The 57,664-nt window shown below is 41.0% G+C and overlaps 2 protein-coding genes across 4 annotated transcripts; one reads left to right on the top strand and one right to left on the bottom strand.

Moving 5' to 3' along the window:
- Positions 1–1,353: 1,353 nt before the first annotated feature.
- On the bottom strand, positions 1,354–19,232 carry RNF103 (ring finger protein 103). 3 transcript variants are annotated; one of them, XM_074904315.1, is made up of 5 exons: positions 18,816–19,232; positions 16,425–16,564; positions 5,624–5,739; positions 2,332–3,484; positions 1,354–2,292 (listed from the first exon to the last, which is right to left on the bottom strand). In XM_074904315.1, the coding sequence occupies exons 1-5, from the start codon at positions 19,039–19,041 to the stop codon at positions 1,906–1,908; spliced, it is 2,022 nt and encodes a 673-aa protein (XP_074760416.1). In that variant the 5' UTR covers positions 19,042–19,232; the 3' UTR covers positions 1,354–1,905. The 3 variants fall into 3 exon arrangements, with proteins under 3 accessions (XP_074760416.1, XP_074760415.1, XP_074760417.1); XM_074904314.1 differs by having other exon boundaries at positions 1,354–3,484; XM_074904316.1 differs by lacking the exons at positions 1,354–2,292; positions 5,624–5,739 and having other exon boundaries at positions 3,157–3,484.
- Positions 19,233–24,518: 5,286 nt separating this feature from the next.
- RMND5A (required for meiotic nuclear division 5 homolog A) lies at positions 24,519–50,411 on the top strand. The gene is made up of 9 exons (XM_074904307.1): positions 24,519–24,872; positions 29,490–29,632; positions 35,903–36,037; positions 36,197–36,297; positions 41,307–41,473; positions 42,218–42,383; positions 45,039–45,141; positions 47,176–47,330; positions 48,687–50,411. Exons 1-9 carry the CDS (start codon positions 24,731–24,733, stop codon positions 48,748–48,750), a joined length of 1,176 nt encoding a protein of 391 aa, XP_074760408.1. The 5' UTR covers positions 24,519–24,730; the 3' UTR covers positions 48,751–50,411.
- Positions 50,412–57,664: the final 7,253 nt, after the last annotated feature.

The raw sequence follows: 57,664 nt of genomic DNA, 5'->3' as shown, positions 1-57,664 counted from the left end.
AGAGCCTGGCAGAATGCTGCGGTACCAGCGAAAGGCTGTGGTGGACTGTGAGACAGCCGTTTGCTTGTGTACTTCAGTACATCAGCTACAGCCTTATTTATATTCATTAAACTTGTTTCCCTTCTGGAGATGACGAGGCCTCAGTTCAGTTTGACAGTCCTGAAACAATGCAGATTTCAACCCCAGCTACTTATGATAAGCACATAGTCTAAGTGTCACACTGCTGCACAAATTGGAAGCAGAAATGCTCTTTGCCCTCATTATGCCTCTCCACTGCTCTGCCGCAGCTGTAATGACAGATAAAGGGCATGCACTGACAGGCCTCAACTGGAAGAAAACTTATTTTCTGGACCAGAGGAGAGTTAGTAATATTATGCCCCTTCTACATCCTTGCTTCAGTACTGCACTAGGGAAAAGGAAACAAGAGAGGAAGAAGTACTCACAATTAAAAACTCTTCTGATAATTACAAGAATATCCTCTTGGGAGGACACCCAGTGACTAGAGACATAAACCTTTTATTTGTTAAAGAAAATAGTGCCCAGGTACCCTGGACAGATAATAAAATGCCAGACAACTCTGTAAGCACCAGACTTTCATAAAGGCACAGAAAGAGAGATGGATCATAACTGCCGGAGGGACCTGTGGTTTACATTTCCTATTATCTTCATTTAATTATCCTCCTTTCATACCACATGGGCAAGAACCAGGAAAGAAAGAAATCGAATGAGACAACTGAAAACACCTTTCTGGTTTAGCCTTTTTTTCTACTTCCATCATCTCATTCATGCTCTTTTTATCTCTCCCCCATCCCCCCCCCCCCTTTTTTTTTTTTTTTTCTTTCCAACAACCACTTCCTCTCTATATACTCATCCAGATGATTTCTGAAAGGTACAACCAAAACCAGTTTCTTGTTGAAATAGAAGACACTAGACTATTTTTTTTATGGCATCCAACAACTATCACTTTTCTCCAAGAAATCAGGAATCACTTCAAAACAGCAGCAGTTGGAAATCTATCAGTTTTTACCTTTACAAGCCACTTTTGTGTCACTGCATGACAATATTCTGGTCCTTCACAATGGTTTGAGGCTGTAGAGGGGCTACCCTAAAGTCTTCCTAGATGTCTGCAGATGAGGGTGCTGGAGAGACAGCTGATAGAAGAGGGTTTCTGTCTGATAAAGCAGTTTGTAATCAACTGGAAAACTACTGGTCAAGCAGAGAAGCACCTCAGCACAGAGGACTTACGAAGGAAGCGGTTCCCAGTGAAACACCATCGCCTTCTGCTTGGCCGGTGGATAACACTGGAGCAATGAATTCCTGCATCACTAGGAGATTATTTATTAGTCACAAAAGTCGTGTCATATTTTTATTGTCTTCACAGATAAATCAGACCAGCAAGACATCTGTAACCATACACACAAAATATTTATCAAAACAATTAACATTACAAATCTCCTTTTAAAATAATTTATTTCACTGATTTCTTTTTAAATGGTACTGTCTTACAACATACATTATTCAACAAAGATGTGCTGAACAGACGCTAAAATAAGAAACACTTAAATTAAGCAATTGTCTCCAATTAGAATTTCAATTTCACCCACATCCTGACTTGTAAACGTTTGCTGGAATACGTTTCTGTTGTAGGCTTGATTTTTGTGCTTACAAAAACAGCATCAAGTTTCTAGATGTTGAAAAGAAAAAGTTATTGTACGGTAAGTATGCGTTCCGTTCAACATACAAGGCAACCAAATGATTCTGTCGTTAACGTTAGCATCATGTATATTTTAGTTCACTGCACTAACATTTAAACTAAAACTTCAAACCACATAATCTTTTAAGTGACTAACATTTAAAAGGCAAGCAGTAATATCCTGAAAGCTTACAAAGGACATCAGTACAGAGCTAAGATGGGGCATCATTCGACGAAGGCTGTGGATGTGTGTATGGCTGCTTTTTTTTGTACGAAGCCCACCTGCAGACAGGGCAGCAGTGTCGCCCGCCCGCCAGCCACATCACGATGCAATTCTGGTGGAATACATGGCCGCACGGCAAGCCCATGAGCAGACAACCGTTTGCAAAATTTTCTAGACACACGACACATTCTGTACAGTGCAACATCTCAGAGGGCCAGGCTGACCAATCTGGCTCCATGTCACCTGCGGTGCTGTACGAGCCGTACGATCTGGCTTTCCGTTCGTATGGCTCCTGATGACAATATTTATTGGCACATGAACAGGTCTCAGCACCGCACCGAGGCTCTCCCTCACTGCGCCTATGAAATGTGTTTAGCTCATCGTCCTCCAAGCCTTCTTTTTCGCTACTGAAGACCTCTTTGTTTTCACTGTCAGAGTCACTTTCGCTGTCTTGAAAGGTTTCCAGCATTTCCTCATCAGAATGGACGCCAAGGCATTTAAACCTCCACATCGGTAAGTTTTTTATATAATCAGTTGGTATCAGAGGGTGAAGCCAGAGATCGGGGAAGGCCAACCGCTCTAAGAACAAATCCGGGTCTTCATCCCAATCCGAGTCAAAAGGAAAGTGTTGAAAAGAAGCAATAGGATGAAACAAGTAGCTGGTGTACCAGTCCCACAGGCTTGACAGCCACTCCAGATTATTAGCATTTACTTCATCGGTGTTGTTATTGCGTCTTCTTTTCTTCTCAAAGTAATCAATTAGTAAACCATGACCAAGGTACGTGCTGAGGAAGAGGGCTGGATGTGAAGAGTAGAACATCCAGTCAGCTCTTACCCAAGAAGCCAAAGTAGTTGTGTTAGAGTACCTGAAGAGTTTTAAGCTGTACTCATAAAAGCTGTCTAAGTAGGGTAGTTGCAAAAAACCTAACACGGGTAGCCAGGAAATAATCAATAATGAATTATACGTCCCCAAAGTGCTTATAAGAACCACAAAACGCTTTATAGTAGCGCCTTGTGTAATAAACAGGTCCATCCAAGCCATCAGATTAACCAAAACTAAGCTTAAAACAAATAAATCATTAACTTCTGGTTGTAACGAGCGCAAAAAGGAATCCATGGCACGTAGTGATATAAATTCACCAGTGTTATTTCCATACCTGTAAATCCCCTCAGGAGTCCTAAGTATGTACGATGGTGTCTTGTAGATACCAATTTCTGCCATGTAACTTTTATTGTCCCAGTTTTCCACGTTCACAAAAATAAACTCTACTCTTCCAGTAAACTTTACACTTAGTGCAGAGAAGAAGGCCGGAGGCTGGTCGAGGTTGGCAAACAGGTATATTTTCACATGGTACTGGTCACTTTTGTTCCATTCTTCTTTTAAATGTTCAGAGTTGTAGATGGTTTTGATTCGAGAAGCAGCATGGGCTGTGATCCATTTGAAAATGTGCTCCACTTCGATTTTGCGCCCGCTGTATTCCTTGAGCATTACTCTTCCCTTGGACGTACTGGTTTGTGGAACTGACATAATGAGGGTGGATTTCAGCCAACCCCTCCTCCTGCAGTATCTACAAAGAAAATGGCAGGTTAGATTACAGAGTTTCACAACCCTGGAGCTACAGTCCTTAAATTTCTGTTACAAGCCCAAAAATGAGACCTGCTGAGCACCTGGGAATCTTTACATATAATAGTAGGAAATATGGGCACCCAATATTCTCTGGCAAAATGTATATATTCTTAAAATACATTTGTTATCTATCTTACAGAAATGTTATAGAGAGATACGTATTCATAAAATGGCAAGAGGAATAGTGTTAATTTTCACGGGTTGTTATAGTAAACAAGGCCATACAGTCATTCATGCTTTGTAACTGGATTTGTAAAACATGAAAGCTGACTCTTCACTATAAAGCTTTAGTATCAGAATCTATTTTTCATTGCCCTTCTGGCCAAGAAGATAATCACTACAGTGTAACTCAATGTCCCACAGCTTTCCCAAGCCGGCAGACAACTTTCCCAGTGCTCTCTTCTGTCCCAGTTTTGCCAAGCAGCACTGGGGCAAAGTTAACAAGACAGTGGTCTGCTCAGTTGCTTTAATGAAGCTGGCAAGGGCCTGCTTCCTACGGGGGCCATTTCGAAAGGATGCAGACAGGCTACGAGGTGTGGTGAGAGCTTGCCACAAAACCAGCGGAGGGGGAAGCAGACACATGCTGCTGGATGACTCGGGCTGAAAGAATACCCCCACTGTCTGGCAGGCAGAGTGCTGAGATGGGATGAACTCCCAATCCATACCTCAAAGAGGCGTCTCTTCAAGGCTGAAGCCTGAGTCATGGTCCAGACCCCAGTAACTACGAGACGAGTCTGATGACTCAGAAGATCCCTTGTCTCATGCATCTTTCCCACCAGCATCACTATGCCACTCAATTTATCTCATCCTCCTTTTAAGAAATGTCTGGCAAGTTTCAACAATCAATACAATACCCAGCCAACAGGCATGCAAACTGTCCCCGAGAACCCCGCGCACTGAAACAAGGGCCATCAGCCTCATTCACTAGCCATCTTACTTACATCCTCTCTGGGTTTGGTCTATCAACATATATTTAAACAAATAAAACTCCCCATCTCAGGAATCTGAATGTAACATTTTTAGAAGGAGCCATAAGACAGTACTCTACTAATAAAGGTATCCTGACTACTGGACCATGCAGGGTTATTCTGAATTTTGGCTGCAACCTGATGAAAACTATTCATGAGGGTTTACTCAAAAGAACAGTTCTTGTACTAGGAAGATATTAATCAATTTAAAACATAATATTTGGTCATAACAGTAAGACTGGTTAGGAACTATGCAAAGAGAAACACTACCAAATTTTCAAGAGGTTCAAATACCAGTGTTTTGATTATACAAGATTATTTTGCATAAGCGCTGCCAAGTCTAAGAATTTTCTCTTATGATTAACTTTGAGATTTCTGTAAACATTTAAGACTTAAGCTGCGTAAGAAATGTGCATATCCATACATGCCACTGGAATCCTAGACAAAGCCATGTGAAGCTAACGCTTCCAACAAAATGTTCAAAAAAATTATTTTTACAGCAGCACAGAATTATTAATAGCTGCTTTAGCGTTGCTCCTCTTCCTTGTTTGAAATCATATGCAAACAACAGTGAATCTTGCATAGCACACTGTATGTTGTCAAAGGGTGTGTGCAAGTTTATATATAAACATATACACATTTCTCAGGGAGCAGGATTTGTCAGTAATCCTGAGAAGAGGCACTGTTTGCAAGGTTCATGCTAACCTGTGTTTCTCCTTTCCAGATGGCAATACAACAACTCTACAACTGATATAATTCTCTTACATGGGCTATATATACTTGGCTTTGTCCTAAGCAAGCACAGTTCTCGTCCCCAAATGCCCGGACTCTAAGGCCAAACTCTTCCATTCATTCCCTTCCATTGCTGTATTACACTCTACATAGTCTAATCATATATTTCCCACATGATGCTTTAGGAAGCTGCAGATCTGTGTTTATGATGCTGATAAATAATGTAATGAAGAATTCTGAACAGACTTTAGTAGAGATAAAAATCATGAATAAAGCTACCTTCCCTCACAGCTACTTTTACAACACAGAAAGCCCTGCTGCCAGAACACAAGTGAGCCTTAAAATATTCCTGGGATTTAGAGAATCCTTTAAGAATATACCTGGGGTCACTGGAACAGTTAAAAGTGCCAGTACGTATGCCAAATCTTGATACTTTCTTCACCATTTTCTCCCAGTGGACTTTACCCACCAGTGGGCTTCTGTCGTTTGCTATGACCTATTGCCAAAAGGAAATAATAATTTAGTATCACAGTAAGTTTGGTTGCTGAAGAGCAAGTTTCACGAAAACAGAGATCTAGTGGTCCTTGACACTGTTTTCCCCTGCTCTTAGAACACAGAGTAAGTATATACCAACCGGCAATCACACTAAATGTCTCTGGAGAATGAAGCTCTAAAACAGAGATATAGTTCCTGCATAAAGACAAAAATCCATCATCATTTTAAGTACCTGTTAAGATAGTGGAAACCTTGGGAAAATAACAAAACTGTAATTAACCAGTTCATAGTAGGGGATAAAGGGTGCAGCAGGTTCCTCTTCTCCACCGTAAAAAAAGACCATTATTTTATTACAATTCTCCATTAAAAGTTACAACATACCAAAGAAATGTTGTCTCGCAGCAAGTAAAATGAGTTGGAACGTATATACCTGGCACCAGATTAGACTGCCAACAACCATTTCTATGCAGTGGAAACTAGTGATTAAACTCCCAGATAATGCCTAAAAACCCTGACTCCTTCCAGCTTTGCCAGTGACTCACTCTGTAACTTTACGTGACTGCTCCACCAACTCCAATGCCCCATCTGCCATTTCAGGATAATTCACTGTGATATATTCCAAGGTCTAATTTGTTCTAACCTAGTATATAAAGGTAGTACTTCAGGTTACCTAGACCTAAGCTTCTGCAGACAGAGATGACAAAGAATAAGCACTCATCTTCTGACTTATAACTGTACAGGGAAGGAGGGGAAAAAAAAAAAACAAAAACAAAAACACACAACAAAAAAAACCAACCCTGCCTGCCTGCAGTTGGCAGATAATTTTGAATGACATGACTGATCATGCATTATTCCATGAACCATCACAGTTTCTATTTTAGAAGTGCCTCACATGTTTCTGCAGTCTTACTGGCAACCACTTAAAATATATTTTTAAATTAAGTTTTGAAACTTCCATTTGTCAGGTATTTGTTTACCTGCCATTAAACTTCTCCCAATCATTTTCTGACTTAATAACCTCAAATGTGAGCTTTCCTATGGAAGTTCAGTTTTCAGCATAATTAACAGTTCTCTACATACAGGCTGAGACACAGACTTGGAAAGTGTGTCTGGCCTCTGAGACTCAGAAAAAATTAGCTGCTTTGTGGTAAGTAGCATCCTCTCAGGAACTTAAGAAAATTCACTAACAGAACTTCTAAACAGGGAAACAAAGTTAAACTCCAGTTACAGATTACACTCCCATTCTACTGAGTCCAAAATGTTTAAATAAAACCAGAAATGAACATCCAGGTAAGAATCCTTCAAGTTATTCTCAGAACAGACACATCACATAAAAAAGACTTTTTGGTTAGCTAAATGTAACCTTCAAGCACCAAGACAACCAGCTGGTGAAATCTGCTGTATTATTGAGGCTTCTTTACATCACCCAATGGAACTGAAGCAATTACTTTGGATTTTTTAAACTTCTTCCTTTCATGTACTTCAAGTAAAAGAGACCATATTCCTAGAGACACCTACTACAGCATTATAAATGCATCCAACATAGTAAGGAATCACTACATTTTATTAGTAAACATAAAACATTTATTACTGGATTACTCTCTGGTACAACTACCGAGAGATCGGTTTCTTCCAAAATTCTGTGTGCGTGTTCTGAAAAGGCCTAGCACAATTGTTGAGAGTATCCTGACATTACGTGCAGGAGGGCCAGTCCTGCTCAGCTCTTTCTTTTGTCTGATATTACAATATTCACTTTAAGTGTCAAGAGCAGGAGATTTGTTGCAAATAGTCACCAGTATGTTTCATCTGGCTGTTTGTACTGCTCGATTTTTTTTAATACCAGTTTAATCCCCTTCCTATGAAAAAGTCTTTCCTCTTGGAGAAAGTTATTTATGATGAAGAACAATGAAAGAACTAGCAGTTTGTATTTTGTAACTAGACAGAGAGAACCCTAGTGTGGTTTTGCATGCTGAAGCTTTGTAAAATTTATTGGGCTCATGCTTTTTTATGTCATCAAGGCAAAAAAAAAACAAAACCAAAAACAAATAACATGCCCATTGCAGCTGCTCCTTGCAGACAACACCCACTTACAACATTGGGAGTTCACCACACAAAGGCAAAGGTTTGTATTTTGGAAAGTAGTCGTCATCTTTTGTGGATAAGTGAGTCTGAGAAAATACAGCAGGTTAAGCAGTCACAATGTAATACAGTTTAATTTAAAGATAACTTGCAAACACTTCTAACAGATTTTATTTAAGAAGTGTGAATGTTGATAAGCTAAAAAATTCAGCTTAACAACCTGTGACTGAGCAGACCAGGAATATGATTGTGGGAGAGGCCTGGAATTCTTCAAGTCCAAGGTGTTAACGCTATTAGGTTTTATATTTCAAGCAAGGGGAAAAAATTTGTTAAGTCTTGAACTTCTTCCTAGCAAGCACTTCCAAAAAGATCTTAGAAATAACTTGAGAATCTATGAGAAATGAAAAAAGGTCAAAAGGAAGAGCTATCAAAGAAAGATATGCAAGAAATCAAAAAAAGGGTAAGGAAAAATGAGCAGTTCAAGTTAGACCGTACAAAGCGTATTACAAGCTGCACCAAAAGGTTTTTCGGTCATATGAGTAAAAAGAGAACAGGGGGAAAAGCAGCAGGATCACCACGCAATGAAGGCAGGATAGAAACGTAAGGTCATTTTCTTTTTAAAATGAAATTAATGCTCTGTCTTAGTTTTCAGTGAAGAGGAGATAGCTGTCCATAGACAGGTTAGCGAATTTATGGGAAGAGACTGTATGACCTGAAGATGGAAACAAAACTCAAATAACTGAACACACTTAAATCAGAGCAAGCAGGTAATCTCCATCCCAGAACTGTAATACAAGCACACAAAATCACAGATGAACCTGTGAAGATTTCTTATAAAACTGCTCTCAGGCTAATTTACATTTTGACAGGAGAATAACAAGTTAGTAACTATATTTAAGAGCAAATGAAAAAATTATCCCACCAGTTTGATCTCAGCAGTATGCAAAACTGTAGAACAAATTTTAAAGGTGGAGAGATGGTTGAATTTTCCACCCCTTTCCTGCATGCTATTACTAAAGATGTATCATACTGGATTAAACTGAGAGTTAAAAATCCATCTTTCCTAGAGGAAAAGAACCAAGTTAAGAGAAAGGGAATGTAAGACCTTGTCTGTAGCTTGGTTGAGTACCACGTACTGTGCCACAGAGAAAAATGAGAACTGGAGATAAGCTTTTATAGCAAGTTAAAAAAAAATAATAAAAGTTTTAAAGTGAGTAAGAAATTGGCTAAAGTGAGAAAACATCAAAACGCCAGAAAGGTGCTAACAGACTTCTTAAATTAGAGCTCAGTTGAGCATATATTCCTATTAATGTCCTTCCTGCAGAAACTTGCAGCCTCCCAAAGCCATTTGTAGATGACATAAAACTGGGAAGCGTGTCTACGTACAAAAGAGATTATAACTCTGTACAGGAAGAGCTGCACAAATCCTGTAACGCAGAGTGTCAGAAATGAAATTGAATTCAATTAATGAACAGGACACTCGGGGAGTTCATCAGTTAGAAACAGCGATGGGAGGGAAAGCTTAGGTCTATTAGTTTGATCCAAAAGGAACTATGAGCCATCACTATTAACTGGCTGGGAAAAAAAAGCAAAGCCCAGGATATACTGTATCTGACACAAGAAACTGGCTGATTGGCCTCACATACTGGGAGTAGTGGGGTAGACAGTCAGTGAAACTAAAGGGCAATATGAATTTAAGCACAACAGGAACAAACCAGCCATGAATACACTTAAGCCAGAAGTCAGATACACATTTCTGAGAACAGCCAATAGGAATATTACACTCAGACAACTTAAAATTTAAGAGACACAGCAAAGTATTTTATGAACACATATTCCACAGTCTAGCAGAGAGGTGAACTTGCTCATCAAGAAGGTCCCGTTCATTTTGTTTCATTTCATTTTAAAGAAATAAAGACAAAGCTCATAGGAGAATGTATCTTTTCGTGAGATCAGCTCGCACAACTGCGAAACAAACACCACATTTAGAGGAGCACAAACCCTTCAGGCTTTTATTATAAACTATGTCCACAATCTGTAAAATATAATACCTCAGAGTGACAAATAAGACAATGGAAGATAACTCAATTAATCTATTAATCATCTTAATGGGCTAAGAGAATCCAACAGGATCAAAGTAACCCTGCCATTTAACAACCCCACATCATGAAACAGGTCTGCTCTCTCATCTACCCCTAACCCAGGCCAGAAAACTGGCTCTGAATTACCATTTCTACATATGAATTACTGGCTTCTTTAGCAGAAGATGATGCTGGAGAGAAGGCCAGGACCTTACTGAGCATCCACCCACAGACTTCCTCTGAAGTCTCAGACACAAGTTTCTTTGTACTCCATCTGTGAACTTGAGAGGACCGCACCATATCCCAAAAGGTCAGGAGATTCTCAACCAACGATTGTGAAATTCTGCAGGTAAACTATGCCACCGAGATCTGCCAAGTAAAAAACTGAAAGACAGGGAGTTGGAAATCTCCTTTATTTCTACATTTTCTGATTGAGTTTTCTTGTTTAGTTTCCATTAATACCTAAGAAGGTGGCTTCCAGATACCACAGAAAACAAAATGAAAATAGAATTCATCTAAGAACATTTAATACTGAAATTACTGAAGTCCTGATGATTTCAACAGGCATTTGACTATGTAGCTTTTGCATTGGCAGAGCTCTCCTGACTCTGAATTACATAGAACTGTCCCAAAAGAGGCCCATCAAGAATGTAATTAATAGAATCATTTTGATCTATATGTTAAAATAGTCATAGTTACAGCAGAGAAGCAAACAGCCTGCAGAGCAAATACTCTGGAGACAGAAAGATATAAACACTCAGAAAAATAGGACAATGTCAGCAAGACACTGCCTCTCTTGCCTAATCCAAAACCAAAAGTGTCTTGGGTAGATGCATCAATATTGCAGTAACTACTTCATAACTGACCTTGATGCAGTTGCTCCTTAATTTCTAGTTATCGTTAAGGATTTTTTTTTCATTATTTTATGAAACAAACTGAAAAATATACTAAGAAAACACTGCTGATGTTAAAGAGTTTGCTGTAGCAATGCAATATGCAAAGACAGACTCGTCTTCTGAGGTACCCCTGCAGTAGTGGAGCACGACATGACAGTAGCCTCACTTCAGCATTCTCCTACTTTCCATGCATTTAAATCTCTTTTAGACAGGTATGTAGAGACTGCAAAACAAGTCACAGTAACAAGATTTGGTCTCAGTGAGTTCTGAACCTTGCTCACAACTAAAAATGTTCAAGTACCACAAGTCATTAGAATGAGTCAGAGATGGACAAATGCAGAATAAACACTTTACAGTATTTCAGTTGTCGTTCTTTTAACCAATTCTAGCTCCTTCAATTATTTTCTCTGCTTTCTCCTATAGTTAAGGCATACAGAGGAAAGAAACGTACTAAACATTTGATGCATAAGAAGAATTACAGCATGATGGAGGAAGGAGCTTACATATATCCTCATAGCAAAGATACTAAAATGGGATTCACTGGTATTTTTTTTTAATGGGGAATAATCTCTATAATGTACAGTGCACAAGACCAGGTATGTAGTCCAGAATGAAAACAACACTCTTAACAAGTTGCCTCCGCTCCAATAACTTGCAGCAACCTGGCTACTTTGCAGACCACAGCATACACAAGGATAACTTCCCACAGAACCTGAACACCCTTGACAGACAGCTTTTCTGAAGAGGCTATTTTAAAATCAGCCCTTAAAACTAGTTATTACTGGCTCTAACGGCCTCAGGAACTGAAAGTAACCTCGGTAACACTAAAGGGAAAAACATCATGATGAACTGTCTGCTTTGCACGTTCGACAGCCCTTGTGCCTTGTTAGTTTGATTAAGAGTCATTCCATTTGTGTTTGATACACTGCACCAGAGATGGAAACAACACTAAAAAAAGAAATCAGAGCAGAAAGGCAGAATTGTGAGATCATCACAATACAGCAGAAGCTCCGAGCTAAGTGATGCACATGTGGTTTTTATATATATTTTTTGTCATGGAAAAATATTCACGTTGGCAGCATCTCTCAGCCTTTATGGATTAGGAGTATGTGCCATGACAGGAAGCGAAGAATTGTATCCAAATGAAAGTGCCAAGGGAAGCTCAGGCATTATCTAAACTGGAATTTAGCCAGGATACCAGGTGTCAGGCACACCTGCTCATACCAAAAGCACACAATTTTGAATACACATGAATAGTCACAACTTGGTTTTACAGCTTAGTCACAAAGACAACAGCTCCAAGTGCTCATCAACTCTGAGCACTAGGGCACCGTGGCAGGCTTTAAACCACCAGGAAGAATAAAACCTGTTAAATAAGAGACACCATTTCCTCCTACACACATGCACACATACAGGTAGTTCTCTCAGGAGCGGTCAATCCTTGCCCAGCCTCAAAAAGTCAGACTCCACATGAAGGAGTACAGACAACTGAATCGGTAAAAACTGCATGATTTTGCCAAACGCTAAACTGATTTCTAACATTTAACGAACTCATTTAATTTAATTTGACTTATTTAATGAGATTGTATATAAGTGAGAATTGTCAGTCTGGTTTGGCAGTTTCCAGTTTGAGGTATCTGAACCTCTGGAGGTCCACGAACTTCTCCACAGTGCCTGCAGAAGGTAAATGAGCAAAGAAAGCCTGATATAACTATAAAGAGTCCATGCCCTTACTGGGAGATTTTTAGCAATCCACAAAGATACAAAGGTTCAAAAAACATGGTCTATTAATTAAGCTTCTTATGTGCTTTTATATAAACTTACTGAGACCAAAACTTACCAAGATAAATCTGGTTACCATGACCCATTTTGAACCCTTTACAATCAACAGCTATGTTGCAAACTATCCACCCATAGATAAAACAGAAGGAAAAATACGTGGACAATTCTCATTTGGAAATACAATTAATTATAAATGGACTGGTGAGTTAATTACTAGAAGCATGGAAAAAAGCCCACTTGCTTCAGATAACATCAGTAAGTTTCTACATGACTGTCCGTACTTTTATTAATTCTGAGATACCTCATTCTCTGTTTATTATTCAGCATTGTGCTGATGAAACTGAATTTCTGCATAGTCGCTTTTTCCTAAGAACTCACAACTGGTTCAGAATCCATCCATACAGATTATAGATGTCTGGAGATTTTTTGCTTTTCTTGTCTGAGAAAGAGACCGTGAGAAATCAGATCAAAACAGGCAAAGACAGAAGACTGCATCCATCATAACATGCAAAAATTAAACACCTCAAAATTACGTGTAGTTTCTCAAGGGAGGTGGGGCGATCTATGTAGCAATCTGAACAGCTCTGTCAGGTAAGTCAGAGGTTGAGAATAAATGAGCTTCTGTAATGAATTAACACGGATATGCAGGCAGTATGAGAACCTATTACATTCTAGCTGATGATACTCTGCACCCTTGACTGGACATCAAGACTCTCAAGGAGGATACTGAAAGTTAAAATCTGGTATCCTATAGTAAACAATCCTGATGGACTACTGGAAAAGGCACGAGTACTGAACCATGTATTTTAAAGGAATTGAGAGTTTCTACTTAATTTCCTTAGAGAGAACAACAGATCACCCAGCAAAATTAAAAAGGCAAATATGAAAATTACTCAATTCTACATGCAAGCAAAAGAAAGAACAAACCACCACCAAAATCCTGCAGGCACATCCTTTGCTCTGTGACTACACCAGCTGAACAAGAAGCCGAGATGCAGAGTGGACTGCAACATTTTGGATCCGTAATAATGTCCTCTGCACCTCTACCAGACATGATCAAAAATGTTTATCCTCCTGCCTCAGTGCCATGAAGAAAGTTCCCTTTACTTGTCTCTACCACTGTGTTACAGCAGAGACTTCTAAAACAAAAATATACATTAATTTAGATTTTAACTTGATTCAAAGAGGATTTTTATCTGTAGATCATTTACTGTATGGTTTTAAAAAGTCATAATGACTCTGATATTGTTGGATGTGAGCAGCTTCTAGAGACTAACTGGAGAGCATGAGACATAGCAGAGTCTGGAAAAGCAAGAATGTTACATGTTAACTCCTCTACCAAGAAGAAAAGCAGCTCTAGAAACTACCACTCATCCTCCTTGCCAGCCAAAGAAGTGCACAACAGCAGCTGGCAAGCAAGAAGAATGGCATAAAAAGAAAGGTGATGAGATCATGAGCTAATAGGAGAAAGAACATGCTGCTGTCTGTGGCTCTACAGAAGCTCCACATTGGAGCAGACAGCACCTGTGAACAGCTACACTGATAAACAAATTACCACTGAACCTGGATGCTTTGCATGTGGATTTCCAGAAAATAAAGAAACCAAGCCACAAAACACTGTTTCGGTATGTATGGACTTTGACTTTCAACAGATTAATCTTGCTAGCTCTAAATGATAAATTCACACCTGAATTTGTGTCAAACATTCCAAGAAACAGTAATTGCTTTCTCTTTTCCCTTTGATTCTCTGCAGACAGTGCAGGCTATCACATTACCAGCCCGTGCCACCCCAGAAATTTCATTTACGTGTACTGGAAAATAAAAATCAACTTCAGAGTCCCCATTCTCCTAATCGTCATCATAAAGTCTTCAAAACCAACTCGCCCAACAGCCACTGTGCTAGCTGAGCCAGAGCTGTGCCTGTTCCTCTCCCTCTACTGCTTTCCAGCAGCCCCCACAGAACAGAGATCCCGGGTCAGGATCCCAAAGAGGATCTGGAGACCCTTTCTGCTTCCCAGCTAGCAGCAACAACAGAGCAGGGGAATGCTCCTTGTCTGCAGTCACCAAACCCATCCATGAAGCATCCTCACTCTTGCACTGTCCCCTGCCTAAGCACGGAGCTAATTAATTCACTGTAAAGTTTCCACAGGGTGCCTAATGGTAAAGAAAAACGGACAAGGGAGGGTAATCAAGAATTAGAACAGGGACGCGATGATAAAAAGCAGCTTTGGAGGGATGAGGTCTAAGAAAAGAGCACGGGAAAACCTGTGAAAGGTCACAAAGAATCCAGCACAGAGTTATCCAGACAGGAGTTATGGTAGGGAAGGGAGCAAATGAAATCTCAGTGATGAAAACTCAAAAGGCAAGACTGAGAAAAAGAAGTTTGACATGTCTAGTGGTTTTTATTGTGGAGAAACAGACAAACAGCGTTCAGCAAGTAAATTATTCAGTAAATTCCACTAATTTTTTTTTCCACAGCTATTGTGACCAACTGAATAGCGGTGCAAATATTCCCAGAATGATGACAACATTCATCACACTAGAGATATCTAAACACAGCCTATCTGATCTGCTATTATGAAGCTAGCTGAAAATATATTACGATTAAAATTCTGCAAGCAACAGACAACAGAGAACTACCATATTTTACTCTTTTGAGCTGCATGGGGAGGAGGGAAGGTTTTTCATAGCATATTCATGCTCGTATTTGTCAACTAGCTTGGAGATGTGTAAACTTCCTTTCAACACTCTCTCTCTCTGCTTGAAGAATGCCCTTCTGTATGATTTAAACCTGAAACATAGATTCAATAAACTGCAAATACATCTTTCCCAAAACACAAATGCCATTTTGACTCTGAAGGTAATCTGTCCTCTCATTGTCTATTTTAAGGATGAGATCTGATGTGGTGACAGTGCAGGTCTAATAACAGGAAGTCATTAAATCTTGATAATCTATTTAAATAGGAAACATGAAGTGAGGAGACCAGACAAACCAGGCAGGAGAGCTGTCAACTGAACAATTAATTGTCTGCTGGAGAATTCTGATTGCTTGATGTAGCTGTTAGCAGGGAACTTATGCCTTAAAAAACCCTCTTATCAATAGAGAAGTTGATGCAGAAAACCGTTTTCACATTTTAGTCTAGATTACTTATGTTCTCAAGAGTGATGATAAATTATTTCAGAATCCTATTTGCAAAAGCCCTTCTTTCTTTTCCTAAATGTGATCTTATTCTCATGCAGCCCTGGGGAAGCACACTATAAAATTGGTAGGCCCACAAGGTTTGGGGGAAGCATGAACTACTGGAGTATGTTGTAGAAGCAGCCTGCTAGTCTTGGAAGTAGCACACTGAGATCTTGCTTTTGTGAAGAGGCAAAAGAGACTTTAAAAGTGCTCTAAGCCCCTTAGATAAACAGAAATTTAAAGTGGTTGGATCTGAGCCTGTAATGGAACCAAAAGGAAGAGCAACACCAGAAGCACCTCCCCTCTGCCAGCTGGGTGTATCTACACTTAACACACCTACTTCACACATTACACAAGCTCTTACAATACAGGGGCCAAATACTTGCATAGTCTGTGTACTTAAATGTGTGCTGCTTTGCTTGTTTTCTGGTTCTAAAGTACCTGGTTTTCAAAAGGTTTTTTTTTTCTTCTTGTCTGTATAGGAACTCTGTCACTTCCAGCCTTTCTTGTTTTTCTGAACAGGTTTATTCCTTATGATCTCCCTGATGTAGTTTTATCTTTGTCACCATCTCTGTTATATGCTTTTACTACTAGTTCTACCCTCATAAACCCTCCTTTGAAACATATTTTTGATGTGATAAATAAATAATCAATCAAATTTCTATACCTGTACCAGCCAGATCCCATCTTTTGTGTCTTCTACAAGCTCATAGAAGTGCATTTCACCGCTAAAGTTTGTACTGGAAACTGATTCAGAGGCCTCTTCCTCCTTGAGAGCAGAATAAAGCTCTCCTTCCATGAGGTCTCCTGAAAAAGAGATAATTGGAGAAATTAAATTAAAATGGCACTCGAGAAAGATAACTTCGTAAATTTTAGCAACAAGCTGTATTTTGCATGGTTGAGCAATGAACCTGATTTTCAGTACGAAGGTAGCTAAATTTTAACGTTATAATTCTATTTATAGTGACGTGACCAAACAATTTGACTTCAGCTGTCAGACTACAGAATATATGAACACTTTGCTTCTGATTACACAGATGTACCACACATGCAACCAAGTACACTAAAGAATAAATGAACATCAAGCTCCAGTCTATGAAAATAATAATACTCTGTGGCTGAGAGCAATTTTAAATGATGTATCTTTGCATTCATTTCACAGGATAGCAATTTTGCAGCAACCAACTTTTTAACACTGATAATTCAAGCAGACTTCCAAAATTTCAATCAATAGCTTTGTACCAAAAAAAGGTGTTGATTGTCCCACTGCAAGTAAAAAAATCTCAGGTAGAATAATTCAGCCTTTGGCTTCTGTTTGCACAGTTGCAAAAAGTTCCCATGAACTTCAATCCTATTGTGGTAAAGAGCTCACAGTAAAATCATCTGATAATGTTTCCTTTGTAATCGCATTTCCTTCTCATGCTCTGTTTCACAATCATTACAAATGCTGTTAATGACAGCCAGCATTCTAGTAACTAATCTATTAAGCTTGAAGAAATGAAGTCCTGTCTAGAAAGGCTGTTTTCTTCAAGATATATTAAAAAAAAAAGCGCTACAGCTAAAACCCTTAAGGGGTTTCCAAAAGTATTCATAGAATTTGAAAAAAAAAAAAAAGGAAAAATGCTGCAAAGCCTGTTGGTATGAGAAGTGTTTCCATGACATTTGAGGAAGTGGGTTAATACAGTTTGTTTGGAGTTAAACACTTCCCTGCAGCATTTGCAACCCAAACATCATGACATCATGGAAGTACCTGACAGCCAAGGAGTGAAAGTGATTGGAAACAAAAGTGAAATCGCCTAATGCTTTTTACTGTTGGAGCCACAAAGCAAATAAACAACATAAATAAACAATGAACAATAAAGGCAAATTAGATTTAAATGCCCAGCATTAATATCAATTATTTAAAACACTTTGCATTTTTTAAAAAGGTTATGGCACTCACTATATTCATCCAAATCCTTCTCTTTTTTTGTCTGGACGTTTGATCCCCTCGCTGCCTACCCCAATCGCTGCTATTTCTCTCTCTCCTGGATCAGCTGCCCTTCGATCATTGATTTAAAAGCAGCTACTCACATTTTCCTGCTTGGCTGGCACTACAGCTATTACATCAGCCCCATCTCCCAGTCCTTGGGTCCAGCTCCCTCCGACTGCTCCAGGCCAGCATCCTGACTTTCAAGACACTTATGCCATTCCCTACATCTCCGCTGCTCTCCACCCTTCGCTATTCATCACCCTCCAAAAGTCCACCTCTTTCACCTGGTTTTCCCGACTTCTGAAACGCCTCCCTGCCTTTTTCCAAGCCATTTTTTTTGTACGTAGGAACTACTTCTGCTCCTCTTCTATAAAACCACCGCATTCCTCGGCACCCATCCCCTCTGCTCCTCAGCTGTAAAATCACTCCTTTCCTCACTGCCCATCTTGACAGCGATACCTATAACAAAATCAGCAAATGGGTAGGGAGAGGAATACATGGGAAAAAAGCTGGCCCCAGCTGTAAATAGTAATCCACTGCCTATATTTGGATTCTTCCCTCCTCGTTTTTCACGGCAGCCAACACTGGCTCTCATCTGTGCAACCACCACCTCGCCATCCTGACCCCAACCGCCCACAGCTACCCGGCGTAACTCCTCGGGAAGAGCCATTTCTCGGCGACCCGTCTAACCAAGGCCTTCCCTCCACGCAGCCTATTCGGGCTTAAAACGCCGCCGAGATTCTTAACGTCACCATCCCCGAGCTTCCCCCGGCCTTCCTCCATTTAACCGCTCCGGCGTCTCGGTCCTTCGGTGGGGGAAACCGGCTGGCTGCCCACATTCCCCCTGCGAAGGCGCCGGGGGGAGCGGGGGGGGGGGTCTCCAGCCCAAGGGCAGCAGGAGCCCACGCGTGATCGTCTCCCCCACGCGGGGGTGGCAGGAGACCCCCCAGACACACACACACCCCCCCTCCCCTCCTCGGGGGTGGCAGGGGACCGCCCCACCTCCCCACGCGGGGGTCGCTGGGGGCCAAACCTCCCTCCCCACGCGTGGGAGACGGCGGGGCGGGGGGGGGTAGCTGCGCGTACCTGACTTCTCCACCAGCTCCCGCACATCCTTCTTCTCGGGCAGCCCCGAGTGCCCCAGCCCCCGGCACTCCAGGATGGTCCGCAGCTTCCTGAAGCTCAGCGCCACCGGGTCCACCAGCTGCGTGGCGAGGAAGCCGCTCTCGTACCACGCCACGGCCTCGAACACCCTGGCCAGGACGAAGAGCGCCAGGAAGTAGAGCAGCAAACAGCAAAGCTTCACCCACATCTTCCCGCCGGGGGCTGCCCGCCGAGGGGCCGGGGAGAGCCGCGCCGGAGGCCGGGCTGCCGCGGGGCGGGGAGGGGAGGGGAGGGGGCTGTCAGCACCGCGGGGCCGCGGCCCCCCCGCCTCCCTCCCGCCGCTGTCCCCGCCCCGGCGGAGCCGCGGCCGCCGGCGGAGACATAACAAGTGACGTTCGCAGCCGGGGACGGCGGCGGCAGCGGGCGGGGCGGGGGGGGGTGCCCGGCGCTGCCCCGCCGACCGGCACCGCCCTCCAGCGCCCCCCCCCCCCCGGTGATTCAGCACCTCGGCCCGACCCCGGGTCGCCGGGCCTGGATGGCATCAGCGTCCCTGCCGCCCGCATCGAGCCAGCCGATACGCTTGATGCAAAAATTAAATATAAATACCTCAGATAGCAATTATCGGTGCAATCCAAACCCCCCGACCGGCGTTTTTCACGAGAAGAAAAATGTTTACACCGCCGGAATTGAGTCGCTGTGTTTGGACAGTTTTAAAACAGCTTGAGGGACAACAGTTTATTGGCATTCGGGCAGCTGGAGGCTGTTGGGTGTAGGTGTGATCCCTCATTTCTGCACGCCAGCCCCTCTCCCGGCCCTTCGCTGCCGCTAAAGCAACAATAAATAAATTGAAATCCATCCGCACCGGATTGAAAGTGGGATTCTGCAGTTTGGCGTTGGCACTCAAGCACCTAGAGCTGGTCGTGCCAAAGGCAACCGGTGAGCAGCACCGCGACTTCTGACAAAGGGTTAAATCGGGTCTGTCCTTCACACGGGAAACATGTGGAGTGCAGCGTGGATCCTCGACTAAGTGGATCCACAAATAATCGTCCCAGGCTGTACGAGAAGTGTTAGGCTGCAAAGATACAGTTTAGTCTGCTACAAAAAACCATGCTAAAATCAAGCTTCGTCTTTGAGACGAAGGCTCTCTGCTGACAGAAATGCAACATTTCCTTTGTGTGTTTAGTTATTTTAAGAATCCATAATTTGCATGAAAATTGCCAACTCATACAGATGAGCACAAAAATAGCACAGCTTCATTTTAAAAACACTGACAAGCCCCCAGAGTGTACACGCTGAAGTAATTCTCTACTATCGAATTTACAAAAGCATATTAATATTGACCTGTAGAAAGCATTGAAATGGCCGTACTCCTCAGAGCCTTTAAAACACATTTACAGGGTTCCCAGTGTGTTGATAAGAAAAAAAAAAAAAACAAAACAACACAGGTTCAGCTCATTTTATCACACAGTCACCACAGCCTCTTCCAGAAGAAAAATCACGACATGGTTTTATTCAGCAATGGGCTCATTTTTTTCTTGAAAGGGGAAGAGTGGAGGGATTACAAAATTAGCTGCTCACAAACTAAGGACTTACAAGCTGGTAAATGTCGTGCCTCACGCTGGGAGTCATCCAAAACTTTATTCTTCAAAATTTTTATGTGGAAAAGATTAGAGGTGGACTGCCAATCCTACCTCTGCTTGATGAGACACGAAGGGATTTCAGCAGCTCAGCTGGGTTTGCAGCGAACCTCGGGTGGGAGGTCCAGTCACGGGAGGCCAGGTCGAAGTACTGCTCTCTCCTTCAGAGCCACTGCCGTTTGATAAACTCCCCCGTCAGCAGAACCAGAGCTCATCTCCCTAACGAGAGAGTGGCAAAGCATCAATAACATGAATCCTTTCCCCTTGGCAAAAAACAAGAGAGTAGCTTTGTTATTGCAGCTGGCAGAGCCAAGGGACTGTCAATGAAATGCACAATTACCACCACCTGTCCTGAGGGCTAGAGGCAGGCTCTTCCCGAGCCCTGAAAACACACCCCAGCAACACAGTTCTTTTTCAAAAGCTTTGTGAAAGCCTATTTCTACTGTCACACATACAAGAAGTTGCCTGATTTCTCTACCTTTTGTTTCAAGTGAGCAGCTCGAGCGTATGTGAAGTGATGGGTGGGAGGAAGACGGGAGTTAGGTGTTTGAAGAGGAACCTTGTCTATTTAACTTTAGTTAGAAAACATATTGTTGGGGTTTCTTTTTGTCTGTTTGTATGTTTTTAATGAGCACCGCATACCCCCCTCCACCTGATCCCCATGTTTCTCCCCTGTAACTCATTCGGGGATGCCCTTGCTTCCTTGGGCAGGAAAGCACCTAGCAACAATTACAAGTCTACGCTCACAGCTAAACTATTTGCAACACCAACTGCTGGGGAGGCTGTCACCAATATGTCATTTCCTAATGCTCATGGGCTGAGTTAAATCAATTTTTAACATTCCCCAGTGGTAACTGATGATGAGTCCCCTGCAGAGACGAAGCTAATCATCTGCCAAAACTCAAAACCCTGGAGTCGTTTCAAGAAAGTAAAAATGATGTTTCAAACCACTACTTGGAACCCCCCAGAACAACCAAAAGCAAAGCAGCTACCAACACAGAAGCAACGAGATGGGACAGGGGCAGAGCTGCAAATGAAAAGCAGGGATGGGTATGATCAAGAACTACAGTTGGCCAAAGGCCTGGCAGAGAAAACCTAAACCGATTTGGTTCCTCTCCCATGCTCTCTGGTCCTCTATTCCCTCCCTAACTTTACATCCCTGATTTACTAAGCTGACCCTACCAGAAAATATATTTTGTAGATACAGCTGTCATTTGTTGGTTTCCAGTTGCAACTCAGAATGTTTTTGACATGTCACCTGCAAACAATTTTTCAGGGAGTTTTAATTATCTGGAAAATCTAAATATCTTAACAGTGAATTAAAATTCATTTGGGCAGAGACAAAGATGAAACATGCTGACATTTTTAAAGACCCCAGAGTTAACTCTACGTAATTAACAACATTAAACAGTCATCAGTCAGTCAGTCCTGTGCTCATAGAGCAAATATTACAAATGTGAATGACGAATATAAATTCCACCTTTAAACAAAAACCAGAAGCAGGGAACTGCTTTTAAACAATTTTGGCAGCAAAAATATTTTACTATGATTTATGAGCAAATGAGACCAAATCCTGAGAACTGGGACAGCCATCTTTTCTTGTCAGACATCCAAATCTCAATTCTCTGCTGCCCGCTGATAAATGGGAAGGATTCCCTCTCCTCCCCCATCCTCTCCTCCAAGCAGTTACTGACTGCACAGCCTGGGAATACAGACAATAATCCACTTTCCAGACTCCTATGGGGAACATTAAGAAAAGTATTTTCATTTTGGAGTCAGTAAAACTGGGGATAGAAAACCTTAATTCAATTCCTTGCCATGTTAAAATAGTGTCATACCTTTTTTTTGGACAGTTTAAATGTTGCCATATATCAAGATAAATTTAAATGAACTAATATTTAAACTACCTGAAACCCAGTTTTCCTAAGAGCCAGCCAACTCTGTAAATACAATTGTTAGGCGTTCACTCACCTAAGAGTCTATTGATGTACTTCTTAAACAACATATGTGCATCTCAACACATTTTTCATGTGGGATATGAAACTATGACTTGTCATAATCCGATATTAAATAAACCAACAAGCCTGCACGAGGGTCTCAAAGCAAGACATCAGCAGCCCAGACGCTATTCTGTTGTATGTAGAGGAATTTTAAATCAGAAGATGCTTTCTACTATCTACAAGTGGCCAAAGGGAAGTAGATTTAATATACAGGTGTTAGTATGTAATACAATAGCCAATTTGACACTTCAGACTGGCTATTTGGGTGAGGTGATTCAAAGAGTAATTCGGGTTGGAGAAGACCTCAGGAGGTTACGAAGTCTGACCTCAGGAGGTTATGATGTCCGACCTCCTGTTCAGCGCAGGGTCAGCTGCAACACCAGAGCTCTGGTGCTCAGGGCTTCATGCAGTCTACAATTTTATCTGATGGTCACCCCTTCCTCTCTTGTGGTAATTTTCCTTGCCTACAAACATGCAGTGGTCAAGAGCACAGAAATGTGCATCTCAAGGCCAGAACAATTTACAGGAGCAGAATACATTAATTAAAGCTTAGCTTATAAAGACATTTTTTTTCCTAGGCAGTTGGTATTTTATTTTTTTGTAACAGTAAAAAATTATTTGTTGGACCCAGGAGAAGACGGGCTCTATTTAACGACCAGAAAAAAAACCCAAAACTTGCTTGAATGTGCTGAGAGGACCAAGGAGCCCATAGCTGCAGAGAACTTAGCAAATTGTTGTGCTAATTTTGCTGCAATTTTGCTAAAATTGCTCTGCATTGTCACTGTACTAATGACCTAAGAAACGAGAAGTGCACGCCTTTAACCATCATCTATGATTACACAAAGTTAAAGAATACAAACAAAACCAGCAGTTTGGGCCTAAATCTGATGGAATAACAAGTCGGGTGTTAGGAGAGCACAGATTTCTTGATTTTCTTGTCCCATTCCAGCGGCATGGGCACAGATGTAGCGAATGTCCCACACTCTGACCAAATGCTGGTTTTGCAGTCAACTTTGTCCAGTTTACTAGGAGCTTTGGTTCTGTTGTGTTACATAAAACACAAGGGTTGTATGTGGCTTGTGCTGCCGTTTCCAAATACCAAAGTTGGAGTGTGTTATGCAAGTGGCATTTGAGATGAGACATTTGAGCACATTTTTACAAGATTCTTGCCAGTCAGGTGCATGACTCCCGTCTGTAAGTCAACATAAAAGTTAAGAGGAAGTTTACTAACCAAGCTAACAACCTAATGACAGGCTAAGAATTCTGTTTCCGGCACGCCGAGGTTCTTAATGCAGCCCTGACTCTGTTTAAAGGCTCTCTTCAGCATGTAACTTATGAAATGTTTGGGGCAGCTGCGAGATGCGTTCCCCACAGCCTGACTGGAAGCGAACCCCCCTCTGCCCCTGGTGCCACACTACTGCACCGAGCCCCCCAGCCGCACTTTCCCGCTGCCCCGGGGTTTTATCTCAGCGCTGACACTACACCCACCCCCACCAGCCCTAGCACGGGCTTCGGCCTGCCGCCTGCCAGCCAGGCGCCGGCCCAAAGGGTCGCGCAGCCCGGCCCTAAGAGCGAGAAGAAAGGGGCTGCCCCTGCGGAGCCAGGACAGCGCGGGGAGCTGCCAGCCCCGGCCCGGCCCCGCCGCCTCCCCGGGCACCCCCCACAGGCCTCCACGTCGCCGTGGCAACAGCGGCCTCACTCAGGCCCCCGCTCTTAGCTGCCTACCTCCCTGCCTGAGCCGCAACACCCACTCTCCCCACGCTAATCTCCCCACCGCCTGCCCCGCAGACCACCTAACTGAAAAGCCTAAAAGCCCAGCGCCGCCCAGGGCCTCTGAGGCTATCCCGACCGCGGGGCACCGGTAGAAATAACCCGCCCTCCTCGCCGCCCCCCGGTGTCGTCCCGGCGGCGGGCGGGGGCTGTCCGCCGCGCTGCCTGAGTAATAATCACTGCCCCTCCCTGGGTGGGTTGAGGTTAGGTCCCCGACGAAGGTGTCTGCGGTGCTGCCTGCTCCGAGTTCCGTTGAGGTCCCCGCCTGCCCCTGGCGCTGCCTGTGCGGAACTGCGGCAGCCTGAGGAGACGGGGAAGTTGGAAGCGAGCGGCGCTTCGGGCCGGGCCGGGCCGCGCCGGCGGGACGGTGCTGGCGGAGAGCGGCGAGGGTGGGGTGGGCAGAGAGGGGGTCCCGGGCAGAGAGGGGGGCCCGGCGGCAGAGGAGGAGGAAGAAGAGGAAGAGGAGGAGCGCGGCCCGGTGCCGGCCGCTATGGACCAGTGCGTGACGGTGGAGAGGGAGCTGGAGAAGGTGCTGCAGAAGTTCTCGGGCTACGGGCAGCTCTGCGAACGCAGCCTCGAAGAGCTCATCCAGTACGCGGGCGGACTGCGCCGGGAGATCCTCCAGACTGAGAGTACGTGGAGACCCCCCCCACCCCTTACCCCTTCCCTGAGGAAACGGGCCCCGGCTCCTTCCTCCGGGGTTCAAAGGCCGAAAACTTTCGGTCTTTGTGGGTTGGGGGATCCCTCTAGGGAGAACCCCCCCTCTAAGATCTGGGCTGAACAGCGCTTTTCCGCTCCCGGGGGGTCCCTGTCCCGCTTTGGGGCCGGCCCTGGGGAGCAGGGACCGTCAGTGCTGCGGAGGGGCTGAGCTGGAGCTCTGCCGTGTCGTCCCCCCCCCCCATCTCCCTGGAGTCGGGGCTTTGTGTGCGTTTCTGACCGGGAAAAGTTAAAGGTGAGAACAGGTACGGGCCCTGCCGGGCCTCGCCTGCCTTCTGTGCGCCGCTGAAGAGGAGTGTTTGCTCCTGATCAGCAGGTACGGCGTGACCCTGGTCAGCCCGTTCATACCTTCTGCGCCTTTATGTTGAGTTACAATGGGATTAGTCACCCCCGGGGGAAATAAACAGCGGGGCTGCCTTTTTCTGCCCCCCCCCCCCCCCTTTTTTTTTTTTCTTCTCCGAAGTCTCTAAGTTGTTTTCTTCTGATGTGTCTGGGTTTGGAAGTGTTTAGGGTAAAGCCACTCTTCAGCAGGAAGTAAACACGGCCTCCTGAGTCTTGTGTGTGTTTTACAGCTGATGTTGAGCCCTTGCGCAGGCGGGCTAGATGGCCAAAGCGCGCTATAAACACGAGACATTTAAACCTTGCGAAATCCTTCAGATGGAGGTAATGCAGTGTTTATTGATGGAGTGGGAGGGGATGGTGAGACAGCTGAAGTGATTTACCCAAGGCCGTGCAGGAAGAGAGTGATGGCTCTGGGATTAAAAATGGAAACTTGTAGGCTCCTGAGCCCAAACTGCTATTTCACTTGAGAGCAAACTGCTATTTCACTGTTTTCCAGTCTGCTTTTGTTTGGTTCAGAAAAAATGTGTTTGCTGTAGTCTTATACAAATACAGGTGCAAAGCTCACTTAAAGTGCGTGTAATTCCAGGAACATAAACATGAGTGTATTAGAGCCTGCTGTGTGTACACAGCAATTTCCATAGAGAGCAAACATGGAACTCCGGTTCTGAGGCATTTATTTGGGATGAAACAATGTTCAGTCTCTCTGACGTTGTTTTGAACTGTGTTTCAATAAATACATTTTGTGCTGTTCAAAACATTTTGGGCTTGTGCGTTAAGAGCAGTTGATAAAATGCATGTCTGACAAACTGAGGTGCTGACCTTGCCTGGAAAGCTGTGTGGTGTGGCTCTTACGCTTGTATTGATCTTCATAGGAGTCTGTGGGGATGTAAAGATTTGTCCTGTTGACAAATGTGGGAGTCCTGTTGCAGATTCAGAGCTTTTACTCTCTTTGTAATAAAATTAAAAGGTTCCAGTGTGCGGATGCTTCAGGGTCCTCATTAGGTTTTCCATCCAGACTTAGAATAAGAGTTTTTGGGGACTGCCCTGTGAAGGCCCTGGACATGTTTTCAGCACTTACCTAATAAATAGTGATGCTGTCCCAGCAGAGTACATCCCACGTTGACCTTTCTTTCAGTAAGTACTCTAGAACGAAACAAGTATGTTATTACTGCACACTCAAACATCTGGGGACTCTGCTCAATTTTGGCATGAGGGTAAGATGGCTTCATAGGTAGCAAAACTCTTACTTTTTCTTTAACACATTATTTATAATGTTCTAATAAGACCAGGTATTTCCAGCTTTTGTATACTGTATCCTGAGTATTTATGAAAATTGGAAGTGGAAGCAGCCAGACCTCTTAAAGTAAAGCTCTGTAATTAGGGGTCTGAACTGCAGAAATATGCTTGTATATACAATTTCAAAGTAAAAAAGGAAAAGAAAAGAGAACCCTCACTGCTGAAGAAGAAATTAAGGCTGTAGGACTAGGTTTGAGAGCAAAGATTTATGAAAAGGCCTTAAATAGGCAGTGGATATAGAAAGGAAGTGGGTGGAAAAAAAGAAACTTAGAAGCTGCTTCAACCTCTAAACTGATTTTCTTTTCCCCACTTAACACAGTCTCTTAAAATTTCTGGAGCTGTTTTCATGTAAAAGCATAAGCGCAGAACAGCCCTATGCTAAGGCTTGTGAATAGGAAGACAAAGTTTGTTTTTCTTCTCTCTTCCCCTAATACATCTCGCCTCCTGGAGTAGCCAAGGCAGGATTGTGATTTCTTGGATGATATAAATGTGTCTGGCTGAGTAAACTTGGCTTTGGACTGTACTCTGTGCCTGGTGTCTGCTCACTAATGGTTGTTTTTTTTTAAATTGTGAATATACGTACACAATACAGGGAGAAGCTGCTGGTGTGTAGTGTTCTGTGAACACTGAATTACTGGTATAACTGCAGACTTTCTTCTGCTGACTTTTTAGAAGTAGCTTATAGTTTAATTAAAGCTGAAAGAGATGGGTGAAGAGTGGAAATCTTTTCTCTTGCGTCTCTGCTGGCTTTTCCTGTGTAGATATTTTCATTGCTTTACTGTGGCGGGTTTCTGCGACAGTGTTAGGGGCCAGTAATTCACTTACTTGCTTGGGGTAAAAACAGTTAAGCGTGTAAGTTGTTTGGGTTTTGACTTAATGGCTTTTGAAAAAAGAAAAAAAAAAGGCTATTAAGAAAGTGTATTTTAACCTCTCTGTTTATTGGGGAATGAGTATTTCCATCTTGCTTGTTGTGTAATCTCTGATCATTTTGTCTTGGCAAAGTCATGAGACAGAAGAGCCTTCATGTGATTTTTAAAAGTCTATCATAAAAATTAAATAGCAGCCAAGAAGTAATGATTATTCTCAAAATAATTTTAGGAGGTGAACTTCATGTAATAGTTGATAGAAACTTTCATTTTTAATACAGGATACACAGACTCAAGTTAGTGAATGTGCACTGAAGAGACTGTTTTGATGCTGTTACTCCTCGCTCATTCACTAGGAAAAATATAGAGCCCTGTTAGCTGTTTGCCCAGGAGGTGATCAGTAGCTTCATGGGACTGGAGGCAGAAAAAAAGTTAAAGCTTTTTTTGCCTTCTTAAAAGCTATGGCTGTTGCAAAAATGCTGTTAAAGCTTCCTCAGCTGAGGCTTGTGGGGATGGACAGGAGCTATTTAGTTTTCTAGAAATGAGCTAGTTTTAGTGTGTAACAACAGGTTGGTTTTGCTGTTGACGTCAGTGGCAGGGTTGAGAGATAGGATGCATAAAGGAAGGTATCTAGAATAAGTGGCTGGTAAATTATTACCTACCCCTGTGATTACAGCTTTTTTCTGGATTTCCTTTGCTCTCATCGGAGGCATATTGCTAAGGGTACACTGTAAGAGGTACAATTCGTTTCTGTTGTTCTTGGGTTCTAGTCCTGCAGCAGCAGTTCGATGCACCTGCATTTTGCCTTCCATGAAATACCAGAAAGTGGACTCTTCACGTGCTGCTGAAACCAAAGCTGTGTTAAAATATGAAATGAGAAAGGAACACGCTTTATGGAAAACGTGGTTGCTTTTTAAACCTTTCTTCTAAAGAGATATTTGGGGGATTTTATTTTTTCCCATGAAGGGTTTGAATCCGGTATGTTAAGGGAAACATTTCTGGGCTGCTCTCCCACTTAAATTAGCTTTCCCACGCAGTTGAAGGCAGCTAGGTCCCTGTCCCTAAAGGAAAAATTCTTCATGTAGAATGAACTTTGAGGGAGACCTTGGGAGGTAAAGCTGGAAAATAGATCCTTCTTGTATTTTGAAATTAAAAGCTGAAAGGAAGGACTGGAGTAAAGCACAAAACAATGTAATTTTTTTCTGACGTAAGCTACTGAGTTGTGTTTGAGTCAAGGCACAAGAGTATAAACTGTTATGCGCAGTGATGTGGTCAGGGGCTTGTAAAGAGTTTGTATTTATTATTTTGTCCACAGAATAGGTAATACAGTATTGCACCTGTTGGTTGGACATCAGTTTAAAAATGTCACGGTTTCTAGAGAATAAATCTTATGACAAGAAAGAGTGGATCTGATGTTCACAGTCAGGTCTTTTATGGGCTGTTTCTCATCCATCAAGGAGAATTTGAGACTGGCTGAACTGTTTAGAGCTGTTCCCATGAGTCAGGAAGGAAAAGTTTCATACAGCTCAAATTCAGACAGATAGAATTGAGTAGCTTGAGGGACAAGAATGAGTGGGGCCCTCATTAATCCAAATTTTGCTTGCACCTTGTTGAAGATAAACATGATGTTCTGATGTATCTTCAAGGAACTGTCTAAAAGAAAACTGATCCTGTAGTATGTTCGTTAGTTTCTTACTGTATTCTGTGAGATTTGTGGATTGGGGTGTTTCTTTAAGAGGTGTTTATTAGACCACTGTGACTGAGACACATGAGATCTTTACATTAATTTTTTAAACTGTTGCACTTGTTCAACTGTCATTGTGCACCCAGCTGGATTCCTCACTCCATGAGTGAGCTGTGTCCTGTACATCATCTTTCATTTCCACTGACCTTGATTTGCAAATAGTCTCTAGGCTGCATTTCTTTCTTTTAATACCATTTCTTGTCTTTATATGTTGTTGCATATTGAGAGATTTAATTTATAATTTGTTTGTAGCAAAGTTAGTAATTTTCTTCTTTTTTGTCTAGATCAAGATGGAGACTTGTCGGGGACAATTTCACTTGTTATGACACAGTGTTGTAAAAGAATAAAAGACACAGTTCAAAAACTGGCCTCTGATCATAAAGACATTCACAGCAGTGTATCCCGAGTTGGAAAAGCCATTGATAAGGTATTTCTTCTGTGGTTTGTGTTATTGCATATATTCTGTTGTGTGTACTCTGCTTTACAAAATTTGGATTTATACTGCAAGTAAGCTTAATTAAATCTTCCTGTCAACTACAGAAGCATAGGCTTGGGGCAGAGGCAAGACAGTGGGGTGTACAGTACTTGCTTTTAGAGTTTGTGGTATACAGAGTTTCCCTCTGAGGCAGTTCAAAACTCTTAATTTTCAAGAGAACATGCTCTGTTGATATTACTAGACTTAGTATCCGTTACATCAGTTTAGCAAAATATTTGCTTCAATAAGAAATACTGGGGTTTTAATATATATATTGCATTTCTAGTTAATTGTCAGCAAATAACTCAAAAGTGGTTTTTTTTTTTTTGTTCTAGAAGGCGGTGTTAAACCATAGATTTTAAGAAAGACATTTTGTATGTATTTCAGATGTGTTGTTGGTTCTTAGGGCTTAATTTTGTAACACTCAGTACTCCTAATGCGAGTAGATGAAACTCCTCGTAGTATCTGTCCCTATGCCATAACAAATAAGAAGGTAGGGCAGCTTATCTTTGAAGCTCTGCATATGAGACATTCTTATATGAGTTCCAGGTTCAAGAATAACTGGGATCTGAATATATTTTTTTCAGGTAGATGTTAACAATTCTATGAAATGATACTAAAACTCTTTTTTGTGTGTAAGTGGTGCTGTATGTATACTTTCAGGCCATGCTTTTCTCTATCTATGTGTTCTTTCATATAAAGTAATTCTTTATGCAGGGAGTCTTGTACTTGCTTTTTGGACATTATGTGATAGTTTCATATCAGAACATGCTGGTGTTGTTAAGTCTAAACATTTGGTTTGAGGTTCACCTTATCTTACTAGGGAACCCAGTAGTAAAATGAGTCTTTTCGTCTGGACAAAGACATTTGCAGTGTTACAGAATATTCATTCATCCTTTGGGAATCTCATCTAAACTTTGTTAGTAATGGTAATCTGTTAAAGCATTATTGGGCAGAATGTCTGTGCAACAGTTATTTTTTGTTTGTATCTATAGCTGACCATCATGGAGAGCTCAAACTTTGTACTAATAGCTTTAATCCAAGCATCACTGTTATCCAGAGTTTAAGGACGCATCTGCCTCTAATCCTTGCTGCTGTATCTAAACCAATTAACTAGAGTAAAATTCCATCCTTATTATTGGCTCAAAGCCTGGAATAAATCTATGTAATCTTGTCCTAAGTTTGAAACTTTCCTATTCTGCTTTAGCAAGTGGGCTTTGTACAAACAATATTCAGGTTTGGCTATGCCTTTTTCATTTAAATACTCTGAGGTAGAGCAGCCTTAGGTCCTCTACAGAGGATGTGAATATTCAAAGGAAATTGGGGGTAGTATTTCTTAGAAGCCAAAGAAAACAACACTGGCAAGCTTAATAAAGTTTAGACTTGAGTCTAATCTCCAAATAGCTGTTTCAGTTGTCATGGGCATAGTTTTTCCAGTGTTGTTTCTGTCCTGCTGTTTTCAGTTTATCTACTATTTTTATTTGGAAAAGGGTAGCTGTAAATAAAAACATTTTTAAAATTTCAAGTGGTTTTGTAAAATGGTAGAAAGGATACTAGTAATCTGCTCTGTGTCTGAGTGTCAGATGGGCTGTTTCAGTGAAGTGTTCAAAAATGAGCTCAACTTGCTCTGTTCAGTGTTCTCATTCCTCTAGATTGCAAATCCTGGTTTAGTGTCTGTGGTGTTGACATCAAAAGACGAGAAGCAGTGGGAACTGCATGAGTCCCCAGTCCTGCTCGTATTTGGATGTATTTTTATAAAGTTCAGAGCATCAGTTAGGATTGTTTCCTTAAATATGAACTTTGACTCTTTCTCAAGGCAAGTAGTTTGAATTTTACTGGTTTTCCCTGACTGTAGTATCTTAAGGGAACTACTTTAAAAGGTACCCTGAACTCCTGGCCTGATTGTCAGATGAATATGTGTAATGTTTAAATTCAGGTGGAATTTAATGCTTCCCTGGACAGTGACATTTGAAGGAAACCTTCCATACGAACTTAATGTGATTTCCCTGTGCTGCTGGAAAATATGCTCGAAACCTGCCAGCAAAGTCTGTGTTGGCATCCAAGTCCCATTTGCCTTCCCCCAATGCCTTCGCTATAATATACCTAAGCTTAAACCAATTGAAGTAATTAAGTGTAATTGATGTAGTGAATTGATTCTCAGCATGTTCTGGGCAAAATCCTACTGCTTCCTAAATAAAACGCTTGTTAGAATTTAAAGCAGAACAGCCCTTGCCTTGATTCATGAGATTTATTTCTGTCACGTGTAAATCCTCATTTATTTTATAGATGGATTAATATATCTAGAACACTGCTTATGGTCTTTCTAGCTGTATATGCTCAGGCACAGAAAAATGCAACTCATTTTATTGTCTGATTTGAGATAGGGAAACATGCTAATATTGGTACCAATTTTATGTCATGCAACCAAATGACAGCTGTTGTTAACATGTAGAATCAACAAACTTCCTACTTAACAAGCTTGGATTTTGAAAGAATTTGCTGAGTTATCTGCTCATGGCACATTTCAGGTTAAATTTCTGTTTCCCAGTGTTGAGGGACAGTTATACCTATATATAAAATTTAGTCTAGTTGATTTTTGGGTTAGTGTAGTAGTTGCTTATGAATTTAGATGGGACCTAGATTCTACCTGCAGAGTTCACTCTGAGAACAGAAGCTCCTGAGCATTTGAAAAATGAAGTTCAAATTTGGCATCAAACATGAGCCACGTTAGTCTGAAATGCCAAAACTTTGTGTGTTGCTTTTTTAGTTATCAGTTCCTGGAAGGTTTATCTAATAAACTAGACCTTTTTTCATAATAATTCTGCATGGATTATGTACTTCTGATCCATGAAGTGTTGCCCTTTCTTCCAGAGAGCTTTTCTCCTTTGAAAGGAAATGTTTGCATCCAGATTTTTCTTTATTGTGGTAGCATTTGCTCTGCTTCCAGAATTCATCACATCACTGTTGTTCAGCAAGTTGTTATCAGGTAGCTCACTCACCAGCCTCCCTGTAAATCAATTGCTCTTCTGGAATGGTTTGAATTCATCTCAGAGCATGTTTGGTGGGGCTGGTAAATGTTTTCCCTCTAGCAGCAATCTGTTTGAGTAGTGGTTAAATGCCTTCGTTCAGGAAATTAAGTGGCATAAATGGTAGCTCCTTCCATTCCCCCCCCCCCCCCCCCCCCGAATGTTAAGCCTGTTTTTAAAGGGCCAACATTTTAGTCCAGACTTTGTTTTGGGAAAGCAAACTTTTACCAAGTTAATGTTTGTTTAATGTAAAAACTTCTGTACAAACTACAAACCTGTAATGAACATTATGTTGCTGTGAAGAATATGGCTAAATAAATACAGAGTCTTTGCAAGTCGAACTTTATATTATGAACCAACAAACTGAACAGACAAGGTAAACAAATGTATTTTGGGTCAGAATTCAGAAGGGAAGAATGCACGAAGTGATCTCCACTGAGAAACTGAGGAATAAAATTAGTCATTTTTTCTTCATAATTGTGTTGTTACTAATAACATGAAAGGTTGTATGTTGGTTAAAATGGTCCATCTTGTGTTACTTGCATCTTGAAGCCCTCCTTCCATTTCAGCAATTTTCAGTAATGTAGTTTATGTTGTATCATTGGTACATTTAGCACATAAAAATTTTTTAGCTCTAGACTAGGGCTTTTTTGGTTAGGCACTTTTTTTTTTTTTTTTGAGAAGCTTGTTTCTCAGGAATATTAACTGACCCTCTTCTAAGCTTAAAACCTGAAAAGCACAAAGTAACCTTTCTGGAGTCTGTAACTTAAGGAATTTATTTCAACTTTTGAAATCTCATTAAACCCCACGTGCTATCAGTTAGCATACTGTTAGCATTTAGAAAACAACTGAGATGTGTAGTCACCAGCATATCACGCATGCATGACAGTTATGAAATGTGTAAGCCAAAGACAAGCAGTAATTTATTCTGACATGTGACAGTCACTCACTGCAATACGTGCAGTCAGTTCTTGAAGCTCCTCAGGACCCAGAGGAGGCAGAGTTGTAGAATCCCACATATAATAAAGACCTTGGAAATTGTTGAGGTATTTTTTTAAAAAAAAAAAGTTATTGAAATGAGAACCTGGTCAAGACTGGGCTGATCGAAGAATGGATGAGGGGGAGAAAAAAAATTTAGGTCCTCAGGTTGTATGATGTGACTTGAATCTACAGCACATCTAGGTTAATATGACCTAGACTCATAATCTTCTGTGGGATTTAGGAAAATTAATTTATGATGGGGTTTTGAAAAGGTTCTCAAGGCTCATAGGTTTGTTGTTTCAGAACCAAATGTGGATTTTGTGAAGGAAGTGAGGTAGGTGGCTCTAGTACTCCTGCCCCCAAGCAATGAGAAGGATGTGATGATATTTAAGGCATAGGTTCAGGTCCAGTAGTTGGTAACTGCCTAGAAGAATACAGTTTCTTTTTATAGGATTATCCATTCAGTAAGACTTGAAATTGCATGAAAAATAATGTAGTTGATTATTTTTAGATTACTGATTTCCATCCCCCCACCCCACCTAGAACACCAGCTTGTGTGTTCTTGCTACTGCCTTGGGTATTTCTCAAATGGGTTGTTGATGGGTTTATGTTACCTGCTACTGCTGTTAGGACAGTGATACCAAAATCAAATGGTAGTGAAACAGAGGCAAACGGTTGGCACAAATGAGAACAGTATTATTTAATCTTCAAGATTATTTTTTTTTTTCAAGATGCAACTTAAAAATGAGCAGCATGATAAAGAGCTTACAGCTTACACATAAGTGAAAATGTTGTTAAACGTGAGATTTGAATCAATGGCAATAATTTAAATGCTCCTCTTGCTCCACCATCTCTGAAAGATGGAAGAGACAATTTGTTAACCTAAGGTTAATGTTTTACTGAAAGTTTGCTAAGAGACCTGAAGGGAATGGTGGTTTTGAAGCCACAACGTGCAGGGATGAGAAAGCTGCCCCTCTCTCATGATGGCAGAGCAGCACTGAAGGAGACGTGGAGGTGGCTGATGAAGGAAATTAGGAAGTGGCAAATGAAGATGCAGTGCGAAGCTGAGCTGTGCACAGTACTAGAAGATAGCTCGTACCAACTTTACGTTATTTGCTCTGCCTGCTTTGACAGAAGCATGCGTGTTTGCTAGGTCAGTGTTCCCATATTGTGCAGGACTGTCGGTCGTCACAGAGCCACAGCCAAAGCACTGCTGTTATCATTAAACTTCTGATTTCTGAAGTTACTTCTTGGAAGACAGCCACAATCGTCGTGTCAGGCAGCAAGCAGTGCACACTGACTTCTAGACTGTTTCTTTTGCAAGAAGCCTGTTTTAGGCAACGGGTGAGGACTTTTATTCAAATTAACCTGCCTGCCCTGATCATAAAACATGTTAGCAGTTAAAACCCTGGTTTATATCTTGGATTAGAATAAGTGTTGTTCTTCTGCTGCCAAGAGGCACAGTGCCGAGCAGTGTTAAGTGTTACTGAAGAGTCACTGTGACAATATTTTTACTTATTCCTGGAATATGTCCATAGGCCACTGGCCTAAAAATACATGGCAGTGGGATCATTGGAGTTAGATCCGTAAAAGATCTCTCAGATCTTCAAAGCTCATCCTGTTGCTGGGATGTTGAGGTCTTCAGAGATTCGAGTTTCATTGTCGTTTGGGGGTGGGGAGAAGTGACACTTTCTTTTTTCAGCATTGTCTACCCCCCCAGCTATGTAAAAAATTCTCGAGTTAAAGCTTTTACTTCTAATTTGGTGCACTGTAGTGACAGTGATGCATTGATAACGCTATTTTGATTCTAGTGTAGGCGACTTTGTTTTCTGTTCTCTATGCATTTTCAGTTTTCGCATATGGAAAAAGCCTTTTCTGTAGATACTTCCTTCAAAAATGCATCATGGGCTGGAAACCCCTTTATTAGTTAACTAGATTTCTAATTTTCTAGCTAGACTTGTAATTTGTCAGTGTAATTCCTTATTGTGGATAATATTCAGACTTGAAATGAGAAAGCCAAAGGATTTCTTCTTCTGTACACAGGAGATAATGAAGCAGCTGACATATATTTCACTTTGAACAGGAGGTAATTGAGGGCCAACTGAGTAATAGGCAGAAAGCATCAGGGTGGAGACATAGGTGTCCTGCATAATCAAAGAAAAATTACGTGGGGTGATTTGTTCCAGCCTATTAACTGTTAATTTGTACGTTTCAGAATTTTGACTCTGACATCAGCAGTGTGGGGATAGATGGGTGCTGGCAGGCTGACAGCCAGCGAATCCTCAACGAGGTGATGGTGGAGCACTTCTTCCGGCAGGGGATGTTGGATGTAGCAGAGGAACTTTGTCAGGTAACGTTAAGTGTGGATGTGGAATGTTATCCACCATGGAAAATTACGCTTTGTGTTAGTGTCCTTTTTAAATGTTAATTGTCCAGGTGAATACTTAAATTGTCGGTTTAATCCTATGTTTTCTTAGGCTTCAACTAAAAACTGCCTCTGATTTTTCAGGAATCTGGTCTATCAATAGATCAAAGTCAAAAAGAACCATTTGTGGAATTGAATCGAATATTGGAAGCATTAAAAGTTAGAGTTCTGAGACCTGCATTAGAGTGAGTCTGATCATTTTTTTTCTCTTCTTTTTTTTACAAATTCTTACTTTTAAAAATATTATCTTTTTAGTGTATTTTGATGTGTCCCTGTTTCTCCTTTGAGAGATCTAGTTACTGCATGAACCCATTCCTTCTTTCCTCCCTGCTGTGTCCCTCCCCGTGGGCAGTACTTAACTGAGGGTCTCTTTCGAATCATTTGTGATGCTGATTTAAGGTTTTGGGAAAGAAACATCACTTGGAGAAACAGTTGTCTGCCATGATGGTACTTAGCCTTACAGTGAATTATTAGTGAACCTTGTTTTAAAAGGTTCAGTTATGAAGGATACCAGGACTTACTAAAGGTGTTGGGTACCAGCAAGTCTTTTTGGCTTCACCAAGCCTTTGGGGTGAGCAGAATTTGACTTGGGAATCAAAGTTCTCACTTTTCCTCAACTCACTCTCCAGATAAAGGACCACAGGGTGGGAAGAGGGCATGAAAGGATAGGTGTGTACTTTGTAGGCTGCTGCTGCTGCCAGGTTGGTGCTGATTAACACTGGGTGAGAAGTGAGCTGCTGCTGGGAGCCTGGACTGACCGTGGGATCTGTTAGTGAGATTTCTTCAGAACAAAACGGTTCAGTTAATAGATAATACTGAATGCTCAGGTGAAAACTTAAGTCTGGGAGTATCTGAGGTGTACCAGGATATTTTCTTGTCCTTGGTCAACTTTACAACCATTAGACATGTAAGGTGGTGCTAAAAGTCAGTGAAGAAGAAAAGGTGATGAAATGTCTCATTGGGCTACTGTTTTATATTTACAGTAGTGGATATGTAGCTGCTCAGCACCATTTCAGAATAGCTTTTATTTTAAAAATAAGAAAACCTCAAACAAGCACCAAAACAATTTTTTTTTAAGTTGCGAGAGCTTTGGTAAGCTTAGGTTTGTCTCAGAAGTGAGAAAAAAAAAAACCAAACAAACCCAAAAAACAACCACCATATACAAAATCCAAATCCAAACAAAGCCAACTTTTAAGTGACCTTTTAAAAATAGGAACTATGAAACCAAAGCAAGATCAAAATTCTTGTTTCATTCCAGAGCATAATTCATGTATTTAAGATGCCTTTTTTGCATTATTCAGTGAAGTACATTTTCATATTAACAAATATTTTCCCTTTAACATGAACCAACACAGGTGTGTCAGTTCAGGGCTTACTGGCATCCAAACTAAGTGCAGGGATACTCTGATATTCAAATCATGGTGTTCATAAACCAAACCCTGGATTATGCCTCTGGGTTGTGCAAAGTTTGACCTAAATAGTTGGTTCTTGAACATAGTTACACAGGTGGAAAGTTCACGTGGTTTATTACTGTTGAACTGGCTAATTGAAGGGAAGCAACACTGAAATGCCTGGTGTTACAACTGAAACAGGATTTACTGTCAGCTACACCACGTATTTCTTGTAGTTCAAATAACATTAGCTGTTGGGAAGGACGCTCTCTGAGGAACAGTAACTTGGTGTTACATCCACTCACTTGAAGTCACTAAATTAATTTTAGCTCCAGTTCGCTAGGCCTTATGCCTTACTTGTTGCTACTTAGTCATATTTTCTCATTCCTGCAATGTGTTAAATCTTTTTCAAACAAAGGAGAAGGTCCTTCTTCAAAGGAACTCTTATTCTGAAGACAGCTGAATGGACAGAGAATAGGGTGTATTGTCAGCACAGTTTGTATGCTGGTCTCCCTCCCCCACCTCCTCTCATTTCTGTTCATGTTTATTCTGTTTAAACTCTTCAGTGCAAAAGCTGCTTCTCTTTGCCTGCTGCTAGGCACAGAGAGTCCTTATTTAAAGTGATGCTTCTGTAAAAACCATGGTTGTTACTGAGGATTATCAAAATGTGACAAAACTATACAGCTTAGTACGTAACTGATATCTTAAATGCCTGGTTATTCTGGAGAACTGCTGATGCTAGTGAATCTATTTCCTGTGTTATTTCCCAGCAGATGTGGGTGTTCAGGAGGAAGGATAGAAACCACTCTTGGAGGGACAGTCTCTATGTGAGAGGAACTTGGAGGGGTGGCATTGTGCCCTTTGGGCAAAAAGCTAATAAATGGCTAAAATTGGCACCAGTAAATACAGCTTCAGGGGTGCATAAAAGCAGTCCCAAACTGGCCCATTCTAGGGTTAGGTTACTGACACTGTTGTTGAAGCAAAAGGGTGTTACACAAGGATAATTAATTCCAGTATCATGAACCAGGAAGGGGTGTATAGCAGGGTTTGCCCATGCAAAATTGCCGTAGGTTGGGATGAAAACAATAACCAGTCTCTCTGGCTCTGCCAGTGCTCTGCAGTTGGTGCTCGGCTTAACTTGGTGTTGGAAACAAAGCAAGCGTGGGTGGCTCCTGGTCACTGCCACCAAAAAGGAGTTGTAAGATTAATGACTTTTCAAAAAAACTTCCAAAGTCCTGCTGTGCTGATAGTATTTAGTATTCATACTTGATTTAAAAAAAAAGACTCGAACTGTATTTTTTTTTTCAGATTTTCTTACTAATACAAATTCCAACATGTAAAATTAGACTACACTTCAGAATTAAATTTGGTACAACTTTTTTTTTGTGGGGTGTGCAACTTGACCATGTAGATGCCCAGTTTGGTCCTGCACCCTAAACTGTGTAATCTCTGTACTTCTGCAGGATCCCATTAATTGCCAGTGACTTTTCTCATTGTGATTTTGGGGGGGAATCCATAGGTTCTTTCTGGGTGCATTCTGGCCCTTCTGAGTCCAGGTGGGTCTCCATGTGAAGGTCTGGTGGGAATATCCTGCAGGTTCAAAGCTTTTGACTGTAATCTCCTGGGGAAGAGAGATTGTCTTGTCTTCTGTCTGTAAAGCAGCAAGGTGCGTAGGTCTTGATGGTATTTTCTGGGACCTGGGGTATGTTTTAAACTTAATTTAATCTTTGTTAGGCTTTGTGAAATTCATTTTAACTCCCATGTGGGAGCTAGAACAGACCTCTGTGTACCTGTGGTTTGAATAGTATATTGTAAACTTTAAAAAATTCAGATGGATTTGAGCCTCAGAAGTGAAAACACTCTGAAAGTATTGTTTTGAGAAGAGGTAGGAAGACAGGTGTTGTGATTACTAATGATTTTGGACAGTGGTAGAGAGTATGCGAGTTGAATGTTTTAAACCTCACTTGTTCATTTTTTGTCTTTCCATTGGAAATAGGAACAGCGTGTCCTAGACCAAGTACCTCAGGCCTTGTTTCTGTGACTGCTTTCTTCTGATACAAATCTGTGCTGCCACTCAAAAGAGCTAAAAATGGAAAGCCTGTCTAAAAGCTAATTTGGAAAAATAGACTTGATCTCAGCCAGATGAAGTACCACGTCATGTGGTTGCAAATATTGGCAGGGAGAAGATGGAGGCTCTTTTGATGCAATACTGATTAATACCTCATTGATGAGACTGTGGACTAGCCTTATTGTTTATTGATAGTAGGTTTTTTTGTCTTTCAGCTGCTTATTGGTCTACGGTTTTTAACTTCAGGCTCTTGTTTTCTTAGTTTGGGAGTGAGCTTTAGTGCCACTATATCTGGTTTACATTGTAGACACTGGTCATAAAAAAAAAAAAAACAACAAAAAAACCCGAAAAAAAACCCCAACCAAAAACCCAAACCAAAACAAACACCCCCACCCTCAACAGCCCATGGGTAGTGAGTGTGCCCTTCCCTCCTGGTGGAGATTACAGTGTTTACAGTCTTCTGAGGCTCATCTGAAACTGCTTGAAATTAGGGATAAGTAGGGCTTGTGCTTAGTTCAAAGGCTACATTTTTCACTGTTTCCTACTGAAAGGTTACTGCTGTCATTACAAAGCCTTGCCAGTAAAATCAGACTCCTGACACAGTCACCACAACAAATTGAAAGTAAATAGTTGCTCATTAACACTTACATCTTGATGCAGAAGGCTAACTTCCATTGAAAGCTTTACCAGTACGGTAAGAATGCTTAATTTTCTTATTTTAATATTGGTTGAAAAGAATAGAAGCCTCACGTACTCCTTCTTTTAAGGACCAGAGACTGGCTCACTTCCTTGCTGAAAAGTGAAAAGCTCTTTGCTTAATGGGGCCCCCACAGTGAAAATAGTATAACTAATTAACACTAATGAGAAACAGATGTACTGAAAAACATTGAAACTTGAAGTTCTTAAGAGAAAGGTTGGATTGATTTAGGCCTGACTAAATTGAATGCAGGGGGGGAAAAAAAAACCCCAACAACCAAACACAGAAACACAAGAAAGGGATGGATAAAATCTAAATAATAATATAACTTTTTTAAAATGCTTTGAAAATTCCAGTTGATTTTACTTGGTGCATGTTTAAGAATTCTTCTATGTTATTTGGAAGCCAAACATAAGTGTTGTCATGGTGAACGAGGCCCAGAAAGTGAAAAGTATTTTTATTGTCTGAGTTGAAAATAACACGGAAAGCAAAGTTTACATAGGGTAACGTATGATATTTAAACTGATTTCCCTTCTCCTTATCCTCCATTGTAAGGTCTTGACAATGTCTGTCTTCGAGGTCCCATTAGACACACTTCCCCTCTCCAGGGCAACATACGCACACGTATAAACATTGTGGCTTAGAGAAAATGTTTGGTGAGTGAGGAAGTTGGAAAATATGTTTTTGAAAGGCTTGGTCAAACTTCTTCAACATGCAGTTGAAGACTATCTGTAATTGTTAAGATTCTGAGTAATATCAACCAAAAACAGTAGATTCTAGCTGTTTCTACCATATATTGTGCTTAATCTTGCACTTGGAAGCCAGTGCATGTTAAATTTTGCAGAGGTTAACCTGTACAGCAGCACCAAAAGTACTATTGTTCACGTGTTGTACACCTTTGTAAAGGGTCTGGCCATTGTTCAGGGAACAGTCATATTCTCCTTGAAATAAGTGGTTGATAATTGTAATCATTTCGTAATGGTGTAAGCTGACACTTAATTACTCTTATGTCCCATTGTACCTCCTCGTTTCTTCTAGGTGGGCAGTATCCAACAGAGAAATGCTCATGGCACAGAATAGTTCATTGGAATTTAAACTGCACAGATTATATTTCATTAGTTTATTGATGGGTGGAACAGCAAATCAAAGAGAAGCACTTCAGTATGCGAAAAACTTCCAGCCGTTTGCCCTAAATCATCAGAAAGGTAAGTTTTCAGTCACATTAAGGGATTTTAAAGCACTTGAATGTGGCACCATGAGTAAAATATAAATTGCATTCCAAATGTGGTTAGCTCTGTTATTTGCATTTTGTTAGAGGCTTCTTATTTTTGTATTTAACTTGTATAACCTGAATCCTTACAGTTTGAATTAACGCCTTTTTTCTTTTAGAGAGGGAATAAAATTATATTTTAATATGTCTGCATATTTGCTTAAATTTAAGGTTTTTGACTCTTTAAATAATACGTAGATCACATCTAGAATAGGCCTGCTGCCAGGCTAAAGTGTTAAAAATGCACAGAAATGTTCTTGGAATAGTCTTCTATTTTCTGCTGCGTGGGGTAATACAAAGAGAAGTGAAACTTTTGAAAAATGGGCAATATGTGAGTTAAGTGAACAATCTCAAACTGAATACAGTAAAACCTAATTTTTAGGGTACTGTGTGTGCGTCAAAGCTTACCAAAAAAGTAAACCTGTTCAGAGCAAATTAATAGGCAGCATGCCGTGCTTGTAGAGGGGCAGATGCCCCCCCCTCCTCTATCCATAGTGGACTGGCGCTCTCACAGCTGTAGGGGTCAGTTCTGTGATGGCTGTAGTTGTATTTTGTAGAGGTGAGGACGTGTATTATTGATTTGGAGCATCTGCCTGTTTTCCATGTAAAAACTAAGACTGTAGACACATTGGCTTTTATCTGTCCTATAAAATAATTAACTGTTCCTGGTCCCTCACAGATATTCAGGTTTTGATGGGCAGCCTGGTGTATCTGCGGCAAGGTATAGAGAACTCTCCCTACGTTCATCTATTAGATGCAAACCAGTGGGCGGACATCTGTGACATCTTTACAAGAGATGCCTGTGCTCTTCTGGGTCTCTCAGTTGAGTCACCTCTCAGTGTTAGGTATGCTGGCTTTCACTTGCTTTTAAGACCAGGTACACAGTGTTTTGGTTTCTGTTTCTTGTTGAGGACAAAAGAAACAGCTTTTGAGAAGTAGTGTCATCTAGCTTGTATTAAATTAAGAGCGTAGTTACACTTAGTTCTAACAAGATTTGCAAAGATTAGAAGTCAGAGGTTCCCGTGTGCTGTGCTTTACCCTGCACCTTTGCAGCACAAGAGGAAGCATTTATGGATGGAATTTGGCTTCCATAGTTTAGACATCATTGCAAAAGGTGAGGATGGCAATCAGCTCATTATTCCCCACAGCAAATGTGTGAAAATTGTCCCTGCTGTTTAACAGCAAAAAAACTCCAAACTGTGGCTGTGATTCTGTCAGTATTTGATCACCTTGGTTTTTAATCCACACATTACTTAACCTTTTTTCTCTTCAGAAGAATGCTTGAGAGTTATGTTGTGATTTCAGCTTTCAATTTCCAAATTGTTTGCTGGACCTCGTTTGCAAAGAAGAAAGAGGCACTTTCAATTCAAACTCAGTACCTAATCTGACAAAACGCAAATCTGTAGGAGCATGCTAGATACGAGAAGAAAACCCAACCTAATCTCTTCTAGCTTCTCTGAAGATAAAACAGATTAGCTGCTATTTAGCTCCCCAGATACACTCGCCTGATGTTCTCATTTTCATTTCAGATATTAAATAGAAAATAAATGATATGTATCTTTCTGGGCTAGATTTGCTACTTAGCACAAGCTTCACTACCTCTTGCTTTTTTTTTGTACTGTTTGCATGTTGCTGTTATTAGACTTCAGTGCTTAGTTTAGAGCACTTAAAACTGTCAAGGCTTCTGCTTCTTCTGTTTGCACCTCTGCCACAAAATACAACAGAAGCAACGAAGGGAACACTTTCAGATTAATTGTGTTTCTGCAATAAACATTACGAGTTTCAGTTTGAGGGTTTTATAGATATCTAAAACTTATGTCTCTGGCTTTTTCATCTTTTTCCTGTTTCAAGTTAACAGCAATCCTTTACGTTTTAATTGCTCATGCACTGATGCTGTAATGTGGTTTTCAGTGCAAATGGCCAAGAGATTTTTGGTGAAGTGGAAAATCCCCGTTATTGATGTTTGTATTGGTTGGACACTTACTTTGTGCCTGGTGTGAAATTGATTGCACTGGAATGTATTTACTGTATAGGTGGTATTGATACTTTTGTCATAAACAAGGCTGTTCTAAACTGGTGTGATCTTTCAGTGCTGCAAATCCTTTAGAAATTAAAGCAGCTTGAAGTTAAATCCCTGCTATAAAATATATTGCTTTCTAGAACATGAGTAGTGGTCACTTTTTTTAAGGCTGTTTGGTTTCTCCAGTATTTATCTAATCCTATACAGGCCTCCTGGTCTGATTTACTGTGTGGAGTCAGTGGAAAAGTTCTGTCATACTAAGGAGGTCATGGTTCAAGGTCTTGAGGGCTACAGGACACCATTTGAGTTTACTATTTACTTGAGTTATTATACTCTTAAAGAACTCTTCCTGAAATGTTTTCATACAGAACCATTAAAGCAATAATGCTTTTATTTCTATAAATACTATTTGTCTAAAATTTCCAGAGGATTAACATAAGTTATGCTCAGGGCTGAAATAACCAGAAGGCAAAGTGCAAGGATTAAAATAGCCAGTTGGAGGTGAGGAGTATGATGTTTTTTTTGTTTTAGCTTAGGCAAGAGATCCGTAGGTTTCAGGCACATCCCATCCCTCCCAAGTAAACTAGCCAGAATGTTCTGTGGAAACATAAAAACAAGTATTTGGAGGGGCAGAGTGGAGAGGAAGCTTGTGACTTCTCTGGACAATAAAATTTGCACAAATAGTAAAATAGTCTGCCAAAAAAACAGAGCAGGCTCATACCAAGGCCAAATCTTGTTTCTGTTGCTGCTGATTTCCAGGTCTATAGCACTGTCATTAGACTTAAATCCATCAAAACTTCTGTTAATTTGTGGAAACTGAGTGTCATACTTTCTTTTGAAACATAGTGAAATATTTCAAAGTAATGTGGTAAGTTCTGGTAATAGTAACTCCCAGAGCAGGCTGCACTGTTGGGACACTGACTTTGGTTGGTTGTATACTGCCATTCTTGTTACAGGCTGTGGTTTTCTTCCTTTGCTGCCTTTCTGTGTTTTTTTTCTACACTGTTTCCTTGATTTTTAGTTGAAGGTGGAAAGACATGTTTCTCTACATGATAATTACATATAATTAAAGGATTATGTGTTGTGTGTACACGTGGGTTACGTGGAAACCCCTGGGCTGTATGTACTCTTCCACAGTTGAGAGCAGCTGCCTCTATAAGCTAACATATCTTCTGCCTATACAGCTCAAAATAAAAGTAGGTGGTATAGAAAATCAATTCATTACAAGACTCAGAGCAGGGATTAACTGTTGTTTTCAGTCAGGAGTGTAGTACATGAGGGCCCTAGCCTAAGATGCAGAGCAGCTGATAACCTGCCCTAAAACTCTTGTTTGTTATGCTTGAAGGGAGCTTAGACATACAGACAAGAACTGCGTGAAGCAGCACAGCACTCTTGTGTCCCAGTTAACCTTTAAAGTAGAAATATGAAAAATGCTGGTTTCCTAACAGACACCATATGTTAATGTTTCCTTTTTTTGCAGTTTTTCAGCAGGTTGTGTAGCATTACCAGCTCTAATTAATATCAAGGCAGTTATTGAGCAAAGGCAGTGCACAGGTGTTTGGAACCAGAAGGATGAACTACCGGTGAGTTGATGCTAAGCTCTCCCAGGGCAGATTTCGGATGTTAAATGCTGGTTTGGGTTTTCTTTTGTGCTGAGCATTAAGGGATGTTATACATAGCTGCTACCTCCATCACCTCCAGGGCTTGAGACTTCCTACAGTTACAGAGACCTCCGGGTCTCCATCCCAGGCTGATGGACGTGACTGCTGCTTTCCTGTTTGTAGTCTTGCATAAAACAGCCAAGATCTCTTCCTCCTTTTTGGCTGGTAAAGATTGAAATTCACTGATGAAAGCACACATGCACCACTCTAGATTCACAAGCAAATGCATGTTCAGGGACCCTCAAATACTGGCATGGCCCTTCTGGCCCCTTCTGTACCCCTTTCTGGCCATTCCTTCCCAGTCCCCTTCTGCATGTTCCTCCTGCAATTTGTATATTTCTGCTGACTCCCTCTCCTCCAAGACCCCCAAGTTTGCACTCTTATCTATGGCAAAGTGTGAGTTTGGTTGTAGTTTCTTGATGACCTGTCAAATAGTGTGACTGTCAAAGCTGTTTCTTGTTGTCTCGGTTATGTTTGTCTGCCAGGTTTGTATTTCTGTTTTGTTTGTTGATTCCCCCTTTGCTTGTATCCCCTTTCATATTGAAAAGGTCTTTGATCAAATGACCTTAACAAAACAGATGCTTTCATCTTCCACTTAACCTTACACTGAACGTATGAGATGTTTTATGTAAGTGGAGAGCAGCTGAGAGCCCAGGCTAGGCTTGAGCTCTGTCCATGGGTTGCTTTGCACTGACTGTCAGGCAGATAGGAGATGAAAGAATTAAGTGCTGCATCTGGGGACACAGGAGCTGAATCAGGATCCAATGCATTATGCTTCCAGCACAACTCATTTATATCGGTTGAAATGAAGTTTAGTTGTTACAAAACCCCAGTTTCCCTTTATAGCTCTTACCAGGTGTGTGCAGCTCTCCAGTGGCCTGGTCTTGATTTGTAAAGAAAACCTATTTAGTGGAAGCTAGGCATGAACTGAGTTAGCATCTTTGATTGTAGCTGGAAGAGATTAACCTGTAGCGTAAGTACGTGTGGTGAGTTTCTCCCAGCTATGTTTTCTGTAACATTGAGAGTGTAACTTCCAAGTGTGACAGATCCATGCCCTGCTGTCCACACAGGAATGATTAGCAAGGGAGTGTTCAGGAAAAGATTGCTGTCAGATGCAGACCAGTTAATAATACATGTAGGCCTCCTTGCATTTTCTGAACCTAAGGTTCTCTAACACGTACTGCGAAGGCAGTATGGGGGTGGGAAGCCTTATTTTCATTGTGCAAAGACAGAGATTGTGGCGTGAAAAGGCTCTATTGTCAGATTCTGTTGCAAGTTAAACCTGTCAGAACTGAGGACTGGTCAGAGCCCGGAGCTTCAGGTACAGAAGCTGTGATTTTTGCAGTTCATAGTCAATTTATGAAGTCACAGACCTGTTCTCTGTGAGATGTCCCTTCCTGAAATCATTTTGTTCTGATTGCAAGAGTTGTGCTGGACCTGTGTCTTCTGTGTTGGTACTGAAAAGAAATTATTCTGATACACTTCATTATTGACACGACATGTACATGTTGGGAGAATCATTCAAGAAACTGTAGAACACTAACATAATCAATCCAAGGGGTTTTCATCTTCCTTCCCCCCCCCCCCCCCCCCCTTCCCCCAATGAGATCTATCATCTAAACTACTTTGGAAATCACTGGCTAGGAAATACAGAAAGTCTTGTTGGGTCATCAGCTCAGTTTTCTTGCCAGAGCATAGATTGGCACTAAAATATGCACTTGTCCCCTGTCAGAATATTCTGTTTTGTTAGGAATGGGGAGAAGCAACATAAATTACCATTTTAAGATCACAATGAAGTGTTTTTGGCTGGGAAATTGTCAGGCATCCACACAATGAATTTTGCTGCCTTTGCAGCTGAATTATGAAATCCATTAAGGATGGACCGTGACCTAAAGGGATAAATTAACTGGAAATGTAGTTTCCTAAGATAAACTGTTATGTTAATTTCTTTCACAGATTGAGGTGGACCTTGGTAAAAAATGCTGGTATCATTCAATATTTGCCTGTCCTATTCTTCGTCAGCAAACAACAGATAATAATCCACCTATGAAATTAGTCTGTGGTCATATTATATCAAGAGATGCTTTGAATAAAATGTTTAATGGCAGCAAGTAAGTACCATTTTTTTTATTTCAAGCAACATACAGAAAAGGACAAATCTTAAAACTACAATACTGTGTTTCAAGAAAACTGAGTCCATAATTTCATAATTGGTGGAAGCTTGTTAATCTTAGAGAATGACTTAAAAGCCAGATAAACTGAGTTGATGCACTGGAGAAAAGTGTTATAAACCCTCTGATGTTGAGAAAGTAAAGTTACATGAAGGAATACAAGTAGAGTAATATCCCAAGTTGTAAGTACCATTGTGTTGTCTTAAATTCAAAATGGAGGCTTTTTACACATTTTTTTTTTTGTCGAGAGCAATATTTAGTAAAGCATGAAACATCCCTTAAAAATTAAACCTCTGGGGAAATATAGCTCAGTAATTGAGCAGGTAGTTGAATTACCAGTGTGGAAATACCCCTCCTTAGGTATCAGTGGGGTGCTTACAGGCTTTTGGGAAGCAGGAAATGGGAGAGTGTGAGCTATACAGATTTCCTTTAGGAAGAACCAGTGGTAATTTGGATTGAATATATGCAGCTTCCGTGGAGGCTGTCAGCTTAATTTAGAGCCTTAAGTTGTTTTCCAAGATCTAATGTGAAAATATGACGCTATGAATGAGAATGTCGGGTGATGTTTGCATTTTTTGCCCTGTTAGAAAAGCTTAAAGGTATGCCTTCATGGGTGACTTCAGCCATTTTAAGCCAGTAAACTTGCTGCTACTTTATTCCTGTTCCTGATCACTCATTCCTGATGCTTTCATTGATCAGCTTTAGTGACAGCACAGCTCTGACAATATTAACTCAAGGGTGGGTGTGAAAGGCCCCAGACTTAGAGATAGGGAAAAATGGATCAGTGCTAGAAGAAATATTATGCGCAGGTGGAATTTTATCAGTGGAAACCTCAGCAGGGAGGCCAGGCTGACCTCTTTAGGTATAGCCTGCAGGAGAGCTGATAAGAGTGAGCTATAAAATCACAGAATTTTGGGAACCAGAGAGTAAAAGGCACTGGATGCTGAGGAAGTCAAAGTGAAAGCTACCAGCCTATTTAAAATGACTAAAATGCAACAAATTAATCCACAAGTAGAAATAATAGATTAATCAGGAAGAGTAATTCCTTGGTATTTAATAATACAGGGGTGTGTGGGTGAAAGGTGAGAAAGAATGTAATTAGAATAAAAAGTACGACATGGTGTCTCTCAGCTAAAGGTGACTTTTAATGGCAAGTAAAACATTATGGCTTAAGAGTACATTTGTCTTGTGCTACAGGGGTGAAAAAAGAGGAAGGGCTATCACTGCAAACTCAATACCTTTAATGCTCGGTTGTCACACATTGCCACAATTCTAACACATTGTCTTTGTCCCTAGATTAAAATGCCCCTATTGTCCGATGGAACAGAGCCCTGGAGACGCCAAACAGATATTTTTCTGAAGAAAAGTTTCATTATGCAGTTTGTAAGTGACACTCTGGATTTCAGGTGCATTTCAGGAGAATTAAAACACCCTTGTTCCGTTTTATGCAGCAGACTGAGGACTCCTATGTTTGTATAAGCTAACGCTACAAAAACTTTGCCAACATTTAGTATATACATACCAAGTGGAAATGCTACAGAAATATTATTACCATAGGGCTTTACTATACTCTTGGTCTCCATACCTGATCAAGTTACTACACCAGCAGTTGTCATTCAATGCAGGTTTTTGTACTTAATTATATGGTGACTTTTTACTTTTTAAAAGCAGAAATTGATCACCCCCATTTGTTTAATATTCTTCCTGCTATTATTCTATCATTCTATTGATAACTGTCACCTTAGAGAATGTTTGTGGAAAAAGTTTTATTTCCTGTAATGTGTACATAATTAAAGATAAATACTTCAGAAAAAAAAAAAGTTTGATAAATTGAATAGTGGTTATAAAACTAATTTGTATTTTTTTCGCTGAAAAAGCTGTGATATATTCTGAGTTTTTCTTTCAAACATTTTTTCAACTTTTACATAGAATTCAAAGTAAATGTGCATATATATAAAGTATATAAAGTATATAGCCCCAAGGGGCTACCTGTTAAAATCCATCACTAATTTATAAGGGTGATGTGTGGCTAAATTACTACTGGAGCAGAGAGGGAATAGGAGATCCTGTTCCTCCGGTTTCATGATCGAGAAGTGTTTGTGTAAGAGAACATTCAATAAATTCTGAGGTGGAAATGCTTTTAGTCAATGACATTTGCTCTCTGGCCTTTGTAGTCATGTTCTTTGAACTTTGTATTCAGGATTAGGCTATAAATGTCATGTTGCTGTATAGTTTACTAGTCATTATAGTGTGCTATTTATAAACAGTTATCAAAACCAAATAAATTGTAGAAGTATTCATTGTTAAATGGGGGGAAAGCATGTTCTGATGCAATCTACTGATCATGACTCTGCACTTGGCAGAACTGGGCCCTACATCATATATTAGAAGGTAGCAAGTTTTCTGTAGCTTGAGAACACTTTGCTTCTAGCCTTGTTTTTGTAGTAGAATATTACTGCCATTGCCACTTTTTCTGCTAAATTTCTCATATTGTTGACTAGGTAAATTTGTACTCATAAACAAGATGTAGATCATGGCAGTTAAATCTTTTCTAGTGTGCATATATTTGTATTTATTGCACTGTCCTATAGTAGGGCAAGCAGCCATAAGGCATGCAAAGCTACATGTAAAATTATATTTCTGTATTGTGTAGTTAAACACCCCCCCCCCCCAAGCTTGTATGGTTGAATACTGACACACTGGTTGAATGCACTAGCACAATGCACTACAGAGAAGACCGTCTTTGAGAAATCTACACCTTTTGAATTTGTATGTCACCTGACTTGAGAGACTGAGTTGGACTCTATCGCATCAGTGACATTGGACATCCCTAAAGAGACGTTAAGAGGAGCAAGTCAAGGCACACAAATTTTAAACTTTAAATGTGTTTGATACATGTGAAAAATACAGGTGTGTGATTTTTCTGAAAAACTTAAATTGTATTCACACTGAGTTCAAAACAACCGCGTTACCAAGTGGTAAAATCAACAATAAACGGGTGAGGATATTATTTTCCATGTAGGTTTCCTAGTCTTGGTGAAATTGCTTTTAACTTTTTCTTTTGAGTGGAATTGTTTAATGCTTTTCGTTTATATGAAATGGTATATGAAGTATTTAAAACAAACAAACAAACACCATCATAACAAAAACCACCCTGAAGTGTAAGTGCTGCATCTCTTTCTCTGTGACACTGCTGGTATTTTGGCGTTGGTGTGAACACTGGTTAGTGTTGATAGTGCCTCTAATGCAGTTGTTTAGAGTACAAGAATGGCACAGTTATTAAATGGCAATAGGGTATAAATTCAACTTACCTATTGGAATCTTTTTAATATAGAGTGATCCTGTTTTCACTTTTAAATAGTGCGTGTTACAGAGCCATAGCTAATTGAAAAACTCAGCTGTTTTCACTAGATAATTGCAGTTCTTCTCCTAGCTGTCTGTATGTTTACTTAAAAATAATTGCAGTTTTAAAGCTCCACCAACAGATGATGCTAGCAGTTTAATACAGAATGCTTATGTGCTTACAGTAATGGGATGCTGTGCTGGGTGTTTGTGAAACACGTCTGCGTTTTGGTGGTTACAGCTATCAGTTTTGCCCTTTGAGGCGCTGCAAGTGTCTCCAACTACTGCCTGATACGATTCTGGGAACTAGAGAAAGTGCTTGCACAGAGAAAAGTGAATAATACTCTGAGGGTTTTGTATTTGAAGTATAGTTAACGCCTGATATGCATACACTTTCTCTAACATGGTTTGGGAATATCCATAGTAAAGAAAGTATTTGATTTTTAAAGCCATGGTGGTATCTGAGGTCTGTCTCTCTTATACTTTTGGACTAGACTGTGGAGCTTTTAACTAGTCCCTTTGTGCAGAAAGTGCCTTTCAATGAGGCTGCTGCATAATAAGAGTGAAGAGACTCAGCACATTTATATTTGTATCAAGATCACTGTGTCAGTTCTACATACTGCATTGGGCTTGCAACTAACTGGTGCTTCCCCCCTCCTTTGCAAAATGTGTCAGAACAACAACTCTGCAGCAACAAGTGTGCCAGCTGGTAATGTAGGTAGGCCTGAAGCCAGGAATTTTTTGACCATGCTTGTATAAAAGGTTTAACTTATAGGTGCTCCAAAAGTAATAGATGGCTATAAATATGATTTCCATAGCAGTGGCTTGTTAGTAATGTTATTTCTATGTCTATTAATAGACATAATATTAATTCTTTTAACAGACTTTGAATTTTAGTTGTTGTCTTAAATAGGAAATCTATTGTGGTACGTCCTTGTGGGGTTTCAAGTCTGACTTGTGGTATAAAACGTAATCAAACCTTAAATGAAAATAGTACATAGCCTTTTTGATCTGAAAAGGTATTGATCATTTTTGTAGTGCTATGACTCATTAAAACAGAGCTCATGTCCTCACCTCTCGTCAGCACTCTCGATGATCAGCTGCTCTGTGAAGTATTTTTGAATTAAGGAAAGTCTTTTCCTGCAGTGGCTTCGGCACTACACATTGCAAGTAGACATGGCTGAATGACCAATATTCTCTGCTAAACGTCAGTGTTTCTCTACTGAAATACTGTATTGATTTCAGTCTTCCAGCTCTAAGTCAGGTTACTTAACGTGTGTAGAAGCTGCAATGAAATCTGTGTGTTGCAAGTAATGAGTTAGAGCTTCTGATCCCTGTTAACTTAGACCTGTCTCCATCCTGTTGTGTTCATTCTTTCTTCCTAATTTTACAGGATGGCTGCTGCTAAAATCTAAGGTTGAAGTTGTTTAATACTACTCAGCCAACTCTCTAACACAGTAAGTTTGGGTTAGGTTTTTCTCTGCAAGGTTTGTTTGCCTACTTCAAGATAGTATTTTCCCTTTTGTACTTATCGTTGCAGAGATTGATTTGTCTCGGGGGGGTGTCTGGGGGGTGGAATCATGCTCCTTAATCCATCCTAACTTGCGCTTTTCATTTTGTTAATAGGAGACTGCAGTGTAGGGAAAGACTTTAAGAACAATTAAAAAAATAAGCATGGCAGCAATGATCTGTAGTGAATAAAGCTGTAATGTAGTGTTATGTTATTATTCTGAATTTAATTCAAGCCCTAATATATAATGAAAGAGTGGCTTACAAAAATGTATTTATGTGAGAGAAGAGTGACTTAATATTCCTCTGACTCCATGTTTGTATTAAATTAGCAGTCCTATGGGGAAATATGAAAACGAGTTGTTTACAGCCTACTACAAGCTTTGACTGAGTCCTGCTGGGCCCACATGCAGGAGCTGCTGTTTTCAGATCACACTGCCTTGTAGTAGTTTTTACAGGACAGCTGTATCTGTTCATTCAAATGCAAAAGCCCTGGTAGTGTTGTCCTGTTCCTATTCCACTTCAGAACTAAGGATTTTTCACTTTCTAGAGGGTTATTTAGAACGTAGCCAAACAGCGCAGGTCCGGTGCAGACTGGGGCAAAGACTCAGCGCTGAAGCTGGTGAATGCTGTGACCTGGACTGGAGTGAGCAAAGCTTACCTGAATTCAGCCTTTGAAATGGATATCCCCTTTCCTCCTGCAGTTCCTCTGCCTCATGTTTATTTTCAGGCTCAGTGACACTGCTGTTGGTTTCTTCCTCCTTATTAGGTGTCAAGTTAATTGTTGTGGGTTTTCTTTTACTTTGGCTAAAGAAACAAAGGGGGTGAGGAAGATGCAAATAGTGTCTCAGTACAAGTCTTAAGCATCATCCATAAGACATTTGCATGTGGAGGGAGGAATTAAAAATATTAACAGCTATTTTGTCTGACAATTTTTGTCCTCCTCAGAACTGAGAATAAATTCCAGTATTCTCCAGGGTTTCTAAACCACACAAGAGGTTTCCAAGAACATGGAGCACAAACAGATGTGGTAGGTCTCCCATGACAAAAATTGTATGTATTCAATTTATTCAGCACATCTCAGGGTGGGAATCCAGTGATAGATTGGTCATGCTGACCCTGCATGTCAAATAGATTTGATTTCAGATGAATCAGAAGGAAGAAACCTAGTTACAGGAAGGCCATATTTCACTGTCTCTTAACTGTTCTTCCAGAGACTTTTGTAATTCTTTTCTCACCTTATTCTGCTTTTCTGTCTTGAATGCTGCAGAAGCAGCAGCGAGGGTTTCTGTGGGGTGGCTAGCAAGCACTTGCACAACGTGCACCCAGAGTGTTAGTCTGAGGAATCTGGGCTGAGCTTAGGTACTTCCACTGTGACAGGTCATCTGTCAAACACAGGCTCGGATGGACAAAGCGACTTTCAACTGACCGGTCCAGTTACTGGCTCTTCTGGTGTCATCTTGGCTGTATTATTTATCTGCAGCTCTTTGACCTCATCATAATTCTTTATCACTCAGAAAATATTTCAGAATAGGTGAAGTACTGGATGCAGTAGAAGCAGGTGTCCAACTGCAACAAATTCTGGATGCTCTGTGTTGTGGGGGCGTGTGGTGCCTCCCTTGGCTTCATAGGGTGCCCAGGGACGATCTTTTACCCTTTTTTATTACAGAATCACAGAATCATCTCGGTTGGAAAAGACCTTGAAGATCATCCAGTCCAACCATTAACCTCACACTGACCGTCAGCTCCACCAGATCCCTCAGCGCTGGGTCAACCCAACTCTTAAACCCCTCCAGGGACGGGGACTCCACCACTGCCCTGGGCAGCCCATTCCAACGCCCAACAACCTCTTCTGGAAATACTTCCTAATATCCAGTCTAAACCTGCCCTGGCACAGCTTGAGGCCATTCCCTCTTGTCCTATTGCTGTGAGGTTATGCCTAAATTGTAAATCAGCTCTTGCTCTTTCCACCACCAAGTGTTAACTCCTAGGTTGTTTCTTTACCCCATCAGCTTCTGTGAGTTTTGAGCAACTCCACAATTAAGGAAGTCAACCTCTGAACAAACTTACTCCTTCTGCTTTGAAAGTTGTTCTGTATCTCAGACTCTTTTGTTTGTCTGGTACTAACCTGTAACAGCTTCCAGCCTTTTTCTCTGCACGCAGTGCACTTGCCTCACCACGTAACCTAGAACATCCTCCACACACTGTTAGCAAAAAGCTGTCGGATCTCTAGGGCCTGTCCAACAGCTTCCTGCATGGGAAAACAAGTACCTTTGAGCTGCTTCTCTAGTCGGGAGCTCAGCTGGTCCTTCTGTCTTTATCAGTGCAAGCAGCAGCTCAGGCTTCTTGCCCAGACACTGCTACTCAACCACAAACCCAGCCAGTTTGCTCTGAACTTGCTTGATTTGCTAGAGGCATCTACGTGCCTTCTTGCTCGATGCTGTGTTAGGCATTTACCTCTACAGCAGGGCTGGAGTTGAACTCAGCTCCTTCCCATCTCACTGCTGCACTGATATTTGCATCTGGTTGTTAAGGTTTTGGCACAAAAGATGTGGTTCAGTTTTTGCCTTTTATCAGTAGGGGTGTAAAGATAAATGTCTTGTGAAGAAAATCCAGGTCTTACTAAGCTGATTGTAAGGAATATTGTTCCTCAGATCTACATGTAAATGGAAAACTTAACAGGACTTCTGGAGCTCTGGGTTTAAGTCTGAGATGCAGTGCTGGATACAGCTGACCTGAACTGGAAGATGAATCGATGGTGAGCCAGTGTGGAAGGAAGAGCTGGCAAAGGAAACTCAGTCTTGCTTTGGAGAGCTGTGCTGTGTCACTGCTTCTGCTGGAGGGTTCCTTTGTGAAGTCAGTCTGGTGGTTTAAAACAAACTTCTCAGGGATGTGTCTGCCTGTGAGGTGCTCCTCATTTTGGGGTATTCAGCGTAAAACTTGGGGCAGTGACAAGAGCGAGTGCTTATTCTGGCGCATGCCCCAAACTGCCTCTTCTGGTTCCCTCAGCATTCTGACCTTCTGCAGAGGTGATTTTGCTCTGTTGTGTAGCAAATGCTCAATCACAGCAGTTCAGTCCAGTGAATTTGGTGTAGTCCTAAACATATTTAAAATGCAGTGGATCACTAATATAAGAGCCAGTGAACAACTTTTACCCCTGGGTATCTTGGGATGGGCAGCAGTCCGTGAACATGTAGTATCTCACGGAAAGTCCGCAGGTAGAGAGCTGGATATGCTTTTAAAATTAATTCCTTAATAGGTTTATGCTAACTTATGATGTTTATTACAACAGCATAGAGCGATAAAGTATCAGTAGAAATATTATATACAGTTTGGGTGATGCATCCCTTTGGTCATCTATAGATCTAAGAGCTAAAAGCAGAAACCACCAAGGTCTGTGTTTTAAAGAGATGCAAAGACACAAACTAAGATAAAGAATTGAAGATAACACCTGGCTGAGAGCAACTAAGAAGCTGACAGCTGCTAATAGTTCAGTGAACAGTCATGTATTTTTAATAGCTTGATTATACCCAGTAAAAAGCCATGCCCTTACATCTGTGATGATGCTGTCCAGAAGTTGACAGGCAGGAGAATTTGTAATGTGTCCGTTAACGGGCTTGCTTTGTATATAAACATACCCTCTAAAGAGGGAATGTGCTGTATGGGCAGTACTATTGCAATGAAAGTCCTTTCTTTGCAGTGCTGAAACTGCTGGGAGCTTGCTAGACTCATGACTTTATGAATGAAGGCTCCAGTTATTTTTCAAAGATGAGATTTTGGTTCTGGTTTCTTTTAAGGCATCTGGCTGTGCAACCAGAACTTGAACCTGCAGATAGTGATTGCCACAGGCAGTTGTGTGATGGTCAGTATTTATCTGGGTTTGTGATACCTGGATGCAGGCTGGGTCCTGAGGATTGTGCTGAGCAGGGCCTGCCCCCGGGTGCAGAGTGCAGGTTGGAGGTGCAGCATGAGGAGTGTGTAGAGAGAGGCAGGAGGCATTCCAAAGCCTCCCAAGTTCGGTATCAGGGTTAAAAGAGAACAGCTATGTTCTGTGATTCTGAACTACAGGTCAAAAATCAGTTGCTTCTACTGTGCCGTGGATTTTGTGCTTTTCTTCAGGAGGGTAATTACAGCCGTCAGCATTGTAATTTTTTTTCGTAGATGTTGATTTCCTGTGCTAATGAAGACTGCTTTAAAAAAAACCCAAACACAACAAACCAAAAACTAAATACATACTGCTTCCAGTTCTTCGCTACGTTTATCTACAGTGTCAGGAGGGCTTTGTCTGCATCCATCTTGCTGCAGGGTCTCAGTGCAGCGCTGCACAGTGGAGTGTTGCTGTAAGTAATGTCAGGAGTCAGTAATGCCCAAATATATGTATTTTACACTGCTTAGGGTATTATTCTGCTCTGTTTATCCTGCATTAGGATAAACATTCCACACAGTTTCTCTGGTGAGGAATTTGTTGTACATGTGTTCATCTTACTAAAATGCTTTTTGACTTTAAATGCCCATATCCTGTTTTTCACTACAGGATTGACCTCTGTAGGCTTTCATAGCAGCAGAACTAGCAAGAAATTTTTAACCTGTGGATCATGAAATAATAACTTAATTTGAAAGAATAGCATAGCTTACAGGGAGTAAAATACAGAAAAATGCTTTTGCTAGGTTTTCTGTTCCATGTTTGGCAGTATAAATTTAATATTGATGTGTGTCACATGCCACATTCAACTACTGTGCTAGAGAAAACACATTTTCAGGGAAATGCTTCCCATGCATATGTGGCCTTTAGTGGGAAAACAACAGTGGATGCATGCAGTCAGATCATTTTACCTTCTTTCTACAAAACCATTTAAAAGAACCAGAGTGGGAGGAGAAGGTCACTGTGGAAGCGTGGAGACAATCACTTGGAAGAGGATTTAGATTTGGGGGTTAGTACCAGATCAGGAGTGCTGCCTAACAGCCTGGGTTACAGACCAAAGCTGCGTGTAAGGTGAAAACCCAGGATAAAGTGATTGAGAACAGCAAGGAAAGAGCTGTAGAGAATGCTACCAGTGAGGTAGTGACCTCTTGTTTTGCAGAAGTGCTTTATGAGTTGAGACCTTTATAAGTGAAAACCTCCAGCTCAAAGTCAACAAGAGACTCTGGGACAAGCTAATAATAAAATTGATGCTCATAGGAGAGAAAAGGTATGAGCTTTTCACCTGCATGATTAGAGCTAACTGCAGGATGAGATCAGACTGATTTAGGTAACCATAATGCATTAAAATGGGGCTAAAGGTTGGACCTAGTCTGCCTAGAAACAGGTCAGTGAGTAGATCTACTTCATGTTGTCAAAATGCAGCTGCACGTTGGTGCTGAAGCCGACTGTGATGGGGCAGAGTCTGGCACTGCAGGTGCAGGGAGACCCTCGCTTCTCCCCA

The sequence above is a fragment of the Athene noctua genome, chromosome 4 (assembly GCF_965140245.1).
Source record: "Athene noctua chromosome 4, bAthNoc1.hap1.1, whole genome shotgun sequence".
Taxonomy (NCBI): Eukaryota; Metazoa; Chordata; class Aves; order Strigiformes; family Strigidae; genus Athene; species Athene noctua.
This window is presented reverse-complemented; position numbering and strand designations above follow the sequence as displayed.

What these genes read in the sequence shown, in the direction of transcription:
- RNF103 (XM_074904314.1), bottom strand. Translation starts at nt 19,041, where the DNA reads ATGTGGGTGAAGCTTTGCTGTTTGCTGCTCTACTTCCTGGCGCTCTTC. An exon ending in GGAGCTGGTGGAGAAGTCAG is followed by an intron (nt 16,565 to 18,815) that starts GTACGCGCAGCT and finishes TCTCTTTTTCAG; the next exon opens with GAGACCTCATGGAAGGAGAG. An exon ending in AACTGTTCCAGTGACCCCAG is followed by an intron (nt 3,485 to 5,623) that starts GTATATTCTTAA and finishes TTTTCTTTGTAG; the next exon opens with ATACTGCAGGAGGAGGGGTT.
- RMND5A (XM_074904307.1), top strand. Translation starts at nt 24,731, where the DNA reads ATGGACCAGTGCGTGACGGTGGAGAGGGAGCTGGAGAAGGTGCTGCAG. An exon ending in GAGTCACCTCTCAGTGTTAG is followed by an intron (nt 42,384 to 45,038) that starts GTATGCTGGCTT and finishes CTTTTTTTGCAG; the next exon opens with TTTTTCAGCAGGTTGTGTAG. An exon ending in AAAATGTTTAATGGCAGCAA is followed by an intron (nt 47,331 to 48,686) that starts GTAAGTACCATT and finishes CTTTGTCCCTAG; the next exon opens with ATTAAAATGCCCCTATTGTC.